Source organism: Serinus canaria, chromosome Z (assembly GCF_022539315.1).
Source record: "Serinus canaria isolate serCan28SL12 chromosome Z, serCan2020, whole genome shotgun sequence".
NCBI classification, from domain to species: Eukaryota; Metazoa; Chordata; class Aves; order Passeriformes; family Fringillidae; genus Serinus; species Serinus canaria.
Window position 1 is genome coordinate 73365792 of NC_066343.1, and position 72089 is coordinate 73437880.

At 44.6% G+C, this 72089-nt stretch overlaps 1 long non-coding RNA gene across 2 annotated transcripts; it reads left to right on the plus strand.

Moving 5' to 3' along the window:
* Window positions 1-14474: 14474 nt before the first annotated feature.
* On the plus strand, window positions 14475-19689 carry LOC127061068 (uncharacterized). 2 transcript variants are annotated; one of them, XR_007780500.1, is made up of 3 exons: window positions 14475-14592; window positions 15798-15890; window positions 19608-19689. It is a non-coding gene; the product is annotated as an uncharacterized LOC127061068 (long non-coding RNA). The 2 variants fall into 2 exon arrangements; XR_007780501.1 differs by lacking the exon at window positions 19608-19689 and adding an exon at window positions 16776-16840.
* Window positions 19690-72089: the final 52400 nt, after the last annotated feature.

The window sequence follows — 72089 nt, forward strand, 5'->3', positions numbered from 1 at the left end:
GGCCTTGGCAGTGCTGTGGGAATGGCTGGCCTCAATGGTCTTGGAGCTCTTTTTCAGCTTAAACAATTCCAGAAACAATTCTGTGGCGAGGAGGTTTCAAGGAAGAAGACCTGTGAGTTGATTGTATAGCAAAGAGAATTAAACATATCTTATAAATTTTGAAGGAGGAAGCAAAATGAGAAGTCATGGGCTCACCATGACTGAACAAGCTGTTTTAGAACTTGGCATTAGAAGTCACCTGAGGAGTGGGCAGACCTGAGGGCAGATAAAAGCTGACATCCCTTTGGAGTAAGAGGAAAGAGTTCTGGTGTTTTCCAATGCAGCTACTGCTCCAATTCTGAGCTGGCCCTGAAGAGGTGGTTTTCTTTTGAACTTCCCCACAGCCAGATTCAACCTGTTGCTATAGCCAGGATCTGAAAGCAGGGCTGAGGGACAATTTCTTACGTGGGCAGGACGAAGGTGTCCAATCTGACTGTACTGTGGTAGTCTTGTTCACATGAACAGCAAACAATCCTATCATCTAACTTAACTTTTACCATGATTCAGGCACCGAGAGGCATTTCACTTGCCTTAATTGTACTGGCACCTTGCATTTTTTTCTTCCAGGATTAAGGGACTGACAAAATTGTTTCTTGTCCGTGTTTGGCAACAATACGTTTTATTTTAAAATAGTACGTCCACTTTCCACTCCCTTCCCTGTGATCCCTCAAAACAGAAGTACACATGAAAACACAAAGCCTTATAAAGTAATTGTTTCAAAGCCTTATCATCAATGTTTGAAGAACAAAACATGATAACTCGTGTTTGCTGTCCCCAGATCCCCAGGCTCCAGCAAGTTTAGCGCGCATTTCTCTTCAGGGAGCCGTTTTTCACTGCTAATCACACTTTGTACACAGGAGATGCAGTCTGGAAGATGGAAGTGGCATCTCCTGGGGATGTGCAGGGATTTCACAGCCTACCTTCCCATTTGGCAGCAGCCTCCGGATGGTCACACGGTCCAAGTGCCACCCTGAGTTCAGCCCGCCGCCATTGTGTCCTATGCGAATCTTTTCAATGATGTCACCAACGTCCTCCAGCTACAGAGAGACAAACAAACAAACAAACAAACAAACACCAAAGCTGTCAGAACCCAGGGCATTCCTCTGGCTGCCCTGGATGGCTCGAGAACCTGGCAGGGGCCTCAGAGACCTTGGCATGCAGTCAAAGACACCTGTGCCTTTGATCTTAACCCATGGAAACAATTCCCAACTTTCTGTGAAGAGTTACAAGCCACAAGGGTTTGAGAAGAATGATAGTGAATTTATCACAGGGTGAAAATGTAGAATTTTGGGGTTTTTAGAATGGGGGTTCAAGAGGCAAGATGGAGGAATCTGGAATCCTGTCCTTCTTCTTCTTTTTGTCCTTCATCTTCTGCTGTGATGGGGGCACTTTGGATTGGTTTAGAGCAGAGACAGACTGTCTAACATAGGTGATAGGTATTGGAAAATTATTGTAAATAAAGTACACATAGGTTTTAGTATAAAAAGCTAACACCATCCCGAGGGCAGCCACTGTGCCACAACCCAACCTGCTGGACAGACCTCAGCAGGTCAGGAAGATAATGTCATAGATTTGAGCAAAAAACAACCTTTAAAACCAGAGACGAGGAATCCCGTTTTCTTCTTCGGTTGTGGGGCTGGGAAAAAAAAACTCTTTAATGCCTCAGGAGCCATTTCATCAGCAACAAACCCAAGAAAAAAACAAACAAGCAGAACCCCCAAAAAATTTTAAAAAGGGAAATATTACAGTGTGAACAACTGGTAGCTTTTTAGACACCACTTCTCTACCTTATTTCATATTTTTCCAGGCTATTTGAAGTCCCAGGGGAGAAAATGTTAGTGCTGATATATTGTAGAATTATAAAATAAAATCCTAGAATAGGTTTGGTTGAAAAGGATCATAAAGATCAGCCAGTTCCTTCCTCCTGCCATAGGCAGGGACACCTTCCATTAGACTGGGGGATCCAAACCCTATCCTTGGACAATTCCAGGGACAGAGTAACCACAGCTGCTCTGGGCACCCTGGGCCAGGGCCTGCCCACCCTCCCAGCCAGCAATTCCTCATTCCCAAGATCCCATCTGTGCCTGCCCTCTGGCCCTGGGAAGCCATTCCCTGGCTGCTGTCCCTCCATGCCTTGTGCCCAGTGCCTGTGCAGCTCTCCTGGAGCCCCTGGAGGCCCTGACAGGGGCTCTGAGGTGTCCCTGGAGCCTTCTCTTGTGCAGGGGAACAGCCCCAGCTGTGCCAGGCTGGCTCCAGAGCAGAGGGGCTCAGCCCTGGCAGCATCTCCCTGCCCTCCTCGGTGGTTATGCCCTGATTTGCATTTCGGCTAACAGTTTTTCCCGGACTTCTGCTCCTAAATTGAGAGAACCTTGCTCTGCACAAATTACCCACCATATGAGAAAGATCTGGTTGTGCAGCAGCAATCCTTCATCCCAGGCTTCTCTGCACAAGTGGGAATGAAGGCAATTGCTTGGAAATTTTCCCTGTACTTTGCACTGGTGAGGCAGCACCTCGAGTGCTGTGTCCAGTTCTTGATCCCTCAATTCAACAAGGACACTGAAGGGCTGGAGTGTGTCCAGGGCAGGGAACAGAGATGGGAAGGGGCTGGAACTCCAGGAGAGGCTGAGGGAGCTGGGAAGGGGCTGAGCCTGGAGAAAAGAAGGCTCAGGGGGGCCCTTGTGGCTCTGCACAGCTCCTGACAGGAGGGGACAGCTGGCTCTGCTCCCAGGGAACAGGGACATGAGGAGGATGCAGTCCTAGGCTGTGGGGAGGTTTATTTTGGACATTAGGAAGAAATTCTTCACAAGAAAGTATGATTAGACATTGAAATGGGCTGCCTGGGGAGGTGGTACAGCCGCTGTCCCCAAAGGTATTAAAGGAATGAGGGGATGTGGCCCTCAGGGCTTTGGTCTGGTGACAAGGTGGGGATCAGTCACAGGCCAGACCTGATGATCTCAGAAGTCTTTTCCAGCCTAATTGATTCTGTGATTCTGTGAAACTGGAATGCAGCTGCATATTAAACTGCTCTTTTTAAATGACTTTCTTTTTTAAACACTTGTGTGCAGTTTCTTAATACTGGAAGAATAACTTTGAGGTTAAAGTACTATACAAACAGTCTGGCATTTTATATTATCTCTCCTCTTCTGCCACAGAATCCCAATGCCATTCTGAGAAAGCCAACAGGATGATTAGCTTATTAAGTTGTACTGGAGTTTTATACCTCGCCTTTTTAATTGAGTAATTTGTTACTAGTGCATTACTTTTAACTCACTTCCCTTTCAAAAGCTTGAACAGGAAAAATTGAAATTTGCTCTTAATATTAGCTTTTGGTTATTCCCATGCAAACTTTTGTGTAGCTGGCCTTCAAACGCTCAAGGCTGGCTTCAAACCTTTGCATGTGGAACACTGAGCTGTCCTTCTGTCCTCGGGGCCTCAGAGTTGGATTTTCTTGGAGAGAAGATGGAGCATATCCATTTGCTTCACTGCAGACTGCTCCCTTCTCTCCCCAGCCATACAGAAGCAAAGACAGCAGTAGTTTTAGAAGGCTCCATAAGTCAGTATGTCTGCACTACCCAAGGAATCCACGCTCTGAACAAACTGGGTTTGACTCCAGCAGCCCCGCTCCGACTTTAGACAGCATAAGATTCACCACAAAATAATTAAACCATCCAAACTCATTTCTAAAACTCACACACATGCACACAAGCATGCATTGGGGAAAAAATATTTTTCCTCTTTTGTCCTGTCCAAATACTCATCTTTCACTGAGACTTTTAATCAATAGGTAGCAATAATATGATGCTTGAGCAGTCAAGATCCATGTTAAAGAAGAAGTGGGCTTTACCCTGCTTGAGGCATCTCCAGCAAATCATCACTTGGAAGCACGGCCAGGAGCAGTCTCTAATCTTTTGTGCCTCTTTTGCAAAATACAAAATGATAGAGGGAGGTAAAACCACAAAGCAAACAGAAAATTCCCAGTTTGTGTTTTCTGAAACCCCCCAAATTCTTTTCAAGGTCTATCGAACTCCAAATTATGGCTCTACACAAGCAGGTGAAAGAAAAATGTATTTTGCTTTGTTCCCATCTCCTGCAGAAAGAGAAACTGGTGAAGTGAGAATGAAGTTTGGGGACAGGTTAATATGATGTTATAAATCGGTAGAACACACTGCATTTTCTCTCACTTAATCTAAGAAAAGTAGTGATGTTTCAGATTCCACCAAAATTGAAATAAATCTTATGTAATAAAGACTTAAGCAGAACACTCGTTTTAAGATTTATACCTGTGGATTAATACAACCTCTACTATGAAAAATTGTGTGGAAACTCCACCGAAATAAGTCTTATTCTTTGTTTTAAAGGAATTACACTGGGGATTTATTTTATGATTCATGGCATATAACAACAATGTGGGCTGCAAGTATTTTAAGAATTGGTTTAAAATTTCCCTTCAATTACAAAAACAAACCAGACTCAAAACAGACAGAAGCTATAAGATCCTCTATGAAGTCAATGTTGGTGCTGTAGCCAGGAAGAAGGGAAGGGAAGGGCATGGAGCAGCATCAACAGGATAAGCCAGAGCAGGTCTGCCTGTATTTTTTGCCTCTAACAAATTCTCAGCAATAGGAATATACTGTGAACAGGAACTGGTTAATACTGTGGATGTAAATGAGCTCACTCTTTGATGTGCACTGGTTTACTATTTGCATACAGTAGTGCAAACACTTCAGGAAATACTTGGTAAGATCTTTGAAAAAGTTAGCCAGGGTATTCAAAAATCACATTGTCTACAGCAAAGAAATGGTTTCTCTGCCTGAGAATACAGAAGAAAAATAATTATGCTTCTAAGTATTGCAAACTGCAAGAGAATCACAGAATCACAGAACACCCTGAGGTGGAAGGGACTCATAAGGATCAGAGTTCAGCTCCTGGCCCTGCACAGACCCCCAGCAATCCCACCCTGGGCATCTCTGGGAGTATTGACCAAACCCTCCTGGAGCTCTGGCAGCCTTGGGGCCATGGGGAGCCTGGGCAGTGCCAGCACCCTCTGGGGGAGAGCCTTTCCCTGATATCCAACCTAAGTCTCCCCTTCCTGCTGCTTCCTCCAGTCCTGTCTGCCCATGAGAGAGCAGAGATCAGTGTCTGCCCTTCATGACGATGTTGGAATCATGGTGGAGCCTCTCCTCAGTCTCCTCTTCTCCAGCTGAGCAGACCCAGTGCCCTCAGCTGCTCCTCATACAGATTCCCCTCCAGGATCATCACCATCCCTGTGGCTTTCTTTGGATGCTCTCTAACAGTTTAATGTCTTTTTTTTTATGCTGTGGCACCCAAAAGTGCCCTCAGCACTCGAGGTGAGGCTGCCCCAGCCCAGAGCAGAGCAGCAGTGACTGAGCTGGGTGAGACCAGTGAGGAGCAGAGCAGTGGTGACACATCCTGGTCAGGATTTCCCCTCTCATTGTCATTTTGGAAATGACCTCTGGCCCTTCCCGAGCCTGGAAGTTCATCCTTGATGCCAATGGAGGTGAGGAGGAGGGAGGGACAGGGGCTGACATGACCTTCCTCATTTTGTGACCCCTCCCCCACATCATTCCAAGGCTCATCTCAGGCATTATTAAAACATGTCTGTTGATTAGATAGATTTGATGTAATACAAGAAGAGAGAGGACTGAGGGTGTCTATTCCTGACCACTGCATGCTCCCCATGCTTTGATCTTACCTCCACGATGAACTGATTCACTGAATTCCTCTCAAAATACATCCTTTGCTCTCTCTTGTTGAGGCACAGGGATTTTTGCTGAGTGCAAATCCCATCACTTCCATAAAGAACAATGAAGACATCTGCATCCGTGCCAGCTCCAAAAATATCACTGGTGTACACTGTGATTTCGTAAGGAACAACTGGTTTAGGAAATGACAGAAAACAGAAACAAGCCAAAAGGAGTTAGGAGCCAGCATAGCAATGGCCCTAAGGAAAAAAAATGGTGAAACAAAAAATGATGTACAAATCACAACAGTGAAAGAGGAGAGGGTAGCAATCACAGAATTGCAGTCAGTTAAATTGTCAAGTTGGTCAGTCCTATGAGAATCCAAAGGAATTTCCTTTTATAAGGAAATTCCTTTTCTTTATAAGGCAAATTGACCTTGATATGAGTTGATGTAATGAGTTTTTAGGTTAATCATATGACATTCATCATACTTGCCATCCAAAGTTAGTGAAACAAGATTTATTTCAACAGCTAAAGAGTTAAAGCAAACATGAATTTGCAAGTTTTTGAGCATTTAAGAAGATGGATGAAGTTAAGACAACTGCAGGCAGTGAAAAATATTCAAGAGAGTCTTATTGATAAAAAAGTCCTAATATTTCCATTACTAAACACATGACAAAAATCCATCACAAGGAAGTTAATAATTCCTCTGTTCTGTTCCATTTTTCACTTGGTACCATCTCCCCTGAAACACTGAGGCAAACAGGTTAAATTACAACTCAGAGCCATGGTGAATGCAGAACAGTAATGTTCAAGACCATAAATACTCCTCTATTCTTTTCCTGTGGTTTCTCCAGAATGTCCCATGACCCCAGAATGTCCTGCCTCCTTTTGTTCTATTCTATCTTCACAGCTTCTCAGTCCTGAGTCCTGCTGGAGTATGACTCAGACTTGCTCAGGAATAAGGCTGACCCAGGAATATGGGAACAGGGGCTCTGTTCCTGGCTCTGCTATGGACTTGCTGAATATATCCTGTTTTCAAGGTGAGATGGTGGTCAGCTCACAGAGTAAGAAACATGGGTTCAGATGCCTGCTCATCAGACAAGTGTACCTCCAGATGTAAGCAATAAAATCAATAAAGTGGAGAATCACTTAATCAAGGAATGAAGGCCCTTTCCTTGGGATTAGCTGAATCACTCCTCACATCCAACCTCTGAATGACCAAATAACCATGATGGCAATTCAGACACTCCACTGTCATGAGCACAAGTGACATCAGATGTGCCAAACAGTGTCCTGTCCCAAACTGTGTCCTGTCCCAAGCTCCTTTAAATCCTTTCTGAAATCAAAACACCAGGTAAGACTTGGGCTGAACAGCTGAACAGCTCTGCAGGGACCTCTCCTGCCTCAGGAAGAGGCTTTCCCTCAATCCCACTACCCATAGGCACAGCCTTCAACACCAGGATTCTGCCATGGCCATGATAGGCTCCTGGCCTATCATCTCTCTCTCATGCATCCCTAAAAACTTCCATCCTTTCCTATGCCTCACTACAATCTTGTCAGCTGCTTGTCAGTCTCACCCTCCTACTCTGCCACATCTTCAGTAGTTTTTGATCTTTACACTGCAGCAGCTTGACTGTGTTACAGTCTCAGCATCTCTGTTAGGGTAGGGAAAAGTCTCTCAGCACCACCTCTGTTACTGTCTGATTATCCATATAAGACACTAATCATTCATTAAAAGCTCAGGCTCTCTAAATAAAGCTCTCAGGAGGCCACGGATGAAGAAGTTTTCTTCTACAGAGAGTCAGCCTGAAGATACTCAATATTCTTCCTACCCAACCCAGTGAAATCTGCTTTGCTGTGCTGCAAGTAAACTGGAATAGTTTCTCCAGAATGTAAGAAGAGGGGGGAAAAATCCTGCATACCAAAAATCACACACCATGCATTATGAATTAAAAATTATCCTCTCTGCTGAAGGCTGTAGCACTTGCTCTTGTTGCTTGAATATTAACATCAGCTTAGAACTGAATCAGCAAAGCAGCGCCCTAACAAGGTCACCAACAGCACAACTTTCAGCTGTCAGATGCCCAATTCATTTACATGGCACTTTCAAAGCTGTATCCCCACAGGGATGATTTTAATTGGACTGTGGATGACATGTTTTCATCGTGAAACAATTCTGGCACGAGTCATCATAAAACAAATCAAGCCAGTTTAGTTACCTCTGGCAAACTGAAACCCACAGGTTAATTGCTAGGAAACCAGAATGGAGTAAACAGCACAGTGGGGATGGTTCAAGTGGTGAAAAAGCCTAAGCTGACAGCAGGCCTGGTGCAAAATGTTTGCCAGAGAGTCCTGACTGCTTCCAAAGGCTGGATGTAGACTGCTGACAAAAATCAGGATAACACGAACTGTTTGCTCAAAGGCACAGGATGCCAGAAGCTCCTACTTCATTAAAATATTCAGTACTAATAAATTATATGGTGAACATCTGCATCAAAATATATATTGATTGGGATAATGTGGGAAAAACAGAGGAGATGCATGTATTGAGTCTCTGGGTTATAGTCACTCCTATAGAAGGTATCACTGCATCTATTAATCAATTTATTTCTTCAGATAAAAAGACATGGAATACTGCCTCCAGCTCTGGGGTGCTCAGCTTAAAGAGGACACAGAGCTGCTGGAGCCAGTGCAGAGAAGGGCAAGGAGATGCTCCAAGAGCTTGAGCTCTGGAGCCAGCCTGGCCCAGCTGGGGCTGTTCCCCTGCACAAGAGAAGGCTCCAGGGACACCTCAGAGCCCCTGCCAGGGCCTCCAGGGGATCCAGGAGAGCTGCACAGGCACTGGGCACAAGGCATGGAGGGACAGCAGCCAGGGAATGGCTTCCCAGGGCCAGAGGGCAGGCACAGATGGGATCTTGGGAATGAGGAATTGCTGTCTTGGTGGGAGGGCAGGCCCTGGCCCAGGGTGCCCAGAGCAGCAGTGGCTGTCCCTGGATCCCTGGCAGTGCCCAAGGCCAGGCTGGATGGGGCTTGGATCAGCCTGGGGCAGTGGAAGGTGTCCCTGTCTGTGGCTGGGGTTGGCACTGGATGATCTTTGAGGTCCCTTTCAATTCTGTGAATTTACTTTTTCTTCCATTGGGCTGACAAAGGTGCAGAATGGAGCAAAGAGAATCCTTTCTTCTGCTCCAGAGAGTTTGGATAAAGAAGGTTAGACATGAGAAATAAAAATACCTTGATCAAAGAATAGGTGACATGACAATGGCAGATCCTCAGAGAAGAAATTATTTCAGCTTACAGGCTGCAGGGTACAGGGATCTGAGCATGGGAGGGACCTTCAACATGAACCTCTGTCTTAATAAAAAAAAAAGGAGGCAAAACAGCTGATGGCCTTCCTTGTGGTTATCCCTACAACTACTTGTGAAAGGAAACTGAGGCAGAGAGAGGGAGTTTGGGCAGCTCTAAATTTTGATATCTAAATAAAGAAGTGCAGGCAATAAAGCTTTTGGTAACTTCAGTGCATACACTGGGGATGAGAGGGGAAGCAGCCTCGGTGTGAAATATTTTAGCTCTTTTTATGAATGACCAGGGAAGAACCTGTCAGGAAATCAACTCCCAGGTGTCAGGCTTCATCCCTCATCATTGTGGCATCCAACCCAATGTAGGGAAAAGGCAGTTCTGACAGTACCCTGATGGTGAGCAAAATGCATCACCCACTTGAAATGAAGCAGATCAGAGAAGGACAAGTCAAATACAGTCCCAGGGCTGTACTCTGCACACTGTCAAAGATGCTTAAGAAAGGGGAGCAACGAGAAGGGAGAGGGCTAAAAAGTAAGCAAAATATTTCATTTATTTCAAGAAAACCATGGTATCTGGTGCTCAGTATTCTGCAAGCAGGAAAAGAAGTTTCCAGAACTAAAGAGTTTGAGTTGCCATAGCAGGCTTGAGCTCATAGTCAGAAGCAGCTGAGTAGGGGTACTGTTTACCCAAAACATTAATTTGGAGGGGAGTGAAAAGTAAGGAAAAATTGGAGAACACTAAAAAAGGCAGACTGGTGCAACACTTCTAGAAAAGCACCACACTAAAGAAGCTCTGGAAGAGGGTCTTTCAGCAAGGGAGGGGTGTGCAATGCCAAAGGCACTGGAAGAACTAAGACTTGGAAGCAAGACCAGAGTGTCTGCTTTGGCACCAGAAATGGCAATATTAGAATGGAGCAAGATCAAAGAGAAACTGGAGACAAGAAAGACAGCTTGGAATGAGCAGAGGACTTGGAGGGGATAGGGAAATAGGAAGAAAAAGACAATCATCCACATGACTTCTAATGATTCTCTGATTTGGCAAACACAGTAAATGTTAATCTAGAGCCAGTGGAACCTTCTTGTAGTAATTTTAATAGCTGACATGAGATCTACTTTTAAATTTCCCAAAGCCAGTTCAAGGGAGAGGTGAAACCTATAAAACTGCATGAGATACTGAGATTTTATCTTCTGTAATGATGGGTGTATCCTGGGGAAATGGCATTCTGCTCACATGGGATGTACTCTATTGTCTGCAGTTCTGCAGGGAAGATAATTCTCTCAATGGCTCCATCATCCTCGGATTTATCCAGCCAGCGGCCACAGGGAAACTTGAGGCACTGTCCCAGGGATGGGGCATCAATCTCCACCCATTCCAGAAACCAGCCAGTTGAATTACCTGTGGTGCAAAGATAACAGTGAATAACCCACCAAGCCTTTGCAGACAACAGCAAATGAATCACTGCACGCCAGACCTCCGAGAGATAAATCTTTCTGTCTTTTGCCAAAGGGAATGTAGAATACATGGCGTAAAGACCATTGGATGAAATTGCCCAGGGCTGAGTTGAAATGCTTTGCATTTCTGTAACTGTCAGGCTAAAGATGTGCACGTGGAAATGCTAATTACTGCATCACTTTTATCAACTGGCCTCTGTAATAATGAGAGCAGTTATCAATAAACCTGTCATTTAATGACCCACAGGGGAAGAGATCCATGTGTAGCTCCACTGTCTCCCTTGTTTGTAGCATATACACAGAATTCTGTCTAAAAAGCAGCCAAGACTTGATGATCAAAATACCACCAAAAACTTAATAAAGAAGTGAAACAAGCCTATGGGTCCCATGCAATAAAAAAAAAAAATATGGGGTTTGGTAGTACCTGTGAAATCTCTCTAAATATGAGGCTGTAGAACTATAAAGACTGTTGCAGAGGGAGAGGATGCAAAGCTACCTACAAGTTGGCACCACTGAGCTCCTAATGCCACCTGGGAATGGAATCAGCAGCAAAGATAGTAGCAGCAGCAGCCAAAGTGACAGCATGGATCTGTCACCAAAAGGTAAATTACGTTTGGGGTCTTGGAGGCAGGTAATTTTATACAGCAACACACCCAGTGCACTAGAAACGCTGCATTACAGAGCAGATAATCTTACCTTTATTGTCATGGCCTATCTTGATTTTTTTCAGGTCTCCAATGTCCACAGACTCCACTGTAAACTCATCTACCTTCCCACGCTCAAATTTGTTCTTGTTAATCTTTGAGGCCTTTAGGCTGACTATCCCTGTTGTGGCGATGCAAAAGGACATTGTTCAGCATGTGAAACAAATCCTCTGGGAATGTCAACAGTGGAACGAGGGAAGGGGCTAAAATGCAAAAATTGGCTTTTCATCTCAGGATCTGAGCTTTGTCCCTCCCTCTGAGCCCAAGTCTGTATCAACACCCAAAATATACAGAATTCCTCCCTTGAATGATTCTCTGGCAGTGCAACAGGGATGATGTTGTCGTGCTGTGCTCACAGCTAAAGAAATCAGTGCTACCCATCAGTTCCCTGTCACTCTCACAGGCATCCCAGCCACTGCACACACAGCTCAGCTGCTTCCAAGAGGATTTGCTCATCAGCTGATTAAATACTTCTGGGCCACTCAAAGAGGCAGAGGAGGGCTGGGTTTCAGGAGCATGCTGATTCATTGCTGAGGAAAGCAAATCATCCAGTGCATTCACTGCTCAATAATGTAGTCCCAGTCAACTGTGCTGTTTCTATAATTGAAATTAAAACCTTTAGACCAGCAGCTGGTGCAAATCAGCATCGCAAAGCTTGGCAGTGATTTACAGCAGCTGGTGCTGTGCTCCAAGTTACCACGGCGAGTGCACCGACTGCGAGAACACGGAGTCGCACTAAAAGGAGTAAGAAACGGGTATTGGGGGAAAGAAAAGAAACCAGGACCTGTCTTTCCAGGTGTCAGACAGGGTGTTGCTTTCCTTTTCCACCATTTGAGGCCATACCTGTATCGTCTTTACTTCCATAGAGTATGATGAAAACGTTGGCATCTGTCCCAGCATTCTTCTTGTCCCCCGTTTTCACTTTCACTGTGTATGTCGTGGATTTAGCTGCCAGATAAAACATCCTAAGTTAAGAGTGTGACGTCCGACCAGGAGTTAGCTCTACTCTTCCTTGCATAAATGTGTGCTTGGTTTGACTTTTGTTTTGACTGATCACAGCCATGCTGTAATATCTAATTCCTGTCCTATGCTCTGGTAGCCCTTGGGGTGAGCTGGGTTATCTGGTTCCAGAATCTTCTACTGCTCCAGTCACTCAGCACAGTGCCTGCATATCTGCAGATAAGAAATGTGCTCAAGCCTTCCCATTTGCTTCCTGGGAACCTCTAACCCTCCTCAAAGCTGCCTCTGACTGCAACATTTCATTTAAAAAATCCACATACCCTCCCTTTATTTCTTTGGCATCAAATAATGCATGTGCATGTAACACATACCAGAAAGCGTGTACACTGACATATACAGCTCATATTCACAAACACAGCTTTCAGAACAGCATCAGCAGGGATGTTTCTACTGCAACATCATCTAGAATGTGCAGTACACTAATAAAAAAATCTCACAGAAAAGTCTAATATGGTGTTCACTCAGCTGCTATAACTTCAAGGTTTCCAAAATGGAATACTTCCTTCCTAGTTGGACATATCTTTCCAAGAGAAACCAGTGAAAATGTTGGGCACTCAGCACCTTGCTGAGTGTGTCCCAGCGACCCAGGAGGGTGTCACTGCTCTGTGGTTACCATGCAAATTTATTTACTAGTGAGGCAAGGTTGTTTTGGAGGACAGCAGACACAAGCAGCAAGATGGAAAGTGAAACAAATTTAGGTCCCTTCTCTTTCCCTGGGTGTGTTTCCTTTCTGCTCATTTTTATGTTGGAACATTTAACCATTACAGTCCATGATGTGAAATAAATGAGATTTATTCCTTAGATATTAGCAACCAATATGCATTTCAGTTCAAAAATGAGGACTGAACATATTTCCCATCTTCCTAGCTTTGCCACTTAGGGTCTAATTTTGCAAGATGATTAAATCAACTAAAAATGAGGAGGGTCCACTCCTCACGGTCTGACACACACTTGACACTTCATTCACACCTGACAATTTCATTTTGGGGCAAAATTACTCCCAGTGAGTAAATGCTACTGCTCACTGCTAATGCCCTCAGCAGCACTAACAACCTGGTTCCTTTCCAACCCCTCACTGGAAGAAATTCAAGGCCAGCATATACATTCCACCTTTCTGTTCCAGGCCCAAAGTTGCAGGAGACTGGCCCTCGTTTTCCGAATCTTTCTTTACAAATGCTTCATCCACTGGGACCAGCTCCCTGGCAATCTGACCGTCATCTTCCTCCACTGCCAACCACCTCTGGCATGGAAAGTAATACCTACAAAACGACAGCAGCACACGCTGCTTACACAGGACTTCACAGGCTTTAATAACATAAACAAGCACAGATCAGAGGCTACTTGAAAAAAAAACAAAAAACCAACAAAACCCAAAAAGATTACTCAAGACTGAGCAATACATCTGTTTTCATCCTTGAGATCTGGTGTTGTGGGAGCTAAATCCATAAATAGGTTACGGAGCACACACTGCTAAGTGCTGTTTCCGGGCTGCCAGCCCCACATGGTTGATTCATTTTAATTTCACTCCCAGAAAGAGTTCAGCAACTTGAAGGACCTCCAGTCTCCCAGGCATTTTATGTTTATGAAGACTGAACCCATCTTGTCCTTAAGAGTGGTCCCACCCACCAGAGCATTGTGCAACTTTTCAGCATGTGATTTCCAGCAAGTTCCAGCTCGAAGGCAAGCCTATATTTCAGGTTTTGAACAGCCCATCCTTTGCTCATCCAGCTGTCTGTAGAAATCATGAGAGTCTGCTTAGATCAGAATTTGCTTTTGGCCCAGATCTTTGCATTAAGTAGAAAGGGCAAAACAAAACGTGAGCTCAGAGACTTCCAAAGTGAGGCCTGGAAGGGAAAAGCTTGAGCGCAGCCTCTGCTCCAGGAGGGAGAGATGAGCCCATCTCAAGAGGAGAAACAGAAAAAAGCTGAGGCTGCCTTCCAAACACTCCTGGATCCCAAATTACAGAGGGGCTGGGACAGCAAACCCCCCATGGGCGCCCCAGAATGTCCCCACAGGTGCTCTGTGTCATGGCACTGGGACCACAAGTCTCCCAAAGGATGGCCATTCCCTGAGGAGCTCCAACAATGCCCTCCTGCACCTCCTCTGCCTCCCCACGGCCCTGCTGGCCCCTGAGAGCACAGCCCCGCTCCTGACCCCGTGAAAAGGGCACAACAGGCTCCTCACGTGGTGCTCTCTTTGAGGTCAATAATCTCCACCCTCTCCAGGAACCAGCTGGGGCTGGCACCAGAGTTGTCGTGGCGGATCCGCAGCTTCTTCAGCTCGCCCAGGTCGATGGCTTTGATGGTGAACACGTCTACCTGCACAGGAGGCAAGAGGCAAATGGCTGTGTTTCCAAGAAAGAAGGAAAGAAAGGCAGTAAGTGGCCAAGGGTAATCTTTTTTGCCATTAAAACACAGCTATTTGTAAGTTCTCTTTGTACTTTTGGTGTGGGTGTACAAAAATAACTACAGAGCTCTGAGGTCTCCCATAAACACTCATGTTTGGGTCCTACGAGGCAGTAAGAGCCCTGGAGCTGCCCCCCCCTTCACTCCTCTCTTTACCTCATCCCAGTTTCAGCTTCTTGTACTTTTAACTCCTCTCTGCAAAGTATCATCTCTTTCAGGCTTAGTATTTTCCCACAGACTGAATCTGGAACCGGACAAAAACCGTATTGACTACACGGAAATTCTCCTGCTCACCTCTGTGTAGAATCTTAGAATATCCACAGCTGGAAGGGATCCACAAGGATCACTGAGTCCAACTCCTGGCTCTGCATTGGCTCAGCCCCAAAATACACCCCATATGCTTTATTTCAAATATTTCAGAATTTCTTCCTTTTGTCATTTAGCACAAACAAGAGGATCATTTATTATCTGTGTTAGTGTGACAGGATGGCCCTTGTTATCATAATAGTTTAAACATCTTAATGTGATTAATATGTTGGTAGACTTTGGGCTTGTACTCCCTAGAGTAAGGAGCATTACATTTGCAGCTTGGAGCTCTTCCCACTGAATGAAGAACCATGTGCAGGTTGCAGTATCACCAGTGCCAAGCTCATAAATCACAGCTAACAGCTTATTTAACAACCTTAGGGCTCTTTTTTTTTTTTTTTTTGTGGTTGCAAGTTTTCCACAGCTGCTTTTTGTTTCTATAATTTTTTGTTCTTCAGAATTATTCCTTGAAAAACTCTTGGCTATAACAGTAGATTTTTTTGTTAATTGTTCATAAACTTTTTACAGCAAATACTCAACATGCACGAGATGATCTTTAATTGGATTGGATTATAATGTAATTACAGCACACTGTATAATATTGCTTTTATTCCCTGGCTGGTTGGGTAGAGCATTTAGAATAGTTTTTGCATCTAAATATCTACATCCTTGAACTTCCCCAAAAATACTCTCCAATATTATTTTAAAGTTTGTAAGTTTTAACTATTCCTGAAAGGAAGCGTTATTACCAGAATTCTTACGGGAAGCAGACGCAGAAAGTGCCTCCAACATGGACTTGGTGTTCAGCTTATCATTCAAATTAGTCTGCCCTGGAAAACGGTTTGAGGCATTTTGCTTTATATATTCCAGGAAAAAAAAACATGTTTGAAAGAAGTGAGAAGAAGTGTATTGAACAGCCAGGACATCAACCGAGAGAGCCCTGCCAGCCTCCTTCTCGTTTGAGTGAGTGAGTGGAGCTCATGCATTACCTGTCCTTTCTCAAACTTGTTGAGGTTATTTGACCTTTTCAGCTGGCGCTCACCCGTGTCTCCTCTTTCCATGCCATAGATGCTCAGGAAGACATTAGCATCTGTCCCAGCCCCCCCCACAGTCCCAGTGAGGACGTGGACTTCATACGTATTTTCTGCAAGTAAAATAGCAAGGCAGGTCAGAAGGACCCCAGAAATGGCCATATTTCTTCAAATCTGTGGCTCACCACAAAAGTCTGTAACCCCTGAAATGCCAGCACAGAAAGAGTTTGCCTGGAGTTTGTTAGCATCTATACTAAAACATGAGCAGCTCTGCTTTCCTCCTGCCCCTCTCCTCGGCCATAACAACAGTTACATCTTGCCAAGCTCTCAGCTGCAGTGGGACCCTCTGGGACTCTTAATCCAAGTGCCCCAGACGACCTTTAATGAATCCTATGGAAGTCCTTTAGGATATTCTAATTCCAGGCTGTCTCCTCTGTGCTCTGCCTTAGTTTACCCACCATCCTCTTCCTCCCTAGCTTGACCCACCCCAGATCCAATGCATTCCTGGGGCAATGGGGTTGTTGTGGGGGATAAATGGTCCTGCCAAGTGTGATTATCATCCTTCATGCAGAGGCTGGACACACACACACAGACAAACAGACACACAGACACACAGACACACAGACACATTCCCTGTGGTATTTACCCTCCAGGTCAGATTCTCCATCAGGCACCAGCTCTACCACGAGCTCCTTATCCCCTTCATCCCTAGCCAGCCAGCGGTGTGCCACAAACGTATAGACATCCATTCCTTCCTCCTCCTTGGTCTCCTCCTCTTCCTCCTCATCAGACTTCTTTTTCTGCTTCTTTTCATCAGACCCCTTTGGTTTCGTGGCCAGGCGCTTCAGCGTGAGGCTTTCCAGGAACCAGCCATCCCCAATGCCTGTCCCGTCGTGGCCTATCCGGATCTTATAAATCCTGCCAACATCTGCAGCCTCTCTCTGCCACCCAGGGAAAGGCAGCACCCAGAGGGATAGAAGACAATCTTAATTTCATAAAGCTCATTCTTAAAAAGGAGAAGCACGGCCTCCATCACACAAAATATCTAAGCAAGGAGAAGAACAATTTCTTAATGCAAGTTTACATTTTCCTTTCTGCTTTACTATTTCATACTTCCATCACCAAATCTCATCTGAACAGGTTAAGCTGAAGACATTCAGAGCAGCCATGGCGAGGAGAAGAGCTAAATCCATATTTATTGGGCTCCTCATTAAATGGAGGAGCCCTACTTCCTCATTGCTCTCCTTACCTGTATTGTCCCTGTGTTGTCGCTAAAGATGAATATATGATAATACCACACCAAGTTTTTACAGACTCTCGGTGCATGAGGCATTCTGAAAATTAATAATAAGATGCCTTTCATACTCAGCACAGGATATGAACCCAGCAAGAAGCAATAATGGTGTAGTGAAAAGGCAGTTAACTCATATAACACGATCTCTGACACAGGCTGTGGGTTTGGAGTGCCCTTCTCCCTCCTTCTCATCTGAAAAATTACAGAAGTATTTTCTCACTTTTCTGGTGAGCAGAGAGGATACATTCATTGGTGGTTACGGTGCTTCAGTGGCAGAAGGCTGATCAGTAAGAAGATTTACATCCCTCTAGTCAGCACAGCGCACACAAAACCTTCTTGGTTTAGATTATCTGTCTGGATTACTACCTAATGAAGTTGGATAGAGGATTTTACTCCACACAATCCTTCAACAGCCCCTGACTTGTTTCTGATGATTGCTTATGCTGTTATGCAGTGTTTATGTTATAAAACTTGCAAACATTTGCTTCAGGCTGAAATCTGGCACTTGGCATGTAAGGTTTTAGTCTAGAAGCATTTTGTAGATTAAAACAAAATCAATTGCACACAAGATGCTTATCAGAAAACTGAAATTGATCCTGCTGTCCTGACATAAAGAATGTATCTTTCCTTACACGGCTTTACTCTTAGATTTACTGTAATCATCCTGCATGCCTTGTCCATGACCGATGGCATTTCCTATTATCACGTAGCTCAAAGAATCTTATTTTTGCCTGTGTCTTTTTGTAAACATTCATATAGTGAAAGAGATAGATGATCTATTTATTAATGCTCCAGAGCTTCTGCCTCGTGTGCTTATAAAAAAAATCATGGAAATGGGCATAATTTTCAAATCTGGCAATAAATATCAGAGAGAGGATATAAGCAAAGCTATGTAAACAGAGCACTGTACATATGGCTTTATTATAAATCTGATATTGGCTAATAGTTCTTACTCATAAATTTTAGAAAGCTTATTTCCTTTAAAATCAGAGAAACCTAATCTTAAAATGATAGAGAGTTTTTTAAAAGCAAACATTTATAAGGTACTCATCATTTCAAATCCCCCAAAACTCATTAAAAATAGATAAACATCAGTAACTCCATTCAGTAAAGCAAGAAAATGAGGCAGGAGGAAGTGAACTGATCTCAAAAATACGCAGTACTAAACTGGTGAGGCTGTGGATAAAGGCACCTCCATATGGCCACTAACAGCAGGAAGGATATCCCAGTCTGATATGTTGATGATTCAGGGGAGCTTCAGCAATTAGCTGCAAGCTTAACCATGCTGAGACGGATCCAGCCTCTGTGGGGCTGCAAATTCACAGGAAGACTTGGGCACTGCTGTGCCAAGTCTTGTGCTGTGAGCACATGTGGCAGGTGTGCCTCAAATCCTGCTCCCACCTGGACTCTCTGCTTCACTGTCCAGATGCTGGTCTCTCCTTCCCTACAGAAGGATGTGGCTCAGACAGAGAACCCTGTCTTTGCTCTGATCCCACATCAGGGCGAGTGCTAGGACCATTCCTGTCCTGCAAACCGTGGTTCCTCTGGGCAGAAACGCCAATCTAACAAGGCAGAAGAGAACATTGCTCCCAAAGGGAAAGGATGCCTGGCCACGTTGTGATCCACACTTGTTGGGCAGCCTCATCAGCCCAGGATTATTTTGCTGGAGTATCCAAGTCTTGGCTCACTCCCTAGAGTTTTGTTGGAGGTTCCTCACCCCTCTAAACACTCCCTTTGCTGCTCAGAAAGAGGCATGGGCTCTGCAGTATAAACCTGAACTCTGATCATCCTGATACCTGGAGGACTGAGCTGTGCACATCGAGCACCAAGGCTGTGCAGTGCCTGCTAGGACAGTGTTACAGGCACTGTAAAATCCATGGGGCATCCACACATTCTCAGGAATTACAGCTGCAAACCTCTGGAGGGCCCACATCTGTACCCATAGTTAATGGTGTGTGTGACCACAGGAAAACCTGGGATCCCTTTTACTCTCATACAAGGATGTTTTCTTTTTCTACCAGCTACACAATGAGAATTGGCAATAACACGGGGTCAGACCCAAAGTTTGAAGTCTTTTGAGATCCTTTTGAAAGTAAATATAAAGAAATACTGCTATTAGATCATAAATTTCAATGACACCTTTGCTGGTATCCCTTCAGAAGATATAAGTCCCTCCACAAAACACAAAACCCCATAAAGAAATAAAAAGCCTTCCAAAACTATGGATAAAGGACAGTAGATACTGCCAGACGTGCAATTTTCTTGAAAAGTCTTTTTTTTTTTTTTTTTTTTATAGTTGGGCCAGTTACTCTATTGATGTCTCAACTTTGGCTGATCATTTCTTTCCCCTTTTAGAAGTGGCAGTGACTGCCTTCATCATACCTTGAAGATATCTGTGGCTCCCCTTTCAAAGTTGTTGGATCTGTTTTCTAAGATGATCAATTCCGTTTTGCCAGTCTCACCATAAATCTGCATGAAGACTTTGGCATTGGTGCCTGCGGCTCGCACGTCTCCGGTAACTACAGACACCTCATAGTTTATCACTGGTCCAAAAATAAAGCAATTAAATCAGCAGAGAAACTCAGATAACAACATTCCTGGGGGCTCAGGTTTGAAATTAAATTACCTTGTCTCAACAAATGTCCACGTAGCCGACCATTTGCTCTTATCCAAACTAAATGTGAGATAACAGAACTCTTCACTGAGGGCTAACCTAATAGTTTTCCTTTTGCAAGTGTTAGCCAGTGTCAGGGGGGTGCAAAACAGAGCCTTAAAAGGGAATTTTGTTTCAGTACTAACTATAGAGTGGTTGAATGATCTCCTTAGTACCGTGCATGGGAGGGAGGTAGAGAGAGCAGGGGAAAAACCCAGCATTCTTTCTCAGGACCCAACAGCAAATTTTAACTGTAGCCTTAAAAGAAAATGGGTCTACTGATAAAAGTCAAGTGGCCAGTGGGGATCTGGCACTTAGTTATCAAACAGCTTCTCCTTTCCAGGAAATAGGGTAATAAAGACAGGATGGGACGTGTGCTGGTGCATAAAGAGAAAAAAGGACCGGGGCAGATAAATGTAGAAAAAAGAAGAAACCACTGATATTGCAGTGAAGAAGCACATTGTCTTGTGCTGTGTTGTGCTGCCCAGGATGCACTTTTTCATATGGTCTCAGGAAATGGAGATGAAAATCTCTGTAATGTTTTCCCAACTCTTTCAGAAAACATGGGGAGAATATTTTACTTTCCTCACAAATATAAGCCCATAGGAATTATGATTTTTTTTGGTTTTGATGTCTAAGACAGTGGTGACCTCGCCCTGAAGGATGGGAGCAATACATATTTAGCCCTAGCTTCAAAGCAGCACGTGTTCTCTTACATTTCTCAATAGGCAAAATCTCACTTGGGTAGACCTCCACCTCCACCCTGCCATCAGCCTCATCCTTGTCCAGCCATCGGTTGCAGGGGAACATGTACTGCCTTCCCTGGACTGGAACCGTGATCTGGACACTGGCCAGGAACCAGCCGGACCGCAGACCCACGTTATCGTGCCCAATCAGAATTCGGTTGATCTTTGGAAAAAGCAAACAAAAACCCAGAGGGCAGGGAAAAACCCAACACAACGGAATTTGCTTAATGTAAAACAGTCTCCTTATCCTGGCACGGTGTTTTTCCACCGTGTTCATGTAAATAGTTTATATATGCATTTAACTATGGCCTTAAAACACTCCTCACATGCCAGCATACACAATACACTGGTGTAAAATCTATGTAAAATGTGTCCCTTAATATCCAGTGCGGATATCAAAGACTCTTTCATCACCTTCAATATGGAGTGCTATTTTGATCCTGAATTCGGGCACTTGCACAAAGTACAGAGCCACCTGCAATTGATTCTTACCTTTCCAATATCCATCATATCTAGAGTAAATTCATCCACTCGACCACGTTCAAAATAATTGCCTAGATCATTATCAGAGACCAAGAGAGGCTCTTTGCTGGAGTCTGCTTTTTCACCATAGAGTTTGATGAAAACCCTGGAATCTGAGCTGGCACCAGGGATATCTCCCGTCTTCACGCTGATGTGATAACTGACATCTGGAGAAAGATCGATGCACAAAACACAGACATGTGAGTGGCACTGCCCGTGCCCAGACAGGCAATTGGCTTCTGACAACTGCCAGGGGATGAAGGCTGCAGATACAGACACAGAAAGGACTTTGCCCTCCATTCATGCATCCAGCATCTCAGGGCCATGCTGCAGAAGCTGTCACACCTTGGAGTTATTCAGTGAAAAAAGAAGAGATCCAACAGGTACAGTGCTAAGCATAAAATATTCTGTATGCCTCCTTCTCACTGTTGGATGATTACCCAAGGCAGAAAAATGCACTCAGGCAAATGGGATTATTTCACCATTTTTATACTTAACAATTTAATTCAATAACTTTGACCTTCTTTTTATTTTATTTTTTTTAAACACAACAACCTGCACTGTGCAAGCACCATTTTCTAAAGAAAATTGTAACATTGGAGCCCTGGTTCTCCAGAAAAGGACAATATAACATTTTTGATGATTTTCTTCAGAGAATGCCATTCTTTGATGGCATTTACTCTACTAAAACAGTGTCAGTTCAAGATCCTTCAGAGAAAGATATACAAGAAAGCAATTCTTGAACAAATCACAACTTTAAAAACCACCATTTCTTTCTACATCTATAATGTTGCAATTATGTTCTTTTCCCATTCATAAACTAGAATTTAAGGGTCAGAGGCATTTCTCTCAGCATGACCTACTGCAGCTTCTTGCATAAGAATGGCAAAAAAGGCCCAGTAGATTCACTGGGAACTGACAAGAATTATTAAGAAGAATAAAGCAAATAAGCACATCCATGTACAACTCAAACCCAGACCTTTTTTCCAAGCTAAACTCACTTTTTAGCAGTGGTGACTCCCCAGCAGGCACTAATTCTCGGACAATCTGACCATCGTCCTCATTTTTGTCAAGCCATCTGGTTTACAAACAGAAGTAAGTTATCTTTGAATAATTAGCACCTGTTAGACCTTTCAAAATCTACACTGGTTTCACACATAGCCCATATCCATGCTACAGTCAAAAAGATATTTTTGGAGGGCTCTGTATCTCTGTTATCTTAGCATGGACTTGATCAGACCATAGGGCAGCCACATTTTAAATCTCCATTTTCCCAAGAAGAGGGACCCTGAGAGCTCCTCTCGCAGTAGATAAGCATCTGCTGTGATGTCCATCTGTCTGAAAAGCACAATCTCCACAACCACAAGTTATTCCTGTGAACAGGCAGTCTTAGTGTCTTGAAAGATTTGACCTTTGTTGACCAGAAAGACTTGCAGCCTCTACTACTAAAGGGAGGGGATGAATTGTGTTATTCCCATTTTAGGGCTGGGTATGTGCAGGCAGCTGGCACCAGCAAAAAGGAAGGACTTGCAAAGTTTCTCAACACTAAAGATCCAATTAGAGTAATTGAGAAGGGGAGCTGGGCACAAAGCAAACCGTAGCATGACCTCAAAGGAAAAAATATCTGAGAGGAAAATCATTGAATCATAGAATGGTTTGGGTTGGAAGGGTCCCTGAAGACCACCCAGTTCCAACTGCCTGCCCTGGGCAGGGACCTTCCCCTATCCCAGGTGGCTCCAAGCCCCATCCAACCTGAGCTTGAACACTTCAGGGATGGGCCAGCCACAGCTTCTCTGGGCAGCCTGTGCCAGGGCCTCACCACCCTGATAGTAAAGAATTTCTTCTTAATGCCTAAACCCTCTGCCCTCCTTCAGCTTAAGATAATTTATGCCTTATCCTACCACTACATGCCCTTTCCAAAAGTTTCCTCTTCAATCCCCCTTTAAAATTCCCCTCCCAAAACAGAGGGGAACTAACTGCTAGCCTGGCACCCTTCAGAGCCCCTCCTTCAGCCTCAGGGTAAAGGATTTACAGCCTCAACCCCCTCACGTGCCCTACAGCAACCATTGCATGACAGCAGCCAGGGCCCTGGCAGAGGTTTCTGGCTTTCCTCTCCCCACCCAGGCTGCTGCAGCACTCTGTATATTCCTGTAAGCATCTGCTTGGGGTCAGGTTTCCCACAGTGGTGCTGTGAGAGCAGGAGCAGTTCCCAGAATGCTCATTGTTCCCAGGTGCACATCTATCTGCAGCAGCGCCTTTTGCAGCTAAAAATACAGCTCCAAACCAGCAGGGGCGAGAAAAGGACGAATGAGCACTCTCTGCCGGGTCATGCAGAGTATTGAAATGGCTCCAGAAGCAGAAGGAGTGAAAAGAAATCCCCAGAAACTGTTTCTTTTTAAAGGTGGCCACGCTGGAGCACAGCTGCTTCTGCACAAACCCATGCAGCCCATGTGCCTCGTGAGCTTCCCACAGTGTCACTGTGACACACACATTGTCCTTGCCTGATCCCTGTCCTTTTGGCTGTGCCAAACAGGAGGGGAGCTCACCTCCCATGGAAGTTTCCCTCTTTGACTTTGACAGTGAGTCAGCATGTATGGAAACCTGAAAACGACCCTCAGAACCAGGACTTGGGGACATCAGCAAAGAGAGCTGCTGAGAGCTGGATCAAACCTAAGGCACCTTGCTGGTAAAAAAGCCAGCACAGCTCAAAGTCATCACCAGCTGGACCAGATATTTTGGAACACCCAGGATGGTATGTCTTCACTTCATCCATCTGAAGGACTATTACATTTTCAATCTTCTCCCCTCTCCTCCCACTCAGAGAAAAACAATAAGCACAAAGAAACCATGCAAAAAAGAAAAAAAAAAAAAAAAAAGCCAGCACCAGGAAAGAAATCCAGACATGAGCTAGAGCCAGAGAGCCAGCCTGGAAGCACGAGCAGCAGTGTTCTCATGCAAAAGAGAACAAGGTGCACAGGAGTCCCACCACACAGACACACATCTCCAGCCCCAGCTTCCCTCTAAGCTTTGGGAGGTTGTTGGGTATGCACTCTACCCAAACTCTTCCCTTTCTCTCAGTAAAGCAGGTGGCCTTGTGCAGGGCTAAAAGCTCAGGTGGTCAGCATGAAGATGAAGAACACATGAACATGTGATGATCACACGAAAACCACGTGAGGGCATCTGATGTGGTGTTGTGCTTCAGAGGAGGCCGAGGGGTGTAGTGGGACAGAGGAGCAGAAAAATCCATGGGGAAGACCATGAAATTGATGACAAGAATTTAACAAGGGTAGATTGCAATAAGAGCATGCTATGACATCCTGTTGCCTCAAGAAAGGAAGCCTTTATTGATATTTTGGGGCTGGGGTGGGATGGGGTTATTTTACCTGTTAAAACTGGTCCTTAATACCTTTGTCTTATGTAGCTCTTGATGCTGGCTGAGGATTCAAATCCTTGGACAGGTATCCCATGGCTAGGGGATCACGTCATCCCAAAAGTCAAGATGCTTCTGTGTACATGGATATTAACTGGGAGGACCCACAAAATTCAAGCCACCACCCCAGGACCACTGAACTCAGCATGGCCTTCAGGAAGGCAGAATCTCACAAGGTAGACACACTTCCACTCTCTTCCTTCTGTTCTTTGTGACCTGCAAGCTGCTGTTTCTGTTCCCAGTGGACATGCTGCTGTTTTTTGTCACCTTTGCCATTGCTGACATTTTAGGGGTATCTGGGATAAATCTGAGTGAATCTCTCCTGTGCTGAGGTGGCAGGATAAAAATACCTCCCACAAGAAACAACAGATCTCTGTGTGCAGCACAGCAAATGCTAACTGCTTCAGCAGTGAGGACAGAGGAGAAAAGCAAATCAGAAAAGCAGAACACACCCTGAGATAAAGAAATTCCCTCTGCCAGTGTTGGTAGATAGTGATGGCAAGGGAAGGAGCATATCTTGGACTGGAAGAGGAAGAAGGAGGTTACTGGAGGAGGGAGAGGGAGGTTTATCAGCAGAGGTGGCTTTAAAGCTCCTTGTGCTGTTTCAGCCAAGAGAACAGCCAGGAGTGGCAGCAGCACTATTTTCTGGAGAAGATTAGTGACAGAGGGAATATTTGGATGAGCAATGCCCTGCATCCCTTCCTTTCATTACATATGCATCAATTTCCTAATTTCATTTCAGTGTAATTCCAACAGCGTATCACTGAGCAGCAGATTGAAACCAGGGGTTCATAGTCTTACTCCAAACACAAATAGATTGACACATCTGGCTGCAGAAAATAGAATATTTCAGTGCAGTGCCATCATATCCCTGGTACAAAAGGCATGTCAAAATCTTTTATTTTATCAGAGCTCTATATGAGTTCAGTGAATGTAACTGACATGCCACTGTGGATTTTACAAGGGTGTTGCTGTGTCCTGTGTCACATCATTGGTTTTAAAGAGATGCTTTATGACCAATATAACTCAAAGAGGACAGAAATATGACATGAAAGCCACTTCAGAATTTCTAGAGGATCAGAGATTCAGGTGACCACTAGAAAAAATAAAATATGACATCATATATAGCATTTGAAACCCAGCTTGAGTGCAATTAGAATGATTGGCACATCCATTAGATTCAGAGGCACATATGTATTTGTGTGTGCCTTTAAATATAACCTATATACAAAAATGTGTAAAAAGAGATAGACATCTCGTTTATTTTTAGGCAAGAAAAGGAGGTTTCTCTGGCTCCTTTGTATGATGAACATTTTTTGGCATTTGATTGAATAAATGTTCTTTTGCAGGAGTCTCCTACTGTATCATCCCATTCGTGCTCTGTTGCTCTTCAGAGAATTAGCAATGTTCCCTTATGCTTGTTCTGGAGACAAATTAGGATGGTGGGGGCCGTATGCTCAGAAAAAAAATTTAATGACATATCACTGAAGATTTCAGTGGAGTTGTAATGATTTATAACATGTAAAGTTCTATCCTATCACGAACTCATGACTTTGTCTGATTGAAAATTCATTTCTGTCTGGGATATAAATATTATAAAAAATAGGCTGGTTTAGAGCCTGTCAGGTAGTCCATTGCTGGACTTCCAGAGAGCTTTGAGGAGAAAATGACACCAGAAAAACTCAGTTCTGATCTTCGAAAAAGTTTGGCTCCATTTCTGGGGCAAAAGTTGAAGTCCCTTAATTTTGAGCTTTGCAGCAGTATTCATCATCACTGTACCTAAACCACACCAGGTATTACAAGGTATAAACTGTTCAGTGATGCCACTGAGTGATTCAGTATTCAGCTCCTAAAAGCATGGATAATATAACGCCGTGTGGTCGTAAGGGAGGAGTAGTACTGCATCCAAGTAATGTACTAGTAATTCTGCAAATAACGCCTGGGGAAGTAACCTACATTTACTTTTTGCAAGCACAGATCAAATGACCACTTTAAAAATCACTGACTCTAAGCCAACTGTTTAAAGAGTTGAAAGCACAGGCCTGGGAGTCGTTATTTCTCAATGCTCTTCCTGAATCTGACACAAACTCACAATTAATCCACTTAGATTCTCTTTATCTCTGCTGGCTCCCTTGTACAACAAAGACAATTCTTCTTACAGAGCTCTTGTGATTGCTAAATGATAGATGATCCTATGGAGTCACAGAAAAGATTTCAAATTGAAAGGCAAAACATAGCCATGTATTTAAATATGTAAATAACAAGAACAGAGAGACTTCAACAAGTTCTATGCAATGAAAATCTATAAGGGTATGTTAAAGATATCAGTTAGAGAGGAAGCTGGTTAGGCAGCTTTTTAGGAGCTAAAAGCTTTTTAGCTTTTTCCTTAGGAAGCTGGTAAGGCAGCCACGTGCTGCTGCCTGGTTTGCACAGGGGTAAGGAGCTTGTGGAGCTTTCTGCACAGGGGAGATGTGTTTCTGGAGCTTTCTGTGCAGGTGAGATGTGTTTCTGGAGTTTTCTGCACAGGTGAGATGTGTTTCTGCTGGAAGGCATTTTGCCCCCTAGCTGTCTCTCAGGAGCAGCTGAGTGTCACAAGGTCAATAAGTAGTTTTCTGTATGAACCCAGCAAAAGGTGTTTTCTCCAGACCATGCAATTGTGCTGTGTGGAAGAGTGGAAGTTAATCAAGTCTTGGAGATAAAGGCTGTGAGAATAACATGTCTCAACAAGCAACAAACAGCAGCAAGCAGAAAGAGAATCTTCCCTGGTCTACCCTTGGATGGAGTCTCTAACAAACCTCACTTGCATTGCCTCTTCTTGGACAACCCTTTTTCCAGCCTCTTGTCCCTGCGGAGGCGGGTGGAGCAGGACTCCCTGAGCTCCTGCCAAAGCAGCGAGGACATAAGCTGTCCTTGGCCTACAGGAGTGGAGAGCAACATCCAAACACTGCAGGCCATGGAAGTGTCTATCCCTCCCCTGGAGGATGCAGTGGGTGAGCACCTTTGCCCTCAGATCTCTGCAGAGTCCATGACGACACCCGTACACTGCGATGGTGCCTCAGTCTCCCGGGAGACACGGGCACCAAAGGGAGTGAGAGGGAGCAGCTGTCCCTGTGCTTGGTGGCGATCAGTCATGTCACCTTCTCAATCTGAGAGGAGAGAGATAATGCTGGCACAAGGACAGCAAATAGAGCCACAAGAGCAACACTGGTGTCACTTAGGAAAAGAGACATTTAGAAAGATAAGAAGAGTGGAATTCCATCACTGGTGACCTGAAGCCTGAAGGTACACCACGAATGTTTCTGGGGATAAGATCTTGGGTTTTTCTCTCTGTCCTTTTGCCATCCCTGGCCTGAGGGGAATGCCCACTGGTGTTTCTGATCAGCAGGTGCAAAATGAAGGGGCTGGAAGACACCCAGTTTAGCAGTCATATAAGGATACAATTCAAAAAGGAAATCTCTAAAATGAGCCAGCTGCTGTGTGCAGTTAGACACAGAAATATCTCTGAGGAGCCTGAGCAAAACAGCCCTTCACATGGACACTTCATGTCCAAGGAAAAACCTGTCTAGCCTGTCTGCTTAACTCAGAAAAGCATATGGTTGTTAAATATGATCAAAAGGCAGCAATGAGTATGTGGCTGTTTGTTCCCTGAGAAGGGAGAGAGTGGCTTGCTTTTCACAACCAAGATGACATTGTGTCTGCTGCTCCGTGCTGTCTCCACAGTGAATTTCTCTCTGATGTGATGGGGCTTTAGCAATGCCAAGAGGCTGGGGCTGGCTCCTGCTTTGTATTTGGCTCCCCTCATTATAGTGGAGCGCTTTCAAGAGACAAGTAACCAGCTTAGGGGCTTTACCTTTGTCTTCAATTTAAAAATAATTGTGTTTGAGCTTTGCAATTCCACTTGTCCCTGGGAAATGATTTTTAAAGCAGGTACATGGTGTTGTTAAATGGAGCTCACTGGATGTCCATCTTAAAGGGCGAACATCCCGAGAAGGTAAGTGGGACTGCACTGGAGTTATCCTTTAATGCTTTCACCCAGTTCTTTCTAGTTTGTGCTGCAGTGTTGAGGCAGACCCCACTTAGTGCCAGGACAGATCATGCATCTTGTTCCCCACAGGCAGCCTCAGTACAGCACATTTCTTTTGGCCACTGGATTGTCTAGGGAAGAGAAGACTACACTTATAACTCACCCACAGGGGTGAGCCACAGCCCTCTGCCCTAACACTGTCTCTGTCTGCAAGATGTGCATTTCCCCTCATGCAAGGAGCTCTCGAGATGACAGCATAATAATTTTGCATATTCCCAACACAAAAATAGCATCCCATTGCTCTGAGAAAGATGGGATGTGCATGTGAGGGACCAGAACCTCGTTACATGCAGTAACACCGGCAGATTGCAGAGTGTGTTTCTGCAGTGACTCTGGGTGTGGTACTGGAAGGTTGCATTTTGTCTTTTGGAAATTCTCTGCATTACTGAGCTAATTGCAGAGAAGTTCACAATCCAGATTGCTGGTCATTTGGTAAGGGGAGTTAACTGTATCTTAAACCTCCCAAAACACGCTTTTCGCTTTCAGGCTTAGCAAAAAATAAATGAACATATGAATAAATAAAAAGGATTAAGCTGTGCTCAGAAAATTCCAGTCATGGACCAACAGCTAGGTTCTTCAAAGTCTGGCAAATGCAGAGACAGAGACTTAATTTGCAAGCATTGTTTCCAGTACCTGTAGCAGGGGAATTCCACAGCCTCACTTTCTGGCTGTCCTTCTTCCCTCACTATCACTTTGGCAAGGTACCAGCCACTGCTTCCTCCTTTGCCATCGTGCCCTATCCTCACCCTCCTCACCTGCTTCAGTGTTACTGCTTCAATGAAGAATTCATCAGCCTTTGAGGAGGAGAATAAAAAAGTAAGGCAATATTTCTCCTTAAAAGCACACAAACAACTCAAATTTATTATTGCAATCAAACCAACATCATCAGTATGCTGCAAGAAAATTCTTGACAAAATGAAGGTGAAAGTACGAATTTACCAAGGAATAAAAAGCCTGAGTATTTGTGCTAGATGTCTAAGGTTAGATTTGTAAATATATTATCCACCAGCATTTTAAATCTGCCGTGTCATTGCACGCCCTCCACAGCTGTAAAAAAAGAGAAGTAATTTGATTATTAAGAAATTCATCCAGAGAGGCAGGAAATCCAAGTTCAAACCCCTACTCAGATATAAGCTTTCTGAGAAGTAAGAAGCAGGTCACTTCAGATCAAATCTATGGAGGTGTTTGGAGGTACAGCTCAAAGTCATTATGCTGTGCTAAAGTCAGGCAGCATTGACTACCGAGCACAGTTTAAACCCTTTTAATTTCCTGGCATGCCAGTATGGGCAAAGCTGCACAGGGATATTTCCAGCTGCTCCATGAGTTGAGTTTGGAGGTTTGGAGGGTGCTGTGAACCAAACCCAGCAGATAAATACCTTCAATACCCCACAAGAGACATGGATTTAATGTCTTTTTTTTATCCCACCCCGGAAATAGGCTCAAATAACCCACCTACAGATTAGCCCGAGGGATAGCCCCTCAAAAACAGAGCTCTGTTACCCTAGAGCTGACTGGCACCAACAATCCCTGATGGATGAGGGAAGAGAAGTGCTTTAAGAGAGCAAGTTACTCCTCTGTGAACCAGGCCAGGAAAAAGTATCTGTGGCCTGTGTACAGATGCACACACATGGCACTAGGATGGTAAATCCTGGGTGTAAACACACAGCATATCTGCAGCGTGTAGCCCAACAAGGAGGCATGGCTGCTCTGGTGGCCATCTGGATGAGATGCCTTGCCTAGATAAGAGATAGAAAACCACTGTCTTTTGGTTGTTCTTCATGTCCCAAAAGCACTCATGGTGGTAGCATATATCCAGCTAGCTCCCAGGAAGCATGGTGGCAAGGCAGTATTTAGGCAAATACTGAAATTTATGAAAATGATAATAATTATGTCATCATTCAAGACTCCAAAGTCACCTTTAGAATGAAGACAGCTAAGCATTTTGCCACTGCCTAAAGTGTTAGTGATGGGCTTATGTATGTCAATGCTACTTACACACTCAAAACTGCTGAACTGGCGATTTAAGGCATCAAAACCTCACTGACTCAGTCCAAGCCAATATAATTTAATTCCTTAGTCCTGATGCTCACCTCACTTTTTAATGGCTGATATAAATTAATGAGCAAGTAACTAACTGGAACCACAACAGGGCAAACACCTAATTTAGAGGCATCTTTAAATCTTACTTTCTACACAGGCTGTTAGTTTGCATCTGCAGGCAAACTTTTAAAGCCAAATTGGTAATCAAGGTACTATTGGTTTAAGTGGCTGTAGATTAGAGACCATACTGACTTAGCAACATTTCTTTTTAACAGGGTATCCGAGTTAATCAGTGTAGATATACTCATTCAGCCTCTTGAATATATGAGCTCTGAGTTTGTCAGGATCAATTCTTAAACAATTTCCCATTCATTCACCAGCTTTCAGCTCCTTGTGCCAGGAGACCAGTTTTCCTCTAAAAGGCTCCAGTTTGGTTTATGTCATCTGCCTACTATTAATCACACCATTTGATTGCCAAAACTATTTTTCCCTTTTTATCTTCCTTCATGCAAGTTAGCCTACAACTTATTTTTGTGTATAAATATCACAGAATCATCACAGAACTCTAGACTGGTTTGGGTTGGAAGGGACCTTAAAGGGACCTGACATGGGCAGGGACACCTACCACCAGACCAAGTGGATCCAAGTCTCATCCAGCCTGGAATTGGACAAGGATGGAGCATCCCATAAAATAGCCATTATCTATGTTTAAAATACTTGTATTCTCTGCAAAGCAAGCATCTTTCTTTGGAACTGCACTGAAAGAGTCTTCAGCACCAAAACACGACTCATTTTGCTACCATTTTGACAAACACAGTCTTCATCAAATGACAAAACGCCATCCTTTGCAGCTTGGATCTACCTTTTAAAACTAAAATATCTATAATATCAATGCGTAGGGGAAAAAATAAGAGGTTTGTAAAGCCCATTTATGCAAACTTATATATGATTTAGAACCAGAATGGACTCTCACACTGTATAGTTGCCAGTTTTCCACAGACAGATCTTAAAAGCACAAGAAATACTTGATGAAAGGTCTTTTAAAGTCCAGAAGAACTCAGTGATTTCAGTGAAGAATTGGAAATTCTGGACACTCAAAGGCAAATTCAAAGTGCTAATGCATATTTCAGAAGCCTAAATTCAATGGTCTATTTTGAAAACGTGACCTCCTTTTATCTTCATTTTCTTTCCACTCTGAACCTTCAATCAAATAATGACATGAGAGATGGGAAGCCTGCAGAGTTCTGTGATCAGATTCTCAAAATCTCCTTCTGGAGATATTGATTACAATTTATCAGTCTAAGTTGGACCCTAGAGATCCAAAATTGGATACATATTAAGTAGCTTGACCCTACAGATCAGATCAGCAAACTATTTTCTTGCTCATACTGCCAATGCTGCTAGGGCTTTCACCACTGTTCGACTTCTTCATTATCTCCAGCTTTCCAGGGAATAAGCTCTGTCTTTATTCAGTCCATCTCCACCCCCCTGCATTCTGGACATGGACAGACAAAAATACGTTGAAAATCAGTTTGAAAATAAGACATAAAATTGAGTGCAGCATGGTTGAGGGAGACTGGAGGAATTACAAAGGAAACATGTTAGGCTATGGGTTCTGACTTTCACATTAAATAAGATGTTTTTTTCTTCCTTTGCCCCGGGAAGCCAAATTTTTGCTATATTAGATGGAAGGGAAAAGCTTCTCTTTTATTCTTGGAAGATTTCCTGGAAGCCTTCCCCAGTCTGAAGATGCAATTTGAGCAGTCAGAACTTAGCTGGGAGAGCAAACCAAGAGACTCTTTCATGAGCAAACATCAAGCAAGGGCACACTGTCCCTGACCCAAGCCTCCCTCCAGCTGCAACCTGTTACGACGCTCTGTCGACAAGATTTATTTCTCCCCGCTCCCCTAGCCTGAGCAGGCAAGGAAACCACCTGAGTTTACAAATGCACATTTAAAAAAAGAAAGAAAAAAAATATTAGTTAATTTACAAAATCACCGCACGCTTTAAGAAACGAGTTTTGGGGCACTGCTGCACGAACTTACGTTGCCTTTTTCAAACTTATTGACGGTGTTGATGCAGTTGTAGAGGACGCGCTCGCCCGTGTCGCCCTGGTCACCGATGAGGCACACGAAGACGTTGGCGTCCGTGCCGCTGCCGCTCACCGTGCCCGTGCACACCGTCACGCGGTATTTGATCACTGGGGAGACAGAAACCACAGAAATGACCCCAGAACGATGGAGCACACGAAGATGTTGGTGTCCGTGCCGCTCACGATGCCCGTGCACGCTGTCATGCAGTATTTGATCACTGGGGAGACAGAAATCACAGAAACTACCCCAGAAATGCTGGGGTTTTTAAATTTACTGCTTTCCTGACACAGGCTTGTAGTTAACTTTGGGTGTTCGTACTTCTTCCAGTTGGTGCTTCTGCTGGTGTATTGACTTGGATGCTTTTCATGTTACCACTAGGAAAAGGAGTTGGGGAAAAAAGCTAAAATAAAAAAGCCTGAAGCATTGGGAAAACCCATGAAAGTCCTCCAAACAAGGACATAGAAATCCTGGCCCTTTCAGGAAAAATGTCATACAGAGGAGTGTTCCTGTCCTGCTACCTCCATTCCTGCCTTCCCCAGATGGCCCTGGGGTGGGGAACTTTGCAATGTGCATGGGGAAAACAACATTTTCAGCATCCAGGGCCATGACAGGCAGATAAGAAGAGTTAGGAAGGAACAGGTGCTCAGAGACCTGAGGAATAAGCTGTTTGTGTTGGATTTATGGGACAAGACAACCCCAGCTGGCCCTATCCCCTTGGGATGGTTATAATCACAGAATCATAAAATCATCGAATCATAAAAGTTGGAAAAGACCCCCAAGGTCATCCCTGTAAGAGTCCAAACTTTATGCAGGAGGCTGGATTGTCTTGCCTGTTTTCACCTTCAAGGTCATCATCTGGTTTTTCTGGGCGGCTTTTGATCTGCCACCTTCCTCCTCTGACCATGCCCTCCCATCCCACTGGGTGAAGGATTTCCAGAAAGAAATATCACAACAAGCAGCCAGCCCACAGACCAACTTTTGAGAGAGAACCCCTTTTCTCCAGCTTGGGGAAGGGACAATAATCAGTGCTCCCACCTTCCCTCCAAAATCCTCCTGCAAGCCCAACACAAAGATGCTGCATCTCACCTCTGATCAGTACAAATTCTCCACACAGGAAGGAAAGTGCCTGAGTGAGGATTCAAGCTGCCCTCTCCACAGCTGATTAAAAATACATTTCAAAACCAGGTTTATTTACATTTTAATAACATCTGCAATTACAATTACTCTTCCTCTTCTGAGAAACTGCTCCACTGCATGCAGATCACCAATGACAGAACCAGAAATTTCAGAAAATGGGGGACTCAAGGTCTGCAGAGTGTGGGTGCTTTGGTGGAAAGATGAAAAATCCCACCGGCTACCTTGAGATGTTCTGCTCTTCTGAATTCTCCTTCTAAGTAGATTTAATTCTTGTGACACAAGGTCAAGGCAGAAGTGGCCACTCCAGGAAGCCAGGGCAAAGTTCTGCAGCTTTCCTTAATTAAATCTCCAGTTCAATTAAAAGAATAAACAGTTTGGATTGCTCATACATACTGAAAGAGGCATATGCACACACCACTGTGCTTTGCAAGTTACTATATATTTATACATACAGCTGCATGAATTTGCATATAACTAAATAAAACTTTAAAGCCCAAAATATGATTGTCAAATTTTAGACTGCATTTCAGCTAAGTTTGCTTTCCATGAATATTCCTCAAACCTTGCATTTCACATTTTAAGGGAGACCGGAAAAAACATCACAAATTTAAAAAAACCCAGGCCCTGGAAACAATTGTTCTGTGGCCAGATCTCTCCCATTTCCCACCACAGAGAAATCAGCTCCCAAAAAGAAAAAAAAAAAATTAATAAAAGGCTAGGATTTCTCGAGCTTCATGCAGCTAATGATGCACACAGAAAATACTGCAGAGAGAAAGTGCCAGAAAGAGAAGTTAATGGAATTGCTTCAGTCTGCCTGTGCATCTCTCACACAAAGAGGGTTTCTTTCTATTCAGGTCCTAAGCAAGCCTCTGCTCAGAGCCCGTGGCTCTCACCTGGCATGACTTCAGTCACCAGAGATCCCTCGGCGGGGAGCTCCCGCACGATCTCATTGTCCTCTTCATTTATATCTAGCCAGCGGCCGCAGTTGAATGAGTATTTTTCTTTTGTCAGCGTTTTCAGCAGAGTTACCTTCATTAAACCAAAACACCGCATGAGTTCAGAGGCTCAGAGGCAAAAAAGCAACAAGATCCTGACAGGTTTTTGCCAGGGAGGCAAGATTAGGTAGCAGCAGAGAAATAAAACACATTAATAACGAGACCGTCCGGGTTGTGCACTGTAGTGATGCATGGAGCAAAGTCTGTCACACTGATGGCTTTTCATTCCTCCTTTCTCCAATCATTCCATGGCATTGAGGAACTTTTGAGGGATTCTGGGGCTCTGCAAATGGCTCCTCACATGCCACTCTACAACCTCAAGGAGAAAATCGGGGATGGGGCTTGTGCTGGGGGTTCTTGCTGATGAGAATCAATGCATTGAGGGGAAAAAACAAAAAATAGAATTGCAGGAACCTGAAAAAAGATATGCAGTAGCTCCCAAAGGAGTAATGAGCTAATAAGGTGGTGCTCTGCAGTGGTCTTTTGAAGTGTGTAAAGCAAGGGCATGATGAAGGTCTGTAAAATCACAGGTGACAATGGAGAAGGCAGAGAGGGATCAGATGTTCCCTCTTCTGCCCCAAGACATACAGGGCATCAAATGACACCTGTGGAACAAAGTTCTAAGAAAAAAAAAACCAAAAACAAAAGGACAAAATCAGCCTGTGAAGTCCTTGCCAAAAGCTCTTAAGGTTTCTGAATGTTTAAATGCTCAAGGGGAGGCTGGAAACTTCAAACCAATAACTGGAAAAATAAACCTGCTAAATCCTTTCTGTTTCATAGATCAGTTTAGGAAGTAAGTGTCCAATTGGAAATAGTCAAAACCTGAAAGAATATTAGGAGGAAGTATCATAAATGCTTGTCTTTTTTCTTACAATTCTAAAACCATGATCTTACATGACACAAGAGAGAGGATGTTGGGCTTGAGGGACTTTTGGCCTGACCAGTGTGGCTCTTCTGTGCTCTTGTGATAGAGAATGGAAACCTGACCCAGCAGGAAGAAAACCAGGCATGAAATGTGGGAGGAATGGAACAAAGCATCATTCAGGTTTTCTCTAATTTCCTAGATGCTGTAATGGGTGCACAGGTGATGGGATTCAGGTGTCATGAGCCTGATCCATCCAGAAAATGTCAGAATGGATGTATATGGACAGATTATTTTCCCAAAGTCATAGAATCATAGAATCATTTAGTTTGAAAAAGGCCTAAAATGAGTCCAACCATCAAAAAGAACATAAATTCATTTCTTGCATCTTAACCAGGTTTACTTAGACAGTTTGGCCAAAAGGGAATCCTAGACACACTCTAAGTTACCTCTTGTCCATCCTGAATAAAATTTTTCTGCAGGAAAATAAGATACCACAGGCAAATATACAGCTGTGGAAGACAGAAACGTTCTTGCTCATCATCTGTGAACAAACTAATAGGGATGATTGCAGTGGCCCAAAGTCTGACCAGGGATTTCTTTGTCATAAAAGACCCCAGCCAGACACCTTCTCCCACCATGTGGTGACAACAGCAGCACTTGATGCCCATCTACCCCTGGAGATGGGTGTTGGCAGTGGATGGTTTCACAGCTCCACGACAGTGCAGGAGAGCAGGATCTGTCAAAGCACATTAGAGGAGCCCAAGAAAAAGCTCCAAGTGGTAAACTGTGACTTATCAACACACTTATTTACAGATCCAGAGTAAGTGTGTATTTTGCTAAGAGCAGAGAGAGTGCCACCCAAGCCCTCAGGAGGAGCAGGGGTGAAGCTTAAAGGTGAACTTTCTGTACAGACAATCCAGGTGAGGGGTGATTGCACTGTAATCAATGCTGGTAGAGCAAAGGACATCAAGCAAGTCACCCTGGTAATCTCCAACATAGAACAGGGCTGCTCTCCTCTGCACAGTCTCCGTGGCCTCCTCCAGCCTGCAGGAGTTCAGCTCCCATCACAGGGCTGTCAGCACTTCAGGGCAGGGGATGCTACAGTGTGCAATCTCTGCTGGAATCTGTTTTTTTCTTATGGGCATTGTGACTATGACATGGAAGGAGTGTGTTTGCTCTTCTATGTCTAAAAACAGGAAATTTTCTGAAGATCAAGGAAGAAGTCCCTGGTAGCAGTGAGATGAGTACATCAGTTGTCTGACATGGGAAGGGTGGGAAAGTGGGATTTTCACCACCAGTCCAAACTGTTGGGAGCTGCCTCTCCCCATTGCTCTCATTAATCACACACAAAATCACACAATCATTTGGGTTGGAAAAGCCTTCCAGGATCATCAAATCCAACAACTCCCTCAGCACTGCCAAGCCCAACAGTGACCCACGTCTCCAGGTGCCACATCTACACGGCTTTTAAATCCCTCCAGGGATGGGGACTCCCCTACTGCTCTGGGCAGCTGTGCCAGGCCTGGACAACCTTTTCCATGAAGGAATTTTCCCTAATGTTCAATCTAATCCCTCTCAGGTGCAACTTTAAACCTTTTTATCTTGTCTTCTGACAAGGCAGGCACCACAGAGCACTGCACATGAAGCTCAGCTGCCAGCTGGGGAACACAGTGACCCAGCACTGGCACTGCAGAGCTCTGCCACCTGCCTGACTTTCCAGGTCTACCCTCCACTGCTGTCCCCTCACCTTATTCAGATGCCAGCCAGCAAAGGGATTTCTTTTCTCATGCCATATCCGAAGCTTATAAAAGTTCCCGAGATCAGGAAGCTCGATCTGTAAATGGGTAAAAAGGGTGCAACATCCATTTTTGTAAGTCAGAAAAGCACACACACAAAGGGCATCTCTGAACATCATCTTTTAAGAGCTAAATCAGAGGGAAGTCAAAAATATCAGCCTATTCCCTGTTCTGGGAAGACAAGCCATATCCATATGCAAGTAAATAATTTGCATCACCACCAAATGCATCACCACCAACTTCAGAAAGATCTAATGGAGTAAAAATCTCATACTGATGATTTTCTGCCCAGGATTGAAGCTAAACCCCTGGAAAACAATACCAAGCCAAATCTACCACTTGCACAAGATTCATACCATGAATTTGTCAGTCTGTCCAGTTTCAAAGTTGTCTGAATTGTTATCCAGCTTCATCTCATCTGACTTCCCTTTGTCTCCATAAATCTGGAAGAAGATGGTGGCATCGGTTCCTGCATTTTTAATGTCACTTGTCCAGATCCACAGAGACCAGGGATTTTCTAGAAAGAAAGGTTAAAGATACTTGTTTTAAAAAGTAATTTTTATAGGGTGAACTGGTGAAAAACATTATTATCATGGTTTCCCCTGATAGGTAGAGAGGGTAGGATGAAGAAAGACAAAGACCTTTCATCCTTTTCTGCACAAACATAACCAGCTGCTGCAGGATGTGCAGGAATGGGATTGGAAACACAATTCTGCAATTTCATTTAAAAGAAAATGAGAAAAACCATAAACAACCTCTTTTCAGGTGAACCATACTCTCTTGTTATACTTTACTAACAGGGTAATGCAGGGGTGTGACCCAACCCTGTAGTTTCAGTTCACTTCTCAAATACAACAACTCAAGCTTCAAAGACCATAAATTCAGGGAAATATTCTTCTTTCCTTTTGTCAGTATCCAGTTACTTTGGCACAGTGCAATGCAGCTCCAGGTAGCTCCTAAAAACTTGTCTGACCTGTGTTAGGAGTAGGACACAGATGGGCTATCACCTCATCCTGAGATAAAAAGCCTCCCAAGACTGGACTAATTATCCCAAAAATGCTTCTTGCAGAACAGGCTGTCTCAAAGCCCACTCAGGCATCCCTCCCTACTGAGGCTGCACCATGTGGGACAAACGGACTCAGAACTGCAATATCTCTACTCAGTGTAAAGATATTTTCCAAAAGGTTTTGAATTATTTAAATGCCTAAATTTGACAGGACTTCAGCTGACACCTTCTTTTATGCTGCATGACATACCCTAAGATTGTGGCCAATCTGCAAGATTTTTATCTGAAGCCTTCATCCAGCATCTTAACCATAAGTCCAGTCCACCTGCAGCAACTTTACATTCGTTTTCATACCAGAATACTGCATATATAAGGGTGACATTATTTCCTCTAGACAGCCCCTCATCTGCATACTTTATTGACCATAATGTGTGTCACTTCTGCAGGCCTTGCTGCACCTACAGGAGAAGGAAGAGCCTTCTTTCCTCACTCAGACATCAGCTGAATTATTAACAAATCCTAATGGGAGAATTGCTAACCCTTTCAATACACCCGAGCCCACACTAGCACATCTTGACCTTCAGAGCCCAGAATGGAATATAAAAATATGATGGCATGCATATAAATTAGGTTTTTACTGGTCTACTCGGTGTTTGACTGTATAAAAAAGGGACAAGAGCTACTGAAAAAAAAAAAAAAGAGGGGAAGAGGGATCTCTCAGAAAAAGTTTTGCCCCTGTTTTAATAATATACAAAATATTCATGATCACTTGTCTCTGAAAAGCACCAGCAAGTTTTAGATGAGCAGAAATGAAGCAAAATCTGTGGATGGCATGTGATGGAGAAGCCTGTTCTCCCTGGGGAAAGCTGCAAGTGCAATTTAGACACCAAAGGCTGCTCTCATCTGTCTGTTTTGGCCTCCCTGACCTCTTGCTGAGGGAAAGAAGGAGTGAAGCATGCACAGAGAGGGAAACAGGACCTTGTACCAGGATTAAATGCTGATAGAGGGCTGTCAGGGAGAAACCTGACACAGGGGAGATGTGGCTGAGCTAGGGCTGAGGCTGCTGGAGAAGGCCATGCATCTCCTCAAATACCCATCATCATTCTCCCAGCGCTTGCTGGGTGCATCCCTGGGTTCCCATCCTTTCACTCTGAGGTATCCAGGCACTTTGGAAATTCTCAAATGCCCAGGGCACCAATGCCAGGGAGGACAAGACCTGGCACAACAGTTTCCAGGATAACATTCAAGATAAGGAGAGGAGGGATTAAAAAACCCACAGAATAAAAGCAAGCTACATATGGAGCTGCAATCTGCTGCGGGAGCAGCTTCTGGATGCTGTGCTGGGAGACGTTTCACCATGGATACCCCAAGTGAGGTCGAAGCCAGCTTTGATCATCTCTGCAGAAAGGGACAGTCCTGTGTGCACGGGGAGATAGGAGGCACGGCATAATAGGTCTTTTCTAACTCCGAGTCTTGCACTTCCATAATCTGGCAACTAAAGGTCACAGATTTCTCAAGGCTAATGCTCTCTGTCTATCTCCTGCAATGCAGTGGTGAGGGAATTAGCCTGTCAATAACAATCAGAGCTGATAATAGGGGGTTAAAGGTTGCGGATGCTTTAGCTAAAAGGACCCAGTCAGAGGTGCGATGTGGTTACAAGACTGACTAACATTTAGATACAGTTTATTCAAATGAACTGCTGTTCAAGCAGGAGCCCACTCTAAACACTCTCGGATTAAACCGTGTCTATTACCCTAATTAAAATATTCTGTTGACACAGGGGAAAACAGGCACGGGCCGGGCAGCAGCGATATTTTTTGGCTTGGTGCAGAAGCAGGCTGGAGCTGGAGAACTTGGGGATGGATGAACATGCCCGCACGGCACGGCATGGCACGGCACGGAGCAGCTCCTCCCAGCAAACGTGTGCCATTGCCTCCCTCTAGAGAAAGGGCTCTGCATCCAGCACGCACCTGCCAGATGGACAGGGCTAGGACCTGTTATTTCTCTAGGGTCAGGAACAAAAATAGCTGAAGCCAAAAAGGAAGAGTTCTGTTTTATTTCCCATTCTCCCTCCCCTCCCCCACCAAGGTTTGTCTCTTGTATTTTTTGTTCCCGTCTCTAATAAGAAAGCTTTGCCTCTGTTGTGATAAGCAACACAGTCTGGCTTGTCTGCAAAGGTAGAATGATGTCTGAGGCAGCCTAAGCCCAGTGGACCTTAAGGAAATGAGTATAATTCTTCAAAATATTTAGAAGTTTAATTTTATACTCCCCCAAAGCAGTATTTTCAAAGCTGAAACCCATGCCCCACCATCAGAAGGACCTGGAACTGCTGGAGCCAGTGCAGAGGAGGGCTCGGAGATGCTGCCAGGGCTGGAGCCCCTCTGCTCTGGAGCCAGCCTGGCCCAGCTGGGGCTGTTCCCCTGCACAAGAGAAGGCTCCAGGGACACCTCAGAGCCCCTGCCAGGGCCTCCAGGGGCTCCAGGAGAGCTGCACAGGCACTGGGCACAAGGCATGGAGGGACAGCAGCCAGGGAATGGCTTCCCAGGGCCAGAGGGCAGGCACAGATGGGATCTTGGGAATGAGGAATTGCTGGCTGGGAGGGTGGGCAGGCCCTTTCCCAGGGTGCCCAGAGCAGCTGTGGCTGCCCCATTCCTGGGAATATTCAAGGCCAGTGTGGATGAGGCTTGGAGCAGCCTGGGACAGTGGAAGGTGTCTCTACCCATGGCAGGGGGTTGAAATTAGATGACTTTTAAATGTTCCTTCCAAACCCAAAGCATTCTGTGATCCAGTAACTGAATCCACCTGAACCTCTCCTTGGTCCTGGCTATTCCCATGTCGCTGAGGGGGCACTCAGGGGGATTTGGCATGTGGAAGGAGAGGTGATGGTCACAGGAGGCTCTTGGGCACTTGCACCTACTTTTCAGCCTTTTCTGGCGCAGAGAGACCATTTCATAGAGCTCCCGCTCGATGAGGCCATCCCCTTCATCTTCATCCAGCCACTTCCCACATGGGAAGGTTTGCTCAATCCCAGTGAACGGGCAGTAAACCACCACCTGGGAAAAGAGATTGGGACAGTGAGCTTGATTATTCTGCCACTGGCAGCCCACAGGACCTTGGCACTGAAAACTTAAACAGAGCAAAGACAGAGCTGGAGATCTTGGTCCTGCTCTCAAAATCAGCTTTTCTGGGCCAATATGAACCAGACTGGCTGCACAAATCCCAGTTTTGAGTACAGCTATAACACATACGTTCTGTTATTCCCATTTTTTCAGCAGTGTGCCACAATGGGTCAACCAGGAAGAGGTGAAACACCAGGAGGGGAAAGGAATGGGAGCAAGCAGGGTGGCTACAGCAGTCAGCATGCAGCACAGGGCCTGCACCAAGCCAGGGCTCTGCAGAAAACACAGGCTACAAAAAGCCTTCAAACATATCCATCCCAAGCTGATTTTACTTGCCAGGAAAACTGAATTTCCTCCTAGCTTGAGGGTAGGCATCTGCCTTCCTCTCCACCCTCCAGATGACCTTGTACATGATCTAGTGTAGTCACCAAAAGCTGGGAAATAAACTCTCAAACCAAGTTGCTGGGTTGGAAAGACAAAATTACTTTCTTAATGATGCTGGATGCATGGGAATTTCATGTCAAAGCAAGAGCAGCAACCAAACAGACCAAACATTAAACTAATACGTATTTGTCACATTTCTATCACATATTCATTACACTTCCTGTATGCATGAGTATATGCTTATTATTTCCATGAAGTTACTTGGATATGTCTAGGGGTCTTTTGGGGATTTTTGGTGGTCATTTGGGAACATCCCATTCCCCAAAACTTCCTTATGGTCCTGGATCTTCTGTTGAATCTTCTTTCCTGGAGAGTATCTCAAATATGTGTCCCGGTTGTGATGCACTTTTCTTTATCATTCTTTGCTCTGGCACTCCATCTCTGTTCTCAAAACTAAGATATCTACCAGTACATATTAATCACTGGTGGAAGCCAACAAGGAAGCATTAGCTGGCACAAAACTTATTAGTCACAGATGCAGGGAGTTAACACAAGGCCACATTAATCTCTGGCATGTGTGCTAAGCACTGGATGGTACAAAACCAAACATTACCCATGGATATAGGGATCACACACCATGTGCTAAACTTAGAAGAATTTTCCAACATTTTCCCCCACTGCTGTGTAGAATTCTTCTCAAAGAAATATAAGTTGTTGGGTAACAGCTTTGCATATTTCTCCACTGCCTCCCAGTAGCAGCTGTGGTCAGCCACTTTCTATTGTTTTTTGTTGTTATGGTTTTTGTTTGTTTTTTTTTCCCTTTAAAAAAAAAAAAATATTTCTGAGCCTCCAGAACAGCATCTAGAAACTTCAGGGTAGTCTGAGCATAGATGATAACTTTGAAACACTCTGCACAATCCAAGGCTGCATTTCTGTCCGGCCCCTTGGGCAAACATCTGAAGGTGCTTTTGGAGCTGAGCAAACAATAATCTCTGTCTTTGTGACTGCAGAGGGGCAATCAACCCAATTAGCGAGTGATTGACTTATGCATCTAACGTGCCTTTGAGGCAATCAGCTGCTCTCGTGTGTGATGTATAATATTGACTTGTTAAACCGGGGATATTGCCTTCCAAACAAAAGCAGGCTTATTTATTTATTTCTGAGCTGGTCTGGGTTGTCGGGGTCAGGTTATGAATGGGGAGCAGCTGCCTGCAGGCAAAACTCTTGGCAGTGTTGTCCCAGTGGTAGTACTCCATGAGCTCATTCCAAGCTGAATGATTCCATGAGTTTATGATAGTCAAGCCTCACCTTCTCACAAAACCAGCCAGAGCTGACGCCGCAGTTATCATGCCCAATGGTGACTCTGCTGAGAGGGCTGAGGAGGGCAGCTATCTCCACGTTGAAGAGATCTGTCCTGGCACGCTCAAATTCACCTCCTTCCAAGAAAATCTTCCCACTGTTCTTCAGGCCTTTGGAGCCGTGGAGGATTACGTGGATCTTGGAGTTGGTGCCGGCTCCTCTGATATCTCCGGTCACTACAGCCACATTGTACACAATGCCTGGAGGAATCAGGAATATGGTTAGGGGAAAAAAGAAAGGAGGAAAAGAGTCTGGGAGTTGTGGCTTTGATTGGATTTATGCTGGAGACTCTATTGATTTCCCACTGGTCTGTTTTAGCTTCTCTCTTACACACAGGGCAATGTTTCATTTGTTTTTGTCCCACACATAATTCTGAGAAATGCACATCTACCTTCAGACTGCCCCAGAGAAACAGGCATGGGGTGACAAACTCCCTATTCCATGGCCTGATAGAAAAAAAAAAAAAAAAGGAATTATTTTTTATTCACTCTGTGATGCTGATTAGGTGAAGAAAGGTAAAAAATTTTAATTGGCATGTATGTAATTTGATTTTGAGAAATACCAAGCACCAAATAGGTCAGAGAGTGCTGAGAGGATGGAGAAGTGTTTCTTTAAACAGTGGTGGCAAAATCTGCACTATCACAAAACTCTGAAAACTTCGGGTTTATTTGTTTCTTAGCCTATAATGCTGCTGAAGCCATCACGACCTCCACAGTCACAGTGAGAACCCACAGACCTCAGCAAAACAAGGTTTGGGAGAGGTATCAGCCCAGCTGGAAAAAAGTATCTCTGAAAAGAAATCTATTTACATAAAAGTGTCCTTGGGGGTTTTTTTCTATCTCCAACCGTTGGTCTAAGAATGAAAACACTTCTTCCCACAAGCCTTACCTCACAGGAAAGGACATCTTAAACCTCTCTCATGGCATCAAAAACACACCTAAACACTATAGGAGCATGTAGAAAATAGCTGAGACCTAAGCAAAGTTTTTTGATTAAATCAGACAGAAATTTCAATAGGGGCCTGGGATGAAGCAAAAACGTCAGAACTCACTCTCTTACAAATAATCCTCCCTTTGAAATTTACATTAAAAAGTACTCAAGCATGCTTTACTGTTGATGTATCTTCAACAAAATCCCAGAGAGCCAGAAAACAAAATACACAGTCATGAGTGGTAAAAGAAAAAGGAAGATTTTTGGGATTGAATTACATTTATTTCTGGTTTCTTCCCTTGATTTTCCCTAACAAGCATCCTGCAGAGAGGGATCTGCACCCAGACTACTTTCCTATGCACATGCAGGGAGAAATACCAGGACTGCAGATGCTGAAGACCATACCAGGAAGTAAAGAACAGTTGTTACATGCATCATCACAGTGTTTGCCTTCATGCTATTAAATAAATACAGGCAGGACACTATCCAAATAATCTTCTGCCTTGTGACAAGTTCTTTTATGGACTTAACACCCAGGTTTCTTTTAACAGAGACATAAACTTTGGTTGTCTTTGCTTTAACCACGTTGGATAATAAAAAAGACTGATTTAGGGCTCAGCACTGGGTTTCTTGTTTTGTGAAAGGATGTTTAGCTCCCCAGACAAGAAACTGAAGTACAATATTCACTACTTTTTGCTTTCGGAAATAACAAACGCTTTGTTTGAGTGCTGGCGAGCAATTTGCTGAAGGTACAAGCTGTATTTGTGATTCCCTGCCCACCAGCCCCTTATCCAGGTGCACCAGATGATAAACCATCACACAGGTCCTGCACAGCTTCACAGGTGAGGCACAAAGGTGGGAAATGTCCTGGCAGCTCAGGAACCCTCCCACAAAACAGCCTATCACCAGCAGATGCTTCACTGCAGGCCTCCCTGAGCATAAGGCATTCAATCTTCTAAAGAAAACATGGCTAATAGCCTCAATTTCCCATTTCCCACCACGGATTCAGGCCATGATTTCACCTGTGGCTTCAGTGCCCCCAACAAGAATGTCCCTCTGTATTTTCCCATCATCTTCGTCTAAAGCGAACCAGCGTCCAACTGGGAATTGGTACACACATTTATTGCCTATGTCCTCAATGATCACCTAGGAGAAAAGAGACACCACGTTGGAAAATAGAAAAAATTGAAAACCCTTGTAAAAGCAAGGGTTTTACACCACGGGGTGGCAGAGGAGCAAAAGCTTCATGTACACACCCCACTTGGTATTTAACATACTCTACTCCAGCAGATCCCACTCCACTCCCTAATTAGTGCTGACAGAATTTCAGACAATCAGTGAGTAAAAACCCAGCTTTTTTCTTTTCTTTCTTTTTTATCCAGCAAGCCCACTCTGCATCTCTTGTGGTGTATGAGACCAGATGTCTCTGCTATCATGACCAGCTGGCCTGGTCTGTCTTCCTCCTCTCCAGAGCTGGTTTGCTGGCTACTCTTCTCCATCAGCTGAACGACAGCTCTTTGTTCTGCTCTGGGAACAGGCTGTGTTCTCTCTCTCTGCTTTAGAGCCTTGTTATAAAATAATGCCTAGGAATTTCAGGGCAAATCCAGACCATCAGATGAGCCTGTGTGACACAGTACTATCCCTAGATCCCAGACAGTTACTCCAGGGTGGAACCACTGCAAAGGCACTGCTGTTAAAACCTTGTGGTAGGAAACAGTTTCTAATTTGGGAGGATTTGGACCACAGTGAGGTGGAGCTGTGCAAATATCATGAGGTTTAACAAGGCCAAGTCCGGGATCCTGAGCCTGGGTTGGGGCAATCCAAAGACAGGCTGGACAGAGAATGGATCAAGAGCAGCCCTGGGAGAAGGACCTGGGGGTGCTGTGGGTGAGAGCTGGACCTGCCCCAGCCTGCACCCCCCTGCCCTGGGCTGATCCCCCAGCATGGGCAGCAGAGCAGGGGGGATTGTGCCCTGTGCCCCTGGGCTCAGGTGAGACCCCACCTGCAGAGCTGCCCCAGCCCTGGCTCCAACAGCACAAGGACCTGGAACTGCTGGAGCCAGGGCAGAGGAGGGCACGGAGATGCTGCCAGGGCTGGAGCCCCTCTGCTCTGGAGCCAGCCTGGCCCAGCTGGGGCTGTTCCCCTGCACAAGAGAAGGCTCCAGGGACACCTCAGAGCCCCTGCCAGGGCCTCCAGGGGCTCCAGAAGAGTTGCACAGGACATGGAGGGACAGCAGCCAGGGAATGGCTTCCCAGGGCCAGAGGGCAGGCACAGATGGGATCTTGGGAATGAGGAATGGCTGGCTGGGAGGGTGGGCAGGCCCTTTCCCAGGGTGCCCAGAGCAGCTGTGGCTGTCCCTGGATCCCAGGGAGTGTCCAAGGCCAGGCTGGATGAGGCTTGAAGCAGCCTGGGACAGTGGAAGGTATCCCTGCCCATGGCAGGGGTTGGCACTGGAGGGTCTTTGAGGTCCCTGTCAAACCAGATTGTTTTAGAATTCTGTGATACTTGCTGAAACAAGCTGGGGAACAATATTCCCCTTTAATATTAAACTAGTTTTTAGCATCTCCTGCTGAGGTGTTTCTACCAATATCTTCTGCTGGACTCCTGAATCCTACCATAGAGTTACTGAAAGTACTTTAAACCAGCAGAGAAGAGTATTAAAGGATTTTGGTCAGAAGAGAAGAAATCAAAATCTCTACTCCTCTGTGTGGGTTACGTCTCAGAGGGGGAAAAAAGAAATCACTATTATGGATAGAAAGCCCTTGACACTTTTCTCAGCAATGAGGGAGAATTTGAAATCTGTCCTTTCTGATAAATTTATGAAACCATTCTTTGGGAAACAGAGCTTCCCCTCCTGTCATTCATCCCACACCATGCTGCTGCCTGTAGCACTCCTGAGTCCTGTTGCACCTCCACAGACACAGACAGCAGAGTCTGCCAGGGCTGGGATTGTCAGCATGAGAGAGCTGGAGTGCTAGAGACTAAAATAGACAAGGTTTGGGAGAAATATCAGCACTCCAATGCCTCTCTACCAGCTGATCCTCTTTGGGTTCCTTTCAGTGGGTTTATTATTACATTTAGAGGTGGAAAACCATCTCTGAGTATAAGACACTCTGAACAGGTTCATCCTGGAGTGACAACATTGGAGTGTCCAAGTATTGAACCAAATTACAGAATTACAGAAAAAAAACATCTAAAACCAGTAGACAACAACAGAGCTATTTTAGCTCAGTTCTCCAACCTTCCATCTGAATTTGCAAGGCCAAAGCTGCCTTTTACTTTTTAACTTAAATGTCCTGGAGGCTTGTGGCAGAGTACAGGGTTGGTGTGTTGGCTGCAAGTAGACACTACACCAGGTTTTGGGACTTGAGCAACCTTGCCAACCTCATCAAAAATTACATCACCTCTGACATAATTATTATTATTTCACCTCTGATGTGAGAATGAGGTTCTGTTTATTGCCCTCCACTATTTATGACATTGAGCACAACCGCTCTGTTTTTCATTTCCACATTTTTCATGGGCTGCCAACATTGTAACTTTTTCTGCATTGTGTGGTGGAGGAGAAGCATGTGCTAATATTTGCATTTGTATTACATTGAACTATCCTGTTATTGAGGATTTACAAATATGGGGTCAGGCCTTCTGTGGATTAAAGCCAGTTGTGTTAAACTACATCAGCAGAGGAAAGAAAATGAGACCAGAGAAGAGTCACAGATTTCCCCTTTTAAAATATTCCTCCAGCTATTACACTAAAAGCTGCAATACCTTCCTACCCCATAGCAGGAGATTAAAATGAGCAGGAATGTGGAAGAATAGGGTCTTTGTGGCAAGCATATCTCTTTTGCTGAGCCAATGATAAATCACTTATATTTGGGCAAGCTATGAGTCTGCAAATTTTCACTGTGAACAGATCCAACAGATAACTCTTGGATTCTGGTATTTTTATGGCCATGGTAATGAGTTAAGTCAAGAGAATGAAATGATTTGTGTCCTTCTCAGTAACCTGTATCACCAGCAATTATCCTTAAATCTCTTGCTACCAGACCACAGAGAGGGTGAGATAATTTGAGCCCACGAGATGCTTATGTTGAATGTCTCAGCAGTAACTAACCTTTGCAAGGAACCAGCCAGCAGAGCCTCCCTTGTTATTATGCCCAATATTAATTTTTCTTAATTTTCCCAGATTCGGAGCATCGAGTGTGAACTTGTCTTCTGCTCCTTTTTCAAAGTTGTCTTTGTCGTTGTCCAGTTTCCTCACACCTGAATGGGCAAAGAAAAAGTAAAAATAAAAGCAAAACAAACAAGTCCCACAACAAAACAAACAAACAAACAAAATCTCCCAAACTAATAAGTAATAAATAATAACACCAAGGAGGAAAGGGTTACTGGCACAGGCATGTTTGTAAGTGAAGGAATATTTAGAAATGTCAGAAAGTCACCACTGACTGAATCAAATATTTCCTAGATATCAGCTCTCTGCACCCAGGATTCAAGGCAAAGGCAGAGGACTTTCTATTCTAATAAAAAAGGTACCTTTTCTCAAGCCCACAAAAGACCAGGATTTCCATTCTAATGTCACAGTTACTTGCAGCTCTCAGAGCTTTCAGAAATATATATCCAGATGGCTCTTAAATATATTTTTTTTCATATCACCACATTTCCCTTTTATTTTTACTGTCTTTGAAAATCTCCAAACTGTTCAAGAAAGGCTTTGGTCACAAGCTGCAGATTGTGACATTTCAGGACACAGAATTCTTTGCTGCATCGGAGAGGAAGGATTTATTTTCAAATTAGGACCCAGCCAGGGCTGTTGGCTATTCCTGATCCCGCAGGGGTTTGCCTTTATGAAAAGTATTAAAGCTGTGCCCCCGTTTGCAGCCTGTGTGATGCTGTGAGTGGGATGAACCCACCCAAGGCTCCAGTGCAGAGAAAGAGGTCAGTGGGCAACTCATCCCTCTTACCCTAGAGAGGACGAATCACTCTCCAGGGGTGTTATTTCTCTGTGTGGATATGGCAGAATGCCTGGACACCCAGCTCAGATTCAGACTCCCACTTAGGGATGTCTTCAGGGAGATCAGATGAATCCCCCTGTGAAACTCTGGAGGATTTATCGAGGGTGAGCCCTATCCACCAAGCTTTATAATCTGTTCAAGGACACTTGGCAGACATCATATCATTATTTCTTGAATTTGACAGGATAGGTGCAATGTAGAGGCAAGAGAATGTTTGCTCCCTGGTTACAGGAATCACTAGGAATCTCCGCCCACTTCTCTTCATGGCCCAGAGAACTTGGTTTGGGCACATCTTTTAATATGATTCAATTAATTTTTTAAAAAATTAAATTAAAGTTTCCAGACCACTGTTGCAGTACAATCTACATTTAAAAATAATTACAGTATTTCTAAAAAAAGCTATTCAAACCCAGCTAATAGAAACCTTGCTTAAATTATTTTTACAAGTGGCCAAGCAGGCTCAGCCATCACCTCCACCACAGAGAAGGGATGTCATTATCCCTCCAGGTACCTGGAAAATGAGACACACAGCTCCCACTGCATTGCCTGCAAGTGCACGTTGGTGTTGGACCCTTCAGTGGGTTGGCACTTTCTCCACTGCTTTCTGATGGAGGTTTTTGCTGCATTTTCCCAGAGTCTGCTTTTTTTTAACATCAGGTAGCTTGAGTCATGGCCACACCCAGCCATAGCTGCTGCATTGCAGATGCACCTTCCAGGGGCTGTGGAAGTGAGGGCCCCCACACCATTTGTTGTGCCTTTCATTCAGCCAAATCATTCTGCACTTGCCAGATTGCCTGCGTGTGTGTGTGTGTGTGTGTGTGTGTGTTGTTCAGATCACAGGCCTGCAGAGCAGGAGGAAATATTTTAGGAAGTGATTTGCATTTGAATACCTGTGTCTCCTTTCTCACCGAAGATATTGATGAAGACATCCGCATCTGTTCCACTGCCGCTGACTTCTCCAGTGAAAACCCGGACCACGTATTTGTTGACTGCAATGAGGGAGGCAGAAATCCCAATGCATTAATAACTCAATGGTTTGATGCAAAACCCACCAACCCAGACCAATTCAGGCGGGGCTGGTGCTATCTTGAAAGCGTGGTCTGAACTGTGACTCCTGGTAAAATGACCCCCTTTCTCCACAAGAGGAATAAAATCCATAGGCAGGATTCTGACACTGCATATTCACTGCCCAGGGCAGGAGGACAGATCACTTGGTTCCTGGCCTTGACACTGAAGAATGAAATAGAAGAGAAAGTGAAAATTTTGATGTGGATACAAAGGACCTAAGGACCAGCTCTGCTTTTTCCAAAGGTCGATGAGTTATGGAGTCTGCCCAAGCTCAGGCCTGACCCCAGTTCTGTCCTAGAGCTATTTTGAAAGTTTAGTTTATACCAAGCAAGTATGGTTGGGAAGTAATATCAGAGTGGTGGAACAAGGAACAACGGGTTTAAACTGAGAAACGAGAAATTTAGACAATATATACAGAAGAAGTTCTTTCCTGGGGGGCTGGTGAGGGGCTGGCACAGGCTGCTCAGAGTTGTTGACACCCCACCCTGGGCATGTCCAAGGCCAGGTTGGATGGAGCTTTGAGAAACCTGGTCTAGTGGAAAGTGTCCCTGCCCATGGCAAGGAGTGGACCCAAAACATTCTCTGTTCTCTGAAATGTCAGCCACATTGCACAAAACAAAACTGAGAAGGTGGCCATCCTTTCCTTAAAAAAACCCCAAAACCAAGAACAACGACAAAAAAAATACAGTCATCCAGTCTTTTTTATTTAATGAGGAAACAATAGTAGAGCCTGGAGCTGCAACACCGTGAAGATACATCATCTATGGCACCAAACCCCTGTGAATGAGGCACATCATGGACATTACACACATCATGTCGGTGAATTTGAGAAGCAAGTTCTTCACATAGATCAGGGTGGGACCCACTTAGTTCCCAAGGACAGCAAAAGTGACCTCAATTTCTTCTGGAACCATTGAAAAAGCTCCCATGACCTTCAGTGTGACTTTATTTGAGCCAAATATGAGCAACTTTCAAAATCTACCACTGAAGTCACCTGACCACCTCCAAGCAAACAGCTATGACAGACACCTCGTGCTGTGTCTTCTGTGAAAAATGAGTGCTGGAGGCAGGCAGCAGGACACAAAACAGATAAAGATGAATGCAAAATCTGCTACTGAGCAGTACATGATGTCATACAAGCCCTGAACAGAGTTGCTGTTACTGAACCCTGGGTAACTGATACTGAGAGCTCTGTGCAATGTCACTTCTGTATTTCTGAGTCCTGGGCACACTGCTTCTGTGAAAGGGTCAAATGCACAAGTTTCCTCACACACAGATCCTTGTCAAAAATAGAATTTCTTGCACCACAGAATCATGAAATCATTAAGGCTGGAAAAGACCTCTAAGAGCATCAAGTCCAACCATGAACTGTGATTCTTGGTTTGCAGCTTTTCTCCCCTTTGGCAAGTGCCAAATTAGGGGATAATCTTTCCTGGTCTTCCTAGCCAGCTACAGAAATGGATTCTCTCAGGAGCCATGGAACATCACCAACACTGGGTTACCACTCCCAGAACAGATCCCCCACCTCCTCCACTATAATCAGTGCATATTAAAAGCTATTCCAAAAGACAGCTGAGGGCCTGGTGCATGTGCTCCCACAGAGGCAGAGGTGTGAGAGCAAACGTATGAGGAGCAGCTCTTGGACCATCCCCTGAATTACAACGATGCTCTCAGCTCCCAGGGTGAGGAGTGCAAGGGCAGAGCCTAAACAGAAGGGAAAATCACCTGTCACAGTTTAATGAATGTGCTGGGAAAAGGCTAAAAATCTAGCTGACATCCCTGGCGCCTCATCGCAAAACATGCCACGGCAAATAAAATAATAATGATAAAACTGCAACAAATACTAAATAACAAGGAAGAGAAGAACAGAGCTGGGCTCAGACAGGGGAGAAAATGCTTTAATGACTCTCTTTAACTCTTTAGCTTCAGTTCACAGAGCTCTAACAACCTGCTAGAGATACACCAACACCAAAAGTGTTCTTTTGCATTAGCAAAGTGTGGGGATGGTGCAATTTATATCTCCTACTTGGCCACTAAGCTGCTGTAACTAAAACTGACCCATTGCACCTTGCAGTCTTTAATTACAGACCACATTTTCCAAGAAGCTTTGCTCCTTGCACCTCCTCTAGAATATTTAATCTGATGTCAGTGATTAATTTTCCACTTCATTTTTTGGGAGCCAGAAGAACCTGACAGGATAACAGGATCCTCAAAAGGACAAGCTACAGTGGCTTAGCTTACATTCCCCCTGCAGGAAAAGGCTTTATGCCTCTGAGATATAGAGACTCTGAGACCACAAGGATGTTTCAATGCATGCAGAGCATCAAGAAGGACCTGCAGAGAACAAGCCTATGAAAAGCAAGTGACCAAACACAGTGCAGGAAGGGCACCTTGCATGGCTACTGCAAAGGCACATCTGGCCAGCAAGGAAAATGCTGGTGAAATTATTTGCCAGGTCAAAAACCTTTACCATTCTCAGCATGGCTGTATTTCCAATCTAAGGTCCAGAACGACATCTTTTGACCTCCTGCTTGGAACACCAAGGAGTCCCAAGGGCTCTGTACACACAGTGCTGCTCTCAGTGTCAGCCTGGGGAGCCCTGTGGCAGAGCTGACCCCCGAGCCCATGGATGGGCCATCACTTTGGACTGGTGGCAGTCACAGGGCACTGTGCTGTGGGGGTTTTTTGTTGGCCCCTCTAAGATAAGCATGGCTCTGGTGTGTGGCATGTCCTGGCATGGCTCTTTTCCACGCTGATGTGTTTCTGTAGGCACAATTACTTCAAGAGCATTAGTGGTCTTTGACTTAGGTTAGAGCACATTCCTGCTTCACAATCTATGCCTAGCCTGTGCTCATAAGATCTTTTCTTTAGTTTTTTTCCTTCTTAACGACTCTGAAACTGGATGCTCAAACCTGTCCCCACACCTGACCCTTAGGTCTGCTTTCAGAAACAATTTCAGCTCCTCCATCTTCAGAAAGCAAACCCTGAGCCATGCTGAATTTTTGCCAGCACTTTCTCCCTCTCTAAGCAATTTGACATTCAGCTGCAGCAAGGAGAGGAGCTCTTCATGCTGCTCAGGGGTCCTTCTGTGCTTCGTACATCAGCACATCTTACAGAGTGACATGGTGGATGAGCAATTTAAATGGAAAGGGATGCTGCCTCTTAAAAAGACAGCGAGGATTCAGCTGCTAAAAGCATGCAAGAGAAAGCTCTCACTGCAGCCAGGAAGAGATCTGCCATAAGTCAAGTACTCTTCATTTTGATCATGGGTGGATGTTGTTCCCTAATTTTTAAGCCCGTGGCAGAAGCATCTTTTCAAAAAAATACCCACTTGGCTTTTTTTTTAATTTTTTATTTTTTTAAATCCCAATACATGGCTCTGACTTAATCCGTAAAACACAGATCAAGATGTTGCCTGGATATATTTTTTTTCCCTCCTGAATGCTTCTCCTAGCACTGAGAACATGCAAAATGTTAATGTAAAAGCTGTGCCTCCATCGAGCAGTGCACAGGCTCACTGCAGCTCAGGCATGGGGAGGGGAGCTTTCCTAGGAGCAAAATTAGCAGCTTCAGAGGCACGTACTGCAAGATGCCAAGAGCAGAACAGCCAACAAAAAATCAGTAGGAAGAGCAGTAGCTATTTTCTCTTGTCTTTCCACTTTCACATTGCAATGCACAAGTGTAAATGCCCTGTGTGGTAACAGCACCTTCCTTTTCTTCACAGTTGTGTGTCTGCATTTGAAGACATTGCCAGGATGCCATCTCTGGGAGACAGTGGGGTGGCACTGATGTGACCCTACTGCATTAATTTAGCAGAGGGGTGGCAGTCAATCAGCCTGTCTGCTACTGATTAACTCAGCCTCAGCTTTCAGCAGACAAGAGGAAAGGTTAATTTTGCACTGTGGGCTGGAGTCAGGTTCTCTCCACAGAGAGCTAAGAGGTTTTTGTCTGTGAATGTGATGCACTCCTGACACATCCTGGGGGATGAAGGACATGGGGCTGCTGCTCTCCTAGCCCCCAGTATCCCCCATCCAGGCTGTCCCCACTGCCATCCCCAATCTGGGTGCAGCCTTAGCCCCATACATTGCCCAGAATCTTTCCATCCAGACCCAACACCCCTGAGTGCTCTCGTACAGCCTCTGTCCTGCCTCCAGCCATGGAAAATGCATGGACATAGCCCAGACAAATCCTGCCACCTGCAAGGTGCAGCTGACTGTCCAGCCATGTGATATTCATCTGTTAATGTCATTTATTTAGCAATATGATATCATGGTCACTTGAAGCACCCTAGGATGGAAATGCCTAAAGAAATTTTTTATCTATTATTATTTGGTGCATTAGATAGTGTGTTTATGCACAATCTGCTGAGTTTCCTGCAGCAGAAGCCTGAGATTTGAGCAGGAAAACCAATTTGACTGTGTTTCATTACCTGGGGTTATCACCTCCTGCAGGGCACAGTGAATTCCCAGCTGTGCTTGCCTCCCATGTGCCTGACCTACTGTGGAGCAGGGCAGCAGCATCCAATATCTGGGAAATGTCACAGCCCTCACAGCAAAGCACATGGGGTTAAAAGCAAGGAACCAAGCCGGAGGCAGGGATGGATCCTTCTCATAAGGCAACTCTTGGCAATTATCCCTCTGTTTTCACACTGCTCCCGAGTGCTGCAGTGCTTGAGGTCCATCCTGTGCTGCTCAGCACTGAGCAGGCAGATTTGGGAAGGGGCTGGGGGAAAGGGGCCGGGTGGATAGGGGAGAGGCACTGCTACCATCTCTGAATTGCTGCTGGAAAAGGAATAACTTTGTGGTTGGTGTGAAAAGAATTGTTGCTGGAGGGAGAGGCAGGGCCTGGACCTGCAGACGAGGTACAGTTTCAACCTGAGTCTGCCACAGCCTTGCACCAGCTCAGGATGGTGGTTTAATACCCAGGTGCCTTGGTTTCTGCCTGTCAGATCCAGTCAGTCATTCCAGCCCACCAGGAACTGTCTGACAAAACCTCTTCTTGATGGAAGGGACTGACTTGTCAAGGTGGAAGCTCCTTTATACTACTGCTGACAGCAAGTTCCTCAGTGACAGAGTTCTGGGTCAGAGCATCCTTAAAATGTCAGGCAGCCGATGGCTAAGGCACAAAGCTGGCCTCCCAACACACTTGATTCACAGCAAACTTTTGAATTTAGTTCTTGTTTGTCCTGGCAGAGAGATCATCCCACCAGGATAAAATAACCTCTTCCTACATTATCTTCTGGGGACCTTCTGGTTGGAGACGTCCTGCTGGTCTTGTGTATGCAGCAACTGAGTCTGTACAAATGAAAGGAAAACTCACCCAGCCCACCCATTAAAACCTCTTTGTGACACACTAGCAGGGACCCCAGAGACAGCTTCGCACAGCAAAATATAATTAGAGCCTAAAGCAATGCCTGTAAAAGCAGAGGGGTTCCTCTGAGCTCACCAGCAGCCAGTTCTGTGTCAAAATGGGGTCCTGCTCTTGCACAAAGCAATGGCACACAGATGAAGAGGACTTCTTTTTTCTCTCATTCAGAAAAGTGTTGAATTCTAAGGGATGGCTTAGAGCTCAAATATAATTAATCTCTTTCAAGGGTGATTGACAGCTGCATTTATTAATGAGTTAGTTGTGCCTTCAGAGGTGGGAATAGCATCTTTAACCAAGGGTTCAAAGTGGAAATGCAGATTACAGGCACACCTGGAGCAGAAGGTGCTGGAGAAGGGGGAGTTTTGCATTTGGCAGAGCACTGAGCAACTTGGTCTGGTTGCAAATGTGACTGCTCACTGGGGGGGCTTGGAATAGCTGAGCTTCAGAAGCCCCTTCCAGCCCAAAGCATTCTCTGATTCCACTGCTTTTGGCTGTGAGCACCTCTGCCAAATGCTGAGGAGCCTTTGCGAGGCTTTGGGGTTCCTGTCACTGGAGGCAGCACCAAAGAAGCAGGGCTGCCTTGACCCTGGCTCTGCACTCCTTGAATCTCACAAGAGCTCTCCAACAGTGTGTTCTTCAGAGGTATTATTGCTGTCACTCAAGGAGGCATGGGAAAAGGAAAGGATTCAAGGAGCATCTGGGCAATGCTCTCAGGCACAGGGTGGGATTCTTGGGGTTGTCCTGGGTAGGGTTTGGATTCAATGCTCCTTGGGGGTCTGTGTGGCCTCAGGGTATTCTGTGACTCTGTGCTGCTCTGTGGAATATTGAGTCATCCTCAGTCACTGTTCACGCCCCTCCCCTGACGAGCCCAGTCCCTGGGCTCCCCACCCAGGCCACAAACCATGAGATTCACCTCCTTTTCCTGCAGCTCTTACTGAAGGCAAGGCGTGCACCCAAAGAGTTAATGCGTTAGGATTCAGCCTGGATCATCCCTCTGCAGGGCCTGGGAGAGGCAATCTACCACATGCAGGAGGCTTTGCTTGTAGGATATGCTAAACTGATGTTCCTACTGTGACTTCAAAGTGATGATGACTTTTTGAAGTGAGCTTTAAACGACCTTGCTCAGGAGACAATGGTGGTTTAGTTGCAGAAGCATGGAGCTTAGCACATGGCAACCCACCTTGTGACAGCAGCGCAGAAATCCTTGTTCATCTAATTCTCCAAGATTTATCATTATTTTTCATTAGTTCAGCCCCAGGATGGGAGCCCATTAAAAAAAAAAAAAAAAAAAGGCAAATATTTCACAAAAGAAATATCTGTTTTCTGCTTTCACCACATCTGCTATTATCAAAATTGAAGAAATAGTTGAGAATATCCTCTTGGTTTAACCACTTTTGCTGAGAAATAAATATATGGTATTGTCGAAAATCATATTGTTCACTCTGTACTTCAGTCTTGCTTTTAATAGATCAGAACTTTTAAAAAAGTTACTTCATTTCAAAACTGAAAGCTGAATTAATTTCCATATATAGACATAATTAGTCAAAATTATCACATGTCTTCAAAAACATGCTGTACTCTCTGTTTTGTATTGGGTACACAGAGATCTATTTACCAGCCACACACTCTTGCCTCTCCAAAATCTTTTCTCTCTGTGAGAATTACAAATCTCTTTTTCTGTCCCGTTTCAGGGCTCAGTGTATTTTTTGTGTTTTTCAAGTCACCAATGCTTCTTTTATTTCTACGTTTCCATTTTTCATTCCTTCTCCCTTTCTTTAGGAGGGAAAAAAAAAGAGAGAAAAAAAACACAGGAAAAAAAGAAAGGTGTGACAAGTAAAATGTCCACAGCTCCCTCATTTTGGAGCCAGTGACAATAAGTTGGGCAAAGTTTGCAAGGGAAGTAAAGCCCTTGTTAGATCATAGGAAGTATTTTTTATCAAAAAGAAAAGACATATCTGGACCCTCAGTATGCCAGGTAGCATGACAATTTTTTTTCCCCAGTGTTTTAAATGGGTGGTAAAAGATATTACTCCTTCTCCACACCCTGTTTATTGAATGCTTCACCAGGCAGCAAGGCCTCATCCTGCACACAGAGGATACCCACCATTACTTGGAAGCAGACAACTCATGCATTTCATAAATATATTTATCTGCATTTTCCTGTGCTGATTATACATCTCGAGTTTTCAGAGTAAATAGAGATGCGTTTTGATGAGAAGATAACACGTGTTAATATTTCATTCCCTCTTCCTCAACTCCTGGGTCCTTAGAAATTATCTTTTTTCATTTTTCCCATCATGAAAGTTTCCAAAAGCGGGAAATGGTGTGACCTTTTTAAAACCAAACCCAGGGTAATCCAAGGGTCACTTGGGTTTGAAAAGCCCTCCCAGACTATTGAGACCAACCATTCCTCCAGCACTGCCAAGGCCACCTCTGACCCATGTCCCCTTGGGCCACATCCGCACAGATTTTAAATCCCTCCAGGGACAAAGACTCATCCATGAGGGACCAATGCTGGTCTTCAAGCCCAACCTTTCATAAAATGGGGTGCAAATCCAACAGGGCATCATCAACTGGTGCCTCACACCCCAGATTCTCCTCCTTGCCTGAGCTTCTAACAACATTGGGAAATATTTGCCACAGTTTCAGCCCAGCCCTTAAAGGTCATGCACGTCCCAGGATGGAAGGAAAGGTTTAGCTTCTGACTCAAAGTGAATCATCTGCACCAACACCTGCTGCTCCAGATGTTTCCTCAAGTGGCAGCCAGGTCAGTGCTCATAAGCCTTCAAGTCAGCCAACAGCCAACATGAAAACTCTGGACAATGAAGTGTGAAGCCTTAACCCAAGAATCCTCCAAAGAGCAAAGGAGTAAGCTCACATTCACAGCTCAAATACATGAGTTTTAGGTCATAGTGGATCTGAAAACCTCAGAGAATACCTAGAGCAGGTAAATGCTTTGTTAATAGACATTTTTCTAAAGTTTTTGAAGGCAAGACCCCCACCTCTGCCTGCACAAACACTCAGGGAAATTTCACCACTCCAATTTCACCTCTTTACTAGAATCCAAATCCCAGATGCTCATTGTGACTCCACAGCCATTACCCTTAGGACATATCCATGACAACTCTCAGATGCACCATGTATCAGCTCCAAATCAGGCCAGAATTAACACAACCAATGACTTTCCCTTTCAAAACTGCTTCTTGTTTCAGCAAAGCAGAAATGTTGTGACCGACCGTAAAAGACCTGCCCCCAGATAAAAAGCAGCTATATTTGCTCTCCTCTTGTGGTCCTTTTTTAAAAATATAATAGCAATAATAATAAAGAATAGCAATAGGTGGCCAATTTTCAACACATTAAAATATGGAAACATTAAACCCAATGCAGCTGTGTTGGAACCCTTCCATCTTCAAGGTCGAGGTGTGCAACACCAATGTGCTCCTCACTTTCATTATTAACAGGCCAAATGAGATTAAACTTTACCCAGAAATTGGAAAGATTGAAGTAGTTCTTCAGTTTGGTGTCACACATGCAATTCTGTCCCACTGGGAATATTCAGCCTTGAAAGAGTTTGACATGAGTTGCTGTCCCAAGCACATTTATAACCCGTCATGTCCAATCCTAAATAATTTCAGGGTGCTGATGGCCAAAAAGTCAGATGAAAACCATTCCTTCACTCTCAACCTCATTTGCAACAGGCAGGTTGCAAAGATTTGACCAAAATTTGACAGGTTAGCCTAAGATAGAATTGCACAGGAGACTGAATTAATTTTCAGCTCACTGTGCTCTTGAGCATGATTTTAAGGACCAAGTGAGTGAACATCCCCATTGCAAATGAATGATTCTGTTTTCTCAGAGTAAAGCATGTACAGAGCATTGTTTGATTAGTGAGCGGTTTCAAGGGAAATCAGGAACAGCCAATATCTATTTCCCTTGTTCTGAGCATAACTGGAGGTTACACTGCACAGAGCCCAGAACAATCTCAAGCAGCTGAGTAGCCTTAACTGCCCGTGGTCACCCCCAAGAAAAGATGTTTATTGTTGGATAAAAACAACATGGTATCTAACCCAAACAAACCTCAGCACCTTTTATGAATCTGGACAAAACTCAGCCTTGCAGATGTGTTTTGGCATTATGCCTGGAGAGACCCTGCAACCCACATGAAGACCAGCTCTCAGGGCTCCCTGCTTTCCAGCCTGGTGATGAAAAGCTGTATTCATCACACACAGGGATGGAGAAAGACACAACCTTGGTGTCCCACCTGCAGGGATGAAGACCATGAGGCAAAGGTTGGCGAGGTCCAGGACAAGGAGAGTCACTGTGGGGTGGGGGACATGGGGATCTGTCCACTGAGTGGTAAAAATGATTCCTGACCACTCTGCAAGTATCAGACAAGGGGCTGGGGATTTCAGTTACTGGCACAGCTGTCCAGGGAGTCCCATCCCTGAAGGGGTTCAAAAGCCATGTGGATGTGGCACTTGGGGATGTGGGGCAGTGTGGGCTGAGCAGTGCTGGGGAAACTGTTGGACTCTGTGATCCTGGAGGGTTTCTCCAACATAGAGGATTCTGTGATTCTATGAACTGACCCCTGAATTTCATGTCCTTTCACACCTCCATGGGGTCAGCAGATCTCCCAGTGCAGCTGCAAGCTGTAATGAATGCACCCCAACCACTTTGGCAGGACATCAGACACCCTCAGAGTGATCCAAAACTGGCAACACTCAGAGGAAAACCAGCACCTGGCTCCAGTTTTGAGCCTGTCCCTTGCACAAAGGCTCAGCCACAGCCATACAATCCTCAGGCTTCATAAACTCAAGTGAAGCAGCACAAAGCTGAACAACAGCCCTCCCTTGTAATTAATACCTGTAGTGTAAATTTATCCAGGCTGCCAATAGAAGCTGCTGGGTAAATAAGAATCTGTGACACTATCCCTGTCAAAGGCCCGTGGGCATGTGATGCCATGGATGTGAATACAGGGACTAGAGGGTCATTCAAGCAGGAACACTTAAGGTATAACCTGTTCTCCTTGAGAAACGTGTGGCATTCCACAGGGAGCCTGACAGGAGGCATTTTATTTAGATAAGTAAATGCAATCACTCAGGTGTCTGCAATTGCCAAGTCAGACATCCATGGTAGTTCTATTTGGATCATGAAAAGTACTCTACTTTTGGGTTTTGAGAGTGTGTGTCCATTTTTTCCAACATACATACATACATACATACATATATACATACATATTTATACTTATATGTTTACATATTGACATATTTTTATATATTTGACTGGTTTTTTACACACATTATTTTTTGCATTTTTAAATTATTCCTCCTTTTTTTTTTCTCCCCTTAAAATTAACCTCTCCAAAACTAACTGTCTGCACGAATTCTCTATCTGGCCTGTGCTCCTCACCAAGAAAGAGGCTGAGTCTGCCCATAGTTTAGTCAGTTTTGGTACAAGCACCAACAGCCCCCCTTCAAATAGGCTTCAGGTGCCTTTTCAATGAATCAAAAATATGACAAAGAAAAGGATATTTTTTTCAAGCACACATCCTTCCCACACAAAGCACAGAGAAGGTTCCAGCAGTGACCTCCAGTTCAAAGGAGGAAGGTAAATCCTCATGACAGAGATGGGAAAGTTCTCTGGGGGAAGATCAAAAGCTGAGGGTGCTGCAGGAGAGGGAACCTGGACAAAATTTGTTTGATTCTCTCCAAAACATTCCTGACTGTGACAGCAAATGGAGCATGAAAGCAAAGCATGAAGCTAAGTTTGGCAACAACAGTGTCTGAGAGGTTTATAAAGAAAAACTGAAGTAATAAATGGATTGAAGATGTGATTGAAGAGACATGACTAGAAAGGAGAAGAATATGGCACTGAACTGCTAATGGGAACACAGACTGAGGAGGGAATTACTTATTTTTCCTTACATAAACTTACATAATTTTTCATTATCTAGGGGCCCAGAAAATATTAATACTGAAAGAGTAAACATCACTATTTAATCCATTGGAAAGAGGAAACAAAATACTCTAAAACCCAATCAATTCAGGGCAAACGAATTGCATGTACAACAAAAATCATATCACAATCTCATTCCAGACCTTTACCGATCCAGAGGGAGGGATATTAATTCAGATACATTTACATTTGCAGCTGACAGCTCACCACAGCAGTCTGGGGATGTTTATCTTTCATTAATTATGGTTCAAGGGGAACTGCAACCTGAGATAGCTGAGCTAACCCTCTCCTCTTACAGATTCAGACCTGCCATCTGGAAGGCATCCAACCCTTCACCCATGCCTCTGGCCTCAGCCCAGCTCCCGCCTTCGCGCACAGCCCAGCCTGTGCCGCTCAGCAGCGGGGGTTTATGTCTGATAAAAGTGGTGAGAGCTGATGCATTTCTGACAAATGCCTGCCTAAATCTCTTCTTTCACGCTCGGGAGATGATCTTACTCATATTTATCCTGGGCCAAGCACGTGGAGAGCAGTTCATCCACATCCCAGAGCTGCTTCTCCAGAAGAGCGAGCACTCGGGACTGGCTGTTCTGCTTGTGGAATGCAAAGTAGCTCCAGCAATTTCATTGGAGCTGCACTCTCCTGTACCAGCTGAGGGTTTAGCCCACGAGTCTTTTCCTGCTGTGAGACAGGTGTTGAACAGGATGGAGGAAATCACACACATTCCCTTGAATCATTTCTCCCAGGCAGAGGCAATAATAAATTTGGATAAGGTGTTCTGTCATTTAAAGATCTATTAAGATTGAATGGTTGACTTCCTCCTCGAGGGAACTTCTCTTCAATTCTACATTGCTTTGACTCATACACTACCTTCTCCAGAGCCCTTCTGCCCCTCGAGTGTCCTTAGATTCTCCATTTCACAAATCAATTTGATTAAAAAAGCAGCAAGATACTTCAGCACACACTGCCCCAGTAGTAACTGGGTGGTTTTTTGGCAGATAACTTCTCCAGACGTTATCTCATTCCCTTGTGGCACCCACCCTGGGGATGTCTGCATTTTTAAAACACTCCAATATGCATTTCTTGTCCATGGATATTATTTGTTCATGCTAGCTCACAAGCAGCATCCTTTAATGCTTACATATTCGACATACTGGCACTCTTTTCGAAGGTTGTATCTCAACAGTGCAAAATTACTCAACGATTCCGGGTCAATTCAGTATATTCTTTCACTGTTAACACGACCTCAATAAAAATAACAATACTTTGCCCTCCAAGAGCATCTATCAATGCTCACAGCACTGCGTAAGTCTGGCAATAAATTGGTTTTACCAAATAATTGCTCCTAAGCAGTAATGTCAGCAACATTATTGCAAGAGGTCTACTAATTATTCTCAATAAGATTCAATCCTGGCAAAAGCACAAGTTTCCTCTTTTTAGCACCAAACCACACAGCTCTCTTTCCCCACAGACCTGTAGCTGATAGCCTTCCCTTCCATGCCCAAAATTAAGCTCCCAGAAAGGAGCAGTGCCCTGGTGAGTCTATGAGGAACACGCAGCTCTGTGTCCTCATTAGCACTTGCAGATGGAGTGCTGACATCCCACCTGAGGCTGGCTTGCTGGCTCCTCTTTCACATCTTGATCACTCACGTTACATGTGCCATACATCCCTGCATGGCCACCACGCTGGTACCAATTTGGGAGTACATGTCTGGTGTGCAAGCTGTCCTAGCCTCATTTCAACATCATTAGCTTCAAACCACGCTGAAAAAACAGGCAGCAGCTCAGTCTAGGTATCATACAGCAAAACCGGCGCAGAATTACAACAAAAGGGTTGGGTCCTCTGTGGAAATTTCCTGCAGGACATCACCACAGACTGGAAACACTTAACTTTATGGACAGGACTGCAACCAGGCTGCCTCTCTGGGGAGCATGCAGGGGTACCCGCTACATATTCCAGAGTAGGATGCCTCTCATATACATTGTAGGTATTCCATCTAATTTAATGTTGTCATCACAGATCCCTCAGTACACGATGAATGAGTGGAACTTCTCTAAACAGTGATTTATCCCGCCCCAAGACAGCAGATCTAACACTGGAAGAAGAAATGACCCTCTTGAGTCATCTTGCATCTTCCTATATTTCTCTCCACTGACTATAAAGAAAACTTAAATTAGCTTAGACTACACAATTACTTTTTATATGACAAGATCATCTCAAAGCAATCCTGTCCTTTCCCACAAGGAACCAGAAAGCCAAGTTGCTGTTTTTTTTTTTAAAAAAAAACCCTTACTTTTGGGCACATCCATGGGATTCAGGCTGCCAATGAGGTCTCTGACATACAGCCCATCCCCATCCTCCTTGCTCAGCCAGTTGTTGCAGGGGAAGTAAAAGCGGAGGTGAGGTCTGTTCATGTCAGTCACGATGACACGGTCGAGGAACCACCCTGCATTCAGTCCAGTGTTGTCATGCTCAATCCTAGAGGAAGAACAACCCTGTTTCAGTATTCTGAGACTGGCTACTAGCACCATAATTTTGTGGAATATTATTTACTAAGCGGGGCTAGAGAAGCTGTACACATATTTCCCATTTATAGCTGGTAATCCAAAGAGTTTCAAGGAACTTATGTGCTTTTACAGGGTGTATTAAAAATAACAACCTTCCATATGGGCAGAGATCACAGGTGAGTCTGTGAGTCTTTTATCTGCAAGGAGGTGCTCACAAACATGCCTCCACATTCATTCAACATATACATTCATTCACCTTGCACTGCATACCTAAAACATAAGGGACTCCCTTCCCACCCAGTACCCCTCCTGCTCTATTCTCCTCTTGCATTGTTTTAACCACCTCTTCCCAGCTTTCTTTGCACTACTTGCTAATTTTAAATTTTTTATTAGCCAGTCAGACAGTGGTTAAACATAATAATTATAATTTACATTACACTAAGTTAACAAAAGTGGATGGCAAACCCCTTTAACTCCATTGGTACATAAAACAGCCCTAAACATCTTTCCCCATGATTGCATGTGACAGAAATACAACTCTTGGTGGGGAGCATGGATACTTATAAGCAATATCGTAGGTGATTTCACACTTCAGTTCAAATCTTCAGCAGTAAACAAGCTTTTACCACCCCTTAACTCCACCTTGATGGGAGCACGTTAAGAAATAATGAATAAAACATGGCAGTGCTTAAACCTCTACAGCCTGTCATCCTATTAGCGCCTCACAGAGCAGGTGTTGTGGTAGCAGCGTTGTGCAGGTACCTTATTTTCTTTATTTGTCCGACGTTATTGGTTTTCACTCGGAACACATCTGTTTTGCTCCTCTCAAAGGCCGTGCTGCTCCTGCAACGCACATGCATCAAAAGGAATGGTGAGAAACCAGCAGCCTTGACAGCAGGCACGCAAGTGCTAGCGTGTAAGGATAAAGAAGTGTCATTCCTAATGCTGGAAAGACCTAGTTTTCAGTGTCCTCTCCCCAATGACAGGTTTTAGATGCTCTAGGTACTGACATTTAGCAGACTTTTTTCCTTCTCACACTCCAAGAGTTCTTCCAGAAGCTGAGGCAGAAGCTTTGGGGGAAATGCAATATGCTTTTTGTCTCAGAGTCCCACTCCCAAACATGACCTCTCCTGCCATCCTAGCCTCCAGGCATCAAGCAGACCTGCTCATGGTGGTGGGGCAAAGGACTCCAGCAAGCTCCCTGTGTGGCCACAGATCTGCCCAGGACTCAGCCAGAGATAAAAACATCCAACCACATCCAACTTTCCAGGCCCATCGCCCATCACTTTTTTAAACAACTACTGAAATTTTGGGGCTTCCTCTTACAATTTCCATCACCTTCCAAGTAAAAGAATTGTAGGCAGGAAGTAGTTTGACTTTTTTTGGGAAGTGTTAAATGTGCAGTTTGTATTTCACAGGTGCAAGTGCAGAATATAAAGTCTCTTGGCCTAGGTCAGGGGATGTAGAACTTAATTCCCAGTTCTGCCTCTAGCCTGCAGCGTCATCCTTGGCAAGCAGCTCTGTCCTTTTCTGAGTTTGTATTTTCCATGAAAACACTATGAATAACATCAAGGCAAAGCTCTGAAGATGCAGCCTCTCCCACCTGCCCTCCCTGATGGGCCCCCATTTCCCCTGGGCTGCTAAGCATGGCTACGGATGATTAAACACGGCAAAACCCAGGAGTTGTATTAAAACGAACAAGAAGCCACAGCGCTGGAGCAGCGCGAAGCCACGGCGACAAGCAGTTTGCACGCAGAAAGTTAATGAATATTAATAATCCCAGCAAGGGGGTTTGGCTTTGCTTGCTGCTGAAGGACCTGCATGTGCCTTGCTTACAGGTCATTTTGTGTTCTGATAAACCCATGCCCAGCCTTCCTCCTCCTCCTCCTCCTCCTCCTCGTCCATTCTGCTGTTTCACACCTCGTGCCAGGCGCAACACCAGTGTACGAAAAGGCTAAAATGGTTAACCTTGCCGTGAAGACAAGAGGCAATTAAACCCGGCTCAGCCTCCCCCAGCCTGGCTGCTGGAGTGAAAGCAGGCAGCGAGTGCAAGGCAATTAGTCTGTCAGGCTTGAATGAGCATCGTAATGACAGCAGCTTCTCCCCGCATTGGCTCGGAGATCGATGCAGTGCTACAGACTGCTACGGAGATGGCATGGAAACATTAAGGGAGAATAATCAGCCCAAAGCTCCCAGTGCACCAGTCCCACTGGCTGCTGGTTTGTGGCAGTCCCGCCACCCTGCTGGGCTCTCTGATGGGAGCAAACCTCCTTCTGCAGGGCATCCAAAAGTGCCCGCTGAGCACTCGCCTGGTGCATCCCAAAACAGCTTGGGGAAGCATTGGAAAACGTGACCCAGCCCAGGAGACAAACCCCTGGGAAGTCTTGCTGTCGAAGGGTAAGAAAGAGTTTGACAAGTGTCTTCCCTTGAGATGGATCTGCTGCATCAACACCAATGGGAAAGAAAAATCCAGCCCTTCCTTCTAGCCCTGCCAATTCCATGGGGAGGGAGTGAGTGAGGGAATATCCAGCAGTGAATGGCTACACTGAAATGCAGGCTAAAAAACCAAAAGACTGAAAGAAAAGGAGAAATTACAGCTGGGCTGTGTCAGAGTCTGGTCCAGGCTAGGACTAGGATGAGACATTCACAGCCAGAGTACCATAAGGAACTTGTTACACCAAACAATGAGGCACACTGGCTTGCACAGCCCTGGTGACAAATAAAGCAGGAAAAATATGACTTGGAAATTGCAGCACTAAATTTGCAATGTTCAGGCTTGACTGGGTTCAAACCCAGGGATTTTAGACCATAAGGATCTTCTGAATTTCACTAGAGCCCTGTCATTAATCTGTAATAACAGGCCAGAGCAACTCCAGAAATATGTTTTGGCTGGGTGTGTTATTTGACATATTTGATTTACTCTAGAAGCTCTCTTTTTTCCATATTCTGTTGCAGCATTTTTCCCAATTGCTTTGTAAGAAACATCCAAGGAGCTTCATCAAAGACTAGTATACAAAATTCTTATAGATATATATTTTTTAATTTTTTTTTTTTTAATCTGAAGCTGTTTTCAGATTTTTTTCAGCTGAGTAATTGCCTGCAGGCTGCACTGCTTGTGGCTCTGCAAATGTACAATCATTCAGAACACTTTGTTCCCTGGTTGGGTTAGTAGTGCTGCTAAAAGTCTGCAAGAAGTGGTACATATTCCAGCATGGCATTTTTAAATCCCTGCATTCATCTCCTCTGCAGGCCATGGGCACAGACAACAGAGCCAGTGCCATGAGAGTTTTGCCAGTTCTTGATGGGTTGATAACCAGAAAGCCTCTATATTGCAGTTTTGTGTGCAAAAGTACATAAAATAAATATTTGTGCAAGTAATTTTTTTTATGAAGGTGAGTAAAAAGAGTTGACCCCACCACATAAATAAGAGTCACTTTTGAAATGGAAATTTTGAGTGTTTGTAGATAATATTCTTCTCTTTTGATCAGCTAACAGCACCCTTTCCACAGGTGAGTTTGTAGGAACAGACAGAAAACCTGGGTACTGATCCCAGCAGAGGCATAACAATAATGACCTTCAGCAGTGATGGAGTAACCTAAACCAATTTAGCTTTGAATCCCTGCCTAACAATCCTTTAAACTGCCTTTGCATTCGGTGTTTTACCTGAAAATGCCTTGTACATACAGAACTGCCAGCAGAAGCACCATGGATTAAGGGCTGCACAAAGCATAAAGTGTTATTCTGGATGTCAGTTCAAACAAAAATTTAAAAATGCTCCATTAAACCATTAGAAAGAGTCAGTTCTTGGTTGCATCTCCCTGAAGTGCTGCCCACAGGTCTCCCTGCTCCTGCCACGGATGTTCAGCAGCAGCTGGAGGTATCCAGGATGATAGGATGATTTTGGAAGGTCATACAGCCCAAACAATCCTAAAGGCTGACACTCTCTAGGAAAAAATAAATGCTGCTTGGTTCACCTGCTAGGTCAGGGGAGTTTCTCATGCACTGTGGGTGGGCAGTGTAAAATGCCACAGAACCACAGAATCATTTGGGTTGGAAAAGCTCTCCAGGGACATTGAGTCCAACCATTCCCACAGCACTGCCAAGCCCATCACTGACCCACGTCCCCAAGTGCCACATCCACATGGCTTTTAAATCCCTACAGGCATGGGGACTCCACCACCACCTTGGGCAGCCTCTTCTGGAGTTGGACAGCCCTTTTGGTGGAGAAAATTCCCCTAATATTCAATCAAAACCTCCCCATGTCCAGCCTGAGTCCGTTCCCTCTGCTCCTGTCCCTGTTCCCTGGAGCACAGCCCGACCCCCCTGGCTGTCCCCTCCTGTCAGGAGCTGTGCAGAGCCACAAGGTCCCCCCTGAGCCTCCTTTTCTCCAGGCTCAGCCCCTTCCCAGCTCCCTCAGCCTCTCCTGGGGCTCCAGCCCCTTCCCAGCTCCGTTCCCTGCCCTGGACACGCTCCAGCCCCTCGGTGTCTCTGTTGTCCTGAGGGCCCAGAGCTGCCCTCAGAATTTAATGTGTGTCAGAGCTGAATTGAGAAGGACAGGAAGGAAATTTCTTCCCCAAAACACACAATGAACCCTGCTCCCTTCCCCATATATTTGCAATTGCTATAGTGTTCTCTCTCCACATCCTGTTTCCATGTAGGATTTTCCTACCACCCTTCAGCCAGTATCTGTAAGGGTGCCATGAAAAGGTGTCAGGGATGAGCACTTGTCTGTCCCTGTTGTTTTCCTGGCTTGAAAGTGCAGGCACCTTCCCTCATGCTCAGGTTGTCCAACACACATTATAGGCTGTGTGAACCCATGTTATCAGGCCTCTGGCTAAGATGGCATCTTGCCAGAAGATGCAAAAGCTATTGGAAAAATGCTGGCAATGTGTTGGCCTCATCCCTCTGTCCCTCCCTACACATCCACTGTCAATCACTCCTGGAGAGAGGACATTGTCATGTACAAACTAACTACAAAAACAAAATCCCCCATATGTTCAAACCAAAGCAGCTCTTAGCACAGAGCTCCAATAGCAGCATCATTAACCTCCTCCTTGGAGCAACAAATACTCCAGGGAGTTGGGTCTGCAAATATTTAGCCAAGGCTGCTGTCATGAAGCTGACAGCATCAGTCAGCAGGTGGCTGGGAGTACCACGTGAGGCAGCATACGTCCAAAACCACTCCAGATGGAAAGGAAACCAGCAGAAAAGCACAGCCACTGTCAATGTCTGTACCAAGGACGTTATCGACCAGCAGAATGAATCCTGCTCCAGCAGGCACTGAAAAATTGGTGGAAAAACAGCCCTGCTTGAAAGGGTCTAATTGGATGGGATGGATTGCTCAGAGATGTAGCAGAGTGATTGCTGTAAACCATGGAATACTGCAAGTGATGACACCCAGGAGCCAAAGACCAAGCCAAAACCGTGGGAGTCTGAATGCACCCCAAAACTTTACAAAGTGCCATAGGACACGCAGACTCTGCCTTATCCATAAGCATCCCAGGTACAGGCTCAGACAGCCTTAATTACAGACTTTGAGTAAGTGCTCCTTCACTTTGTACTGCATGGAGCAGCATCATCTTAATATCAGATATCTTCATCTTTGGTGGTGTGATTTGCATAAACAAAATAAAGTAGTGGTGCTTCATTTAGGTGGTCTTAGGTTTGCTTTATCATAAAATCATTGAATCAGAGAATATCCTGGTTTGGAAGGGACCTTAAAGATAATTTCTTTTCAACCCCACTGCTGTGCAGGGGGTTGTCTTTGTTATCTGCAGTTTGGCTATTATTTTCTAGAGAAACTGCATGCCAAGCAAACAGTGCCATCAAGAACAGTGCAAAGTTTGCTCAGTATTTCCCAGTATTAAATAACCTTTTTAATTACATTCACTTTGCCAGACTGAGGTAAATTTTAATCTGTTAAAAATTTTCATCCCCTTGCCATGGAGAAATATTTTTAAATTTTCAATGAGCTCCTGTGTTTTTAAGACTGACATTAATGAGTTGGGATAGGGGCAGGGCTTGGAGCAAGACAGAATGGTTGAGTTTGTTCCAGGAATACACCTTACTCTTATCCCAAGGGGAAAACTGGCCAGGTTTTACAGTCTGAAAAATGCAGCTGACACTTGATCAGCAGGGATCTGGGTCTAACAGCTGAATTCTCTTAAAAGTCTGGCTATTTTAAGCAAAATCCTGTTTTTCTCTCTAAGGCTTGACCTTCCTTGTAGTTGTACCACCAGCTGCTGTGTTCATAGCTGCTGGTGGATTATAATTTATACATATGCCAGTTGTACCCACTCTTATACTCAGGTTGTTCAACACCTCAGTCTAAGCACTCTCCCAGGTATTTTAATCCTGAAATACAAGACATAGCCTGGCTAATAAGACTGAGCAAGAGAGAAGAAAAAAATTCCCACTTATTTTCTTTTTCAGAAGTGAATACGGACTCCAAAATGTGCTGTTACTTAATGCTGTCCCAGTCCATTAAGTCTTTAGAGAGCACTGAAAGTGCTGCAGAATTGTACAGACATAAATCAGGGCACACTCAGATACATAAACAGCTGCAAAAATGGGAAACCTCCTGTGGCATTAAAGGAAAAGGATCACAGCTCCTCACTGAAGCAGCACTTTGGCAGCAAGGTGAGAATCCTTCCCCCTCTGCACTAGGGGTTTGTTCCCTTCCTTAAACCTGAACAGCCCTTTCTGCACCAACTGCTTAACTTATTATATTAACTGCTCAGAGTAAATAAGCTCTCTTTCCTGTATTTATTCATTTATTCCAGAAAGGTTAAATAACAAAATCAGAGCTTCTTCCACTGGGCTTTTACCTTAACTGCATTAGGGCTACAAGCGTTACCATCTTCTGGAGACTATCCTGTACATACTCTGCAATTCATAGGTATTTGCTGGCTTAAGGAACAGGAAAAACTCTGTATAGTCACCCAAGATCAGGTAGAAGTGACTGGCAATTAATTGCCTTCACCATCAGAAATTTAAAAAAAAAAATCCCCTGTATTGTCGTCAAATTCAGTAGAAAGCCAGCTGTCACCAATTATTTAATCTTTCTTCCAACATTGTCATAGCTACTAAATCTTCTCTTAACTCTTTCTTCTTTTTTTTTTTTTTCCCTCAAGGTAAAAACCTCTCTGTGATATTATCTGCAGTTGTCCCCAACTGGACCAAGTAAGCCTAACACTGAAAAGTTACATTAGCAAGAAGAAGATGGGTTTGGACTAAAAACTGTGAATGAGCCAGCAGTGGCACTCCCAGCTGAGTGCTTTACTATTTCCCCAGCCTCAGACTGGTGGGAAGAACATGATCATGGAGAAATAAAATACTATGGAACACTCTTTGCTCAGAGTGGGACCACAGAGGAACAATTCCGACCTGTGGGAAAAGTTTTGGCAACTGTCAAAATGTCACCAAGCAAAGCCTTGGTGTTCACCCACGCGTCCATGATGGTGCCTATGGAAAGAAATTAATTTGTGGTAGTGCTTTTAGCTTCTGGCTGAGCTGTACCTGGTGCAGGGTGGTGGATGGGGAACTGAAGAGTTGCACGAGCTGGGTTTTGAAGTGGGATTTTGCCAAGAGCTTCTGGGCCCAAGCAGCACTCTGCCAGCACCAGTGATAGAATGCCCCTCAAACTGGCAGACAGTGACTGCAAAGGAGGAGTCATCCCAGCCCTGCCCAGGCACTCAACTACTTGCCTGAACCTCTTTTCCAAAATGAACCATATTATCACCAGATTTTTGTGTTGGAAGAGACCTTA